This window comes from Alligator mississippiensis, chromosome 2 (genome assembly GCF_030867095.1).
Source record: "Alligator mississippiensis isolate rAllMis1 chromosome 2, rAllMis1, whole genome shotgun sequence".
NCBI classification, from domain to species: domain Eukaryota; kingdom Metazoa; phylum Chordata; order Crocodylia; family Alligatoridae; genus Alligator; species Alligator mississippiensis.
Window position 1 is genome coordinate 165,639,985 of NC_081825.1, and position 71,394 is coordinate 165,711,378.

General features: G+C 46.6%; 2 protein-coding genes and 1 long non-coding RNA gene across 3 annotated transcripts; 1 reads left to right on the forward strand and 2 right to left on the reverse strand.

The window, feature by feature from the left end:
• Positions 1-4,442: 4,442 nt before the first annotated feature.
• LOC132248374 (uncharacterized) lies at positions 4,443-30,271 on the forward strand. Its single transcript, XR_009459553.1, has 3 exons — positions 4,443-4,506; positions 17,740-17,898; positions 30,133-30,271. It is a non-coding gene; the product is annotated as an uncharacterized LOC132248374 (long non-coding RNA).
• On the reverse strand, positions 7,997-11,391 carry LOC102567713 (interleukin-8). The gene is made up of 4 exons (XM_006274109.4): positions 11,291-11,391; positions 9,522-9,657; positions 8,806-8,889; positions 7,997-8,027 (listed from the first exon to the last, which is right to left on the reverse strand). Exons 1-4 carry the CDS (start codon positions 11,343-11,345, stop codon positions 7,997-7,999), a joined length of 306 nt encoding a protein of 101 aa, XP_006274171.3. The 5' UTR covers positions 11,346-11,391.
• A 14,858-nt stretch (positions 30,272-45,129) lies between the features above and the next one.
• LOC102567477 (interleukin-8) lies at positions 45,130-48,784 on the reverse strand. The gene is made up of 4 exons (XM_006274108.3): positions 48,657-48,784; positions 47,698-47,833; positions 46,641-46,724; positions 45,130-45,998 (listed from the first exon to the last, which is right to left on the reverse strand). The coding sequence occupies exons 1-4, from the start codon at positions 48,718-48,720 to the stop codon at positions 45,968-45,970; spliced, it is 315 nt and encodes a 104-aa protein (XP_006274170.1). The 5' UTR covers positions 48,721-48,784; the 3' UTR covers positions 45,130-45,967.
• Between the last annotated feature and the right edge of the window lie 22,610 nt (positions 48,785-71,394).

A 71,394-nucleotide genomic window follows, 5' to 3' on the forward strand; every position in this document is an offset into this window, starting at 1 on the left:
CCAGTACTTGGATAATGGCCACAGATAACCTGCGGACTCTGCCAGGGAGTCCATAAGAAAGCCCCTGCAGCCTGTTGGGAGAAAAGCAGATCCAGCGGATGGAAGAGGAAAGGTCAAGGGCTGTATAAGACCTAGCTTGCTTCTGGGGCATAAGACTGGCCCTTGCCAGGCTGTGAGAAGGTGTTCCACAGGGCCTGCAGTGAAGGAAGCCCCTGCAGGAAGTTTCAACACTGAAGATAAGTGAATTTTCTTCCATCCTGTTTATACTGCTATTTTAAGTCCGTGAGTCTTGGGAGTAGGAGTCTTGGAGGGCACCTGGGAAAGATGCTGTAGATTTGTCTATAAAACTGCTAAGGACCACAAACTGAGAGAGAGAAAGAGCCTGAACTCTGTGGCCACATCCACATGAGCCTGGATGTTCATTTTCCTGGGGACAAGAAGCAGCAGAACACCTTGTGCCACTGCTACTTGTTCCCAGGGAATGCCCTCTGGTCCATGACAGGTTACCCTGAGTGGGGTAGTGGAGGCTGGGGTCAGCACTGAGCTGGCCCCAGAAGCCTTACCTGGGGATCCTGGGGGGCTCCTGGGGCTGCAGCTGTGGTGATCCTGCTGCTTGGAGCTTGGTCAGCAGCTGGAGTGTGGCTCTGGCTGGCCAGGCTCTGGTTTTAGGCGGCACACGCTGCCCCTGCATGTACCGTTCCACTTTTATTGCACTGTTTTTTTTAACCTGGGATCTCCTAGGGTAAAAAATCCCCCCACACTGCTACCATGCAGCACAGATAGCACCTGAATGTGCACTATGTGGGGCCACAGCCATGTCTGCAGCATCACTCACCTCACGGCCACACTCATTTGGACATGGCCTGTGGGTCATAGCCAGACCCAAGGACTGCAGACAAACTTCATGGAAAAGACCTGAGAGCCCAGAGGACCGTGAGAACAACTTGAGGGTTTAGAGGACTATATGGAGGACCTGAGAATCCAGAAGACTATAAGGGTGGCAGTGGCCAGATTGGTGGCTTTTTTAGGGGCTGTCACCATGCCCCACAAAGAGATAGAAGAACAGGGACCTCCACAGTGGAGAATGGGTTTCCAGACTGACCATCTGGCTGTTTAGGGACAGTCTCCAGACATATCTTCTAGAACATCAAGGCAGGACAGACAAGAAGGGAGAGGATGTCAGGTGCCAGAGAATCCAGCAGGCTGGGGCAGGCCTCCAGGGGGTGATAGACTGCCTGAGACACCCCAGGTTTGCTACAGACATACTCCATTTTATCCCTGCTGGCACAAGGAGGCACGTTCTAGGAAAGCACAGTCTGTTTAGGTCACTCTCCACTTGTTTCCTGGCATGGTAATAAAGCAATTTGGATTTAAATTTGTATTCAACAGGACATTTCTAATAATATCATCAGCTTGAACCTTTTCCTTGAATGTATTCATGCCATTTAGTTACCATTTAGCTCTACCTTTAGTAATCAATTATAGCAGTAATGATCAAAGAGAGAGAAAATTAGAAATCAATCTTTAGATTAGAGCTGATCTCCTAAATCCAAAATGCTAATGCTGGTGCAGTTGTACTAAAGATCTATTCAGAATGCCAAGCAACTAAAAGCTAGTTGATATTACACGCACAGAACCCTATGATAGAAGTGGTGCTGCAGGGGCTTGCATTCTCATGGGCTCATTCAAGACAGCGTATCTCTTGCATTTAAGCAAAATGCATTCATGCAGGTATGAGCCAAACGTTTAACTGTGGTTTCTAAGATGTGAAACCCCAGGGCCCTATTTACTTCTGTATTTTCATCCAACCTAACTCAAAGGCTACAGTTTACATATGCTGAGGCAAAATTTCTGACATTTCCAGTGGCACCCTCTCATGAGTGGATCTAGGTTTTTGAAAAGGGGGCTTAGATAGCGTGGTACATGATCACATATAGCACAACACATATTTTTCTCCAGTCAAAAAGCAACTAGAAATGTTACTAATAGACTAGAGGCCTCAGGCTATATTATTCAGTTTAAAATCCAAGCAAAAAAAATATAACTTTTTATTAATTTGCTATATCATATGTTATACCTAAAATCAAAAACTAGACAAAAATAATCAAAAGACATTTCATTAGTCCTGAAGCCGTTATAACTAAATGTACTTCTCTTTCAGGGTCAGAAAAAAAAATCTAGCTTTTTTGAGCATCTTGACAGTACATCCAGGGCTTCACTGAAAGTTATTTTCATACCTAAGTTAATGTTTCTAGCTAGTTAAAAGCAGTTTGCTGGGCTGTGAAATAGAAGTTACATTACTAGAAGCAGCTTACAGACAGAAGTATTGCAGAACAACAGATAGCTTGACTAGGGGAACCATTAAAGAACACTAAAAAGGAGAGAGGGTCATTTAACACCTCTGGAATGAAGAGTTTAGAGGGAATAGATTCAAAATGGCTGCATCTGTATGTGTAATTAATGTTGAGCAATTAACTCTGGTGCTTGCTGTGCTGGAGTTTATTGCTCCTGGGCATGCCATTTTCACATGTGCCCAGGACCGTAGTGCACTGAGCTGGGCCGGAACAGCCCCGGGCTGGCTAACTAACCCTCTGGGCCCCCTGCTAGCCAGGGCTGCTCCAACCCAGCTCAACGTTCTGTAGAGAGTCTGTCTGGGGCACAAGGGTGCTCCAGTGTGGGGCTAGCTGCCAGGCAGCCCTGCACTGAAGCATCCTCATGCCCCAGCCAGGCTGTATGGATGTCTACACATGCAGCACTGCAGAGCAAAAACTGCCGCAGGGTGATACTTGTACTTACAAGTACTATCCTGTTGCAGAGTTAATTAGTTTACTCCAGCTTAATAGCCCTACACATGTAGATGCTGAGTAGTTTACTGTGGACCTAATTAGTTAACTGCAGTAAAAGTCTCATGTAGCTGCACCTGATAAGCTACTATGTCAGCTGACTCCCTTACCACTACCACTGCCAGGCAGTTGGCTTTAAAATTTGGGTAGAGCTAGAATCAAAGCAGGGAGTGCCCCTGCACTCTCCTTTCCAGTATCTACTGTTTTGCTTCTAGACAAGTTTGTGCAGGTTAATGAAACACTATACCCATACATATTTGTGGTGTTCTTCTAAGACTCTGAGCTCTAATTGCCTCTTAAATTTCTTATCTGCCCTCTTTCCCCAGGTATTTTTAAATGCAGCACTCATGTATTGTTCACTTCTGTAAATTGATGCTGATTAGCTGGCAGCAGAATGTCTTTTTAACACTGGAATTTATTTTGGGACAGGATGTCAGTTGCCTTATTACACACATTGATTCTAGGATGAGAGCAACACTATTGCACTTAATGAGGAAGATGTCATTACCGAGAGATGTGAAGTTATGGAAATTTATGCTGCAGCTTCATTCTTGTACCTTTACATTCCTTTTAGTATCCCTTAAACTGCTGTCATATTAGATGTTACACAGTGACCCCATCCTATTATTCCCACAGTTCTGGGAAGGGGGAGAGGCAGACATGATGTGAATTGATAGTTCAAACAAAAGGTCAAAGATAACCTGCTCTGCTCAGAGCCAGCAACTTGCTGTTTCAGCCAGTGAAATGGGTGCAGATGTTGAAAGAGTCTTGCAATCCAGCCTTCTTTGCCCTGCTACCCAGGTAACAAAAAAATTAGCTGACCCACTTCATGCCTGCAGAAAGCACTGCTCAGCCTAGGGCATGGGCTCACACTTATCACCGTGTAAGTGCAAGTCACTGTAAAGCAGTGGTTTTCAACCTGTGTTCTGTGGACCTCTGGGTGTCTGAAGACCATGTCTAAGGGGTCCACAAAAGGTGACTATGATTAATCAAAAGTGTGTGAATATCCACACTTACAATTTAAAGTGGTCTGTACCTCCAAGGGGTCCACACCTCCATTCAAATTTTTTTAGCAGTCCTTAAATGAAAAAAAAGTTGAAAACCACTGCCATAAAGGAACAGGCTGTTTTTTGACAAATGTCTGCAACAAGCAGGGCAAGCCAATTATGAATGGACTGCTTTTTGCTCTGGGAAAAACGTGTGCTGCTATATTGGCCTTCTTTGCAATTAAACCCAAACTTGGCTGAGTCATAAGTTAATGTCTTCTTTTATTTCCTCCTGGAAGCAGGTAAATAATGACAGGTGACCAGACTGGATATTTTGCTACAGGAGCACTTCAGGGGATTTGTAGTGGAAAAAATAACTCATGAGTGTGAGGAGTCGCTTTAATTAATTAATAAAGATGCCATTTGAAAGTAAGTAGCGTGGGAATGCAATCTGTAGTCAGTTCTAGCAAAGCTCTGAACAGTTAGTTTTTGGCCCGGGTGCAAGCCACATACTTGCACAAGGAATGGCATTCAGCCAGGGCTCCACCACAGGAATTTGGGTTGGGTCACTGTAGCTATAACCCAGAACAGCAGCTCTGGTGTCATGAGAAGAGGCCAGGGTTTTCTCCACTCCATGCCTGCTGACCAGTTCAGAGGATGATAGAGACAGAGCCAAGGTATTGACCCATTCCTTCTTGATCCCTTGTAGGTATCTAACCTCCAGACATGCTGACTGGGAATAAGAAAAGCACTTTTTGGTGACATTCCAAAAAGTCCCTCAGAAGCCTCTTTGTTTGACCAGAACTGTTTTTTATTTCCTCTAAGCTGGTGCATGTGTATAACACCTGCATAGACTTGAATTAATATACAAAGACTCATTCACAAGGTGGATATTTGTCAATTTTACTGAGCATGACCATCCTGGCCTAAGGCATGTTCTTGAGGCCCTATGTTGTAATTTTCTAATGTCCTTGTCTTTGCATTCAGGTGTGGCTCAGGGGCTAAGGTTTTTGGAACACATGCAGGTTATGCTTGATTTTAAGAGAGAGTTCACCAGCTTCAAATCAAAGAATTTCCATTTAAATTAATCTATAAGGGACACATGCTTTCAGATTAGCTTGATTTATCCATGACAATTACATATGGATTCTCTTTAAAGCTAGACCTTCCTTCAGTCAGTGTAAAAGTCTTTTTGAGTTGCATGAAGACATTCTTTGAGCATGTTTCATATCTGTGAATTATATTCACACTTAATGCTCTCTTTAGTCAAGCTACAAATATGACCACATAGACTTCAGAGTACATTGAAATTCATTGTAAGAAGAAGAAAAAGAGATTGACTAGCCATTACTGTCAAGTTCTCAGACGCCAGCATTGGAAATAACCTGTTGATTACTGATTCAGGATCCTCCTCTTGCTCCTATGACAACAACACTGGTTGGCAACTTTCCTACTTAAACAGCTTAAGCTTTTAATATCCATAGGCTGCAATTTGCATCAAGATCACAGTGCCATGAGCCTCACCTGTAGTCATTGACTCAGGAATGTGGTATGCAGATCTGGCCCATAGAGGGCTCCCTACAGGTCAGGAAATTTGGCAGCGGAGGAGTAGTAGCAATTAATACTGGCAACCCTTCTCTTCTGCCAAATTCTTAAGGCCTGCACTGCCAGGTCAGGTTCAGAGTTGGGGCTGGGCCACATCCCCTCCCCACATGGGGCTGGGCTGTTCCCTGCTCTCCCTCTCCTCCCCCTCCCCCTCCCCCACCCATGGGAAGATTTGGCCCCCACTGCACCTGCCCTGCTCAGTGGATCTGGCTTACCAGTCAGATCTGGCCCACAGAAAAGTAGATGGCTAATCAGAAAGCAGTGGGAAGCTGGGAGGGCCCCTAAGGATAGCTGTGGGTGGAAAAGCATTGAGCCAGGAAGGGGGGTAAGAGTCTTAAGGGAGGGGGCTTTAGGGTGGGATGGGACATGTGCTCCCAAAGCTGTGCCTCTTTCTGGAAGGCTGTTCACCCCTCCCCAGCCATGCAACAGCCTGATTCCTTGTTTTCTGTGCCCATGAAGAAAAATGAGGCAGGAGGCCACTGCCAGGCCCCTTCTGTACCAACATTGCCTTCTAACTCTAATCTTTGAGAGGATGACCCTGCCAACATCACTGGTGTTTGATATGATGACAGTGGAGGATACCAGATACAGTTAGGAATATGTCTAATGGCAGTCTCCCAGTCTCCCCATTTCAATCTCCCTGAGATGTAGCCTTGCCTTCTATCCCACTTCTTTTGGATGGACTCCATCACAGAGTTGATCTGATGCCTCAGTTCTCCTTATAGGTGGTTATGCTTCTTTGCTTCTTGAAGGGGTTTTTTTGGGGGGGGGTGGGGGAGGGTCACAAAGATCCTGCCCTGTTTTACTTCCCCACATTCTGAGACATAAACTCATTTATGGTTCTCATTTCCCTGGAGGAAAAGTTGGGGTGGGGAAACAGCTGTAATGCATGATTGCCTGACCTTTCCCTGATCTGACTCAGTACCCTCAATGGCTTTATTGGCCTTGCCAGCAATGAGTAGCTTGTATGCAAACCCCTTTAAGAGATACCTAAAATCAAGGCTGGGTTGTAGCTCCATCGAAATAGCTGAAAATGGCCACGTGGCAATGGAATGCTAATTTGCTCTAGTTGTCCACATAGCCTTTCTTGGCCCTGGTTAACTTAGATGCCTAGGTAGGCGGTGTCTGTTTTCCAGCATGCACTTGACAGGCTCTTCAGAGCTGCCTGGTTCTGTGCAGCCTCCTGCATGCAAACGTCCTGTGTGTAGGTGGAGGTAGAGATACCCAAGGGACCCGAGGCAGACAGTGCCCTCATCATCCCTGTGGGCAGTCAGATACACAAACCAGTTGGCACGTTTGGATGCCCCCATGCAGACATGTAAGGCATTTGGCTCTGTGGATGTTTAGGTAAGCTTCTATATTTATAAAGGGAGCACCAATGTGCCTAGAGATCAACAGAATGCTACTTATGCTTTGTGTGCTCACAGAGCCTGTTCTGACTCCTGGATTTTTAGGCATCTATGGAATATAACAGAATGCCAGCCTTAGGTGTGTGTGTTTTAATCTTCATGTGCAAGGATGGCTTCTACTGTATATTGCTGACATTGTCTTTAAAGGCTATAAGTGAAAGGCTGGCCCCAGTGAGATCAATGGAAAAACTTGCATCGTTTTGGTGTGGTGGCAGGATTTCACACCCTATCAATGGAGCATGTTGTTATTTTAATAGGCCTGAAGTTTTCTTCTCCTAACCAAGAGATGGGTTTTTCCCCTCCAGCAGAATACTGCCACTGAATGACAGAAGGAGCACATCCATTTTATGTGTAAATTTTATTATAAAAATGTACTGACAACTTGTATAGGCATTTAAAAAATGAAACAAACATTTCTTATGTAGCTAAATTTCAATTTTTTTTACTAAAATGAACAAATGAATGAATGAATGAATGAATGAATGAATAAAGCAAAATGCCAGAAATACCAGTTATATCCTTACAAACAACAACAGGACCTTCAAATACTTTAAAAAAAATGAAAACCTAACAACATATTAGAAATACAATACTCAATAAAAAATCAGAATAATTTAAATAAATAATGTCTTCTTCCTTATTTACATATGACCTTTTAAAATGTATGCATGAGAGCACAATAAATAACACCTTAAGGATGTCAGCACTGAAAAAGTAGCTTTGTGAATTTTGGCGGCTCAGAGTGCTGTTGACGCAGCATACCAAATCACGCCAGGGGAGGAAGAATCACTGCCAGTTTGCTGACCTACGAAACCTTGCCTTCTTACTAGTATAAATACAGCTTAGCTGCAAGTGTGTGGCACTGATACAAGTGTGTTTGGCTAAAGTGATTTCCAAAGGGTCTTTATCGTCTTCAGGAAATCACTTTGTCCCACCCAGCATTTTCAATTTCTGCCTCATAAAATTTTTATTTTTTTTGGAACAAAATGATGCTGTTAAATAAATCCATAAATAAGAAATAGAGGTAGTTAGTTTCAGTCTGTGAAGGAACATATTGCCATAAAAGGTGGATGCAGGGGAGGCTGCATGAAGATTGGCTGGCATGTTCAATTACATACTTCCAGAACAAGCAGGGGATTTTTTTCGGCTTTGCTCAGAGCGATATCTCATTATTGGCTTCAGCCCTGTGAAGAAAGGCAGAAAAAAGACTATTTTAGGAACTGTTGCATGGATCTGTTAACTTCAGTTTGAGTTCCACGAGCTTCCAGAGTTGGATGCCAAGCTAGAAGGTTTGTGCAGTGATCCTCTCACATCATTAATTTTGGTATAGTCATTTTCCTGATGTAATCATTACATTTAAGAGAAAAATCAATCTTTTAGAGCCTGATTTTTTCAGAAGTGCCAAATATTTGTGAGTTGCAAGTCTCCAGATGGAGTTGCCTATGTTCATCATATATGGGACTTATCAGTAGCTCAGCCCAGTCTCCTTGAAAGTTGGAGGGAGAGGTGGGAATAAAGCCTACTCCCATAATATAACCACAGTGGGCGTGTGTAGATGAAGTGGTGGGTTTTTAGGGCCTTCTAAACCCCTGTGTCATGCACACACTCCTCACTTACCTACCTGTCTGGCGGTAGGGAGGGGAGGGGAAGCTGCCGGCGGGCAGAGTGGTCCCTGGGCTATTGGGGGGCCTGGTGCTTGCCTCCGTGGCAGCAGCAGTCGCCCCCAGGCAGCACCCACCCGCAGGCACCTGGCTCGTGCAGTCCCACCCCTCATTTCGTCTACACACATCCTAAGTTCTTGTCATGTTTTATTGGATAGAGAGAGACTCTTTATGGAAAGCATTGCCATTGCATGAGGAGAAAGAACATTTACACTGTTTCTGCTAAGAAACTCTCCAGATGACTATTTACAGTTTTTCATCAAGCACTTATAGGTGACTTTTTGAAAACTGAATGACTTACTTGCTTAAAATTGCCTTGATGATCAACTTCACCCAAGGAGCAGTGGGTTCCAAACATATTTCCTTATCATTGTTAAGAGTAGCACTGTGAAGAAGGGATGCAAAAGTCAAGCATCTATATTGTGGCTTTCTTTGTCATCCCATAATCTTTATCCTTTTCTCAGAAACATTGGGATAGTAGGAGGAAACTGAAACAGTCCTAGTGACTTCAATCTGTACCAGCTGAGGATCTGACTCAACATTTAATTTGTTAAAGTTTCCCTATATCTGCAAGGTATCCATTTGAAATGTACACAGCAGTTCTCTCCTGTGCTGTATGTATGTGCATGGCTCTGCAATGAATTCAAGCTATATAAATGTTTCCTGGCAGGACTCTCTGTCCATATCCAAACAATGTCTTTTTGTTTTGTTTTATTTTCTTCTGTTTTCTGTTTTTCGTTTATGTTGACTTCTGAATACAGGGCTAAACTCCGCAGTCCTTACTCAAATAAATTTCCCATGTATTCAGAAGTAATTTTGTCTGAGTAATTTTGTTTTGTAATATGCAAGATAAGGGAGAAAAACTTTTCTGTGACTTAAGTGTGAGCAAGATCGCTGATCCCAGATTAGTGAGCTCTCACCGGTCTTTCTGATCCCTGTTAAAATTTTTACATCGACATGATGCAAAGACATTTCCCCCCTTGTTGGGTGACAATTAGAATTTGGAAAAGGGCTTACATGACTTCAACATTCTGGCAGTGAGGCCCACTTTGGGTCAGCTTCACATCCTGAATCCATCTGGGGGGGATGAACTTGGAATGAGTGTTTATGCACTGGCATCGGAGCTCATTCCCAGTCTGCGCTAGGGCCATATCTATAAGAAGACAAGAGAATTGTGGTCAGAGAAGCACCATCTCACCATCTGAACATGCAAAGCAGATTGAGACCCTTTTATGTAAAAGGGTTTATTAGTGATGGCTGTTCTTTTTTCACAAAAAAGCTAAAAGATTGTTTCTTTTCTGTACTATAATCTGCCTCTCAATATCAAACCTTTTATTTTCAGAGCCATTAATGCTACAAGGAAATGTCTTCCATATTTTTTTTCATCTAAAAATATATATAAATTATTAATTTTAAGTCTGCTCTTACCAGGCAGATTTTCTTCTTGGTTATATCGTTTTATATCTGGACATACATCACAAAAAGTGAAAATGAGATCTCACCCTTTCTTCTTTATCAGCTTAAAGCACATCTGATGTTCTGTTTATACTGTTCATTCTCCCCTTTGGTGACTGTTTGAGACAGCATAATCATGAATGTGACGACTAAAAATGATGTCACAACCAGATGATGCTGTCAGGGAAGAATCAGCAGGTACATAATAACACTCTAATAAAGATCCTGTCTTCAGTCAAATAAGAACACAGTGGGTGCATCTACAAATAGATGCTTAACTTTGCATCAGTATAGTTCACTGTGAAGTCAGCATGTGCATCTACACATGCACATGCTTACTAAACAGTAAACCACCCTAATCTCAAGTAAATTTGTTACCTGCAAATGCAGATCGCAAATTTACTTGAGATTAGTAATGGTACTGTAGTGCTTGTGTAGATGCTTGACCAGGAGCATAATCTGCTCCTGTTCAGTCATCCCCCAGGAGGCAGGAGATTGCTCCCTGTTCCTGGGAGCTTCCTGCTGCTGGGATGTACTCTGCCACAGGAACCGGGACAGGCTCGAGTGCAGAGCTGTGGAGGGAACAAGTTCTCCACCCGGTTCCCCCCCCCCTCCCCCCAGCCCCGCAAACACAGAGCTGAGCGGGGACCAAGCTCCCCAACCCCTGCCTGGCATGCAGGGTGTGAGTTGGGAACTGTGCTGGTCAGGGGCAGGTCCCAGCCCCATGCCCTGATTGGGTGACTGAGGCACGGGACTTGGAAAGAGCTGTAGGGGGGCAGGTATGTCCCAGTCCTTTGCCTCAATCTGCCAGTGGAGCAGCTAGCTTGCTGCCCCATTGGCAGATCCAGGCAGAGGGCTGGGACCTTCCCCTCCCCTGCTGTTCTGTCCAAGCTCATTTCCTTTGCTTCTGATCAAGGAGGCAGGACCAGGAGCTCCCTGATGCTGGGGCAGGGAGACATTGTCCCCACCTGGGCAGCAGGCAGTCTTCCAGGGGCCAGGATACAGCTGTGTCCTGGCCCAGTGCTCCCTGTCAGCCCCTGGGCTAGCACCCAGGGGGAGTCTGAAGCTCCCCCGGTGGTGGCAGGGGCCCATTGCAGGGCTGTAGGAAACTGGGGGCAAATCTTCTCCCTAAGTCCTGCATGTGTAGACACCTGCCCAAAGGGGCTTATACCTATAGCTTTTGAATGAACAGAAGTTTTTGAAACATCTATTGAAAACGTTTTAAAAGAAAATACTCTTTTAAAATAGGCAATGAAGGTGCTTCCCCTTATGAACCTTTTATATATGCATTAGCAATATCTTACAGTGTGTCTTACAAAGGATTCACTTACCTTGAGTCAGAGCTACTGAAATCAGAAAGAGAGCCAAGACAATCTTGTAGTTCATGATTACACAACAGTTTCTTCCTTGATTCTTGAAGAAGCAATGAGCTACTTGTCTCCAAGGGCTTCTGGTATCTGAGCTGTATTACCCATTCTCTTTATATACTGTGTGCGCTTCAGCCCCACCTGTGGAGTCCATCAGAAGAAAATCCAAAATGTGCAAGATGGTATCATGTTATGAGTCATGCTGCCCTGCTGAAACCCTTTTTGCCACATACTAAATTATCATTCAATGAAATACCTTATTAGCAAGTAAGTTTTCTACAAGTCACAATCGACTTTTTCTCAACAAGATCCAGAACATTAATCACCTCCCTGAGAAGACTGTACTTGCAGCCACAGATGTCACCAGTTTATACACTATTATTCCACACAATGAAGGCACAGCAGCCTGCCTGAAATACCTAGAGTAAAATAGACTGTATCCAGATTTGCAACCTCAACCTATTGCACATATCATCCTTTTAATTCTCACCCACAGAAACTTTTTTACTGTCAACAACTGATACTTCCTCAAACCATGGGCATAGCTATGGGCACAAGGATGGATCCCATACTTTTATTATCCATCTGGAAGAGGAGTTTTTAGAAAATTGTGCTATCAAACCTACTACTTTTTCTACATAGATGGCATTTTAATCATCCGGGCTGAACCCCTGGACTCACTTATTGACTTCCACCTTATCTTTAACACCTACCAATCAAATTCTCTCTGGAATACTCCTACAATAACTTAAATTTTCTAGACATTACAATCTACATCTGGGAGGGCACCCTACAATCCACTGTCTACAGAAAACCCATGAGCAACCACACTTAAATCCACAGAAACAGCATTTACCTCAAATACACTAAAAAAGTGGTGGTCTACAAGTCAGGTAGTCCTCAGATACCATTACATCTGCTCTGAAGAGAGCACTCGTGATACACATCTTACCAAACTGAAAGCTGCATTTACCCACTTTATTATAGTGTCTTCCACCAGAGAAATAGACTCTCTATCTTTGAAAATGCCACCAAGATGCCATGCAGAAACCTACTACAATAACAAGAGAAGAACCCCACTGACTGCACACTGTTGTTGTTATTTGTCATCCCACACTTGACCCTTTAAGAAGGATCATCAAACAACTATAGTGTATACCTGAAAAGGACCACACTTTGAGAGCAACATTCCTAGGACCCCTGCTCCTGTCCTGCAAACATCCCCCTAACCTTGTGGGACTCATCATCAGAAATAAACTCCATGCTGATCCACAGGTACTTAATGGGACCCAACCCTGCCTCAGCAATAAATGTAAGACCCCTCAACACATCTCTACTGCCATAACAATCAACACTTCTCACAATAAAACAAGCAGAATCTACAGATCATAATCTTTATCCCTTAATGTGGTATACCACATCCAGTGCACCAAATGCCCACATGGAAACTATGTGGGTGAAACCAGACTAAAACTATGCACCAGAATGAATAACCACTGAAAAAAGATGAAGGACAGGTAGGAGAACATTTTTCACAGGAAAATCACTCCTTGTCTGACCTCACAGTTCTAGTGCTCAAAGGAAATCTTGATGACACCTTTACAAGAGGAGCTTGGGAATATTCAAAATCTTCCTTGAGTTACCACCCCTGTAGAGTCTCCCTTACTCACCTTTGGCTTTTTTCCTCTTGCTTCCCCTTCCCCCCCATCCCGCTTTTCAGCTTTACCTTTTGTTTGCCTAATTTCTACCTATTTACATTCTCACTGACATCCTGTAACACCTTTAGCTTCTCTCATTCCTTGGAGTCTCAGAACAGCAGAGACTCCCTATGCCTGAAGAAGGATGACTGCACCTGAAAGCTTGCTAAGAACTTTTTTTTCCAACTACTCAGTTGGTCTAATAAAAGATATCCTATCTACTCAAAGAACCTTACCTGAGCTTGGGAACAGAAATTTATCAGCCTGTTGGACACTAAGCACCAGGGACTTAGCATAGGCAATAACTTTATTGGCCAATAAGAGCTTTCACCCTAAGAAATCCTTGCCTTCATGATCCATTATACTTTTCCTAATAATCCCTAATTCCTATACTTCACAGATGATAATGACTCTAACAAAATTTTGTTTGCTCTGCTATTTAGCTCAGCTGTTTCTGTCTCAGAGGCCTGAGGACGGCTACTTTGATATGGGAAAGCTTGCCTATGGGCTTTGGCACAAGTTACCTATATAATGTCAGGAATTTGTGGAATATTGTGATGTTACCGTGTTGGCAGGGCACTATGCTGGTAGCTGCATGGCCCAGAGCACATACCTGGTTACAGCTGAAAAACAGAAGTTTTGTGCAGCCAAAGGACCTGAGGCATAATGAAGTGGTCAGTTGGCAGTGGTGAGAGGGTTGGTTGGCGTGGAGGAGGGGAGGCACAGCCACAAAAGGAGACTCCTTGGCATCAGTTTACCTATGTGTGCATAAATTCTTTAAGGTTATGTAAAGCATTTTGATATGAAATGAAATAAAAGAACTGAAGACAATCAATCAAGACTCATGTCATGTGTTAATGACTCGTGGGTGGAAGTAGAGGGCTGGGTGCTGGGGAGCCGCCTTGGCAAGTCAGCCTCTTCCAATGAGGCTTCCAGTGCTGCCTGCTCTGGGGAAGGCTTGCAGGGGGGCAGGGCAGGTTTGAGTCAGGGGTAGGAGGGCCATGCAGACTGGAATGGGTCAGCTGAGGTGTGGGGTGCTATCTGGTCCTGTCCTGGCTGGGAGAGGGAGGGGACTGGCAAGAACCAGTTGCCTGCAACAAACCATGCTGAGCCTCCGGTGGTCCCATCCAAGGGGGTGGGTTTAGGGGGCCCTAGCTTTCCTCCCATGAGTCCTCCATGGTCCTATCCTAGGAGAGAGTGGGTTAGTGAGTGGAGCTCAGGCAGCTGGCTCCGTGCTATCATCAAAGAGCCCTGCTAAACAGGACCTCAGGCTCCTTACCCCATCTCAGCCCCCACTATCCTTGCTCACGGTGACCTAGTGCCTTTAAGCCTGGTGCAGAATGTGGGAAAACTACAATTAAACTCACTTGACCTGAGATTAATTGAAAGTTTCTCATGTGCTCCCCTGGCCAGGTGAGTGGAGGAGGGCAGCTTTTCCTCAAGCACCACCAAGTCTGGTCCTGGGTGAGGGGGGCTATGGAAGGCAGTGTGGGGCTAGGCACAGGAAATGTGATTGCCCATCACCTCTGATAGGATAGCCCCCAGGCCCTGGAAATGGAGCTGTAGGGCAGCCAGTCTAGACCATTGAGAGGTAGTCAGGCAAGGCCCTGGAACCAGGGAGAGTATGCTTCCCCCAGCATCAGGATCTTGCTGCATTTTATCCTAGCAGTCCCCAACTCAGTGTGGAGCCCTTGGGACTGAGACTCTGGAGCCAGGGAAAGCATCCTTTCCCTATCTCCAGAGTCTCCCTTTAGGGCTTAATAGCTGCAGGCCACATGGTCCCTGCACCACATGGCTGTTTGAAGCCTGCCAGTATTGTGCTGAGCACAGAGCCTGCAGGCAGGAAGGCTATTCATCTGGGACAAGCAAACTTTCCCCTGCTACACTGTCCTGTTGAGTAGAGCCCCAGTGGCTCCATGTTCAGCACGGAGACCCCAGACAGTGAGACCATGCAACTGGGCTGCATCGTCTCGCTGCAATTAAACTATGAAAAGTTGTTCTTACTATCTTCTCCATGGACTGCCATTTTGGGGTAGAGAGGCTTGCACATGCTGATGACCCTAAGGGCAATGCCGTCAGGAGTCTTGTACTCCTGGTAGGGTCACCCATGGTAGTAACTTCAAAGGTGAGGTATGAGATGAAGAGTAGTCCAGCACAACACAAAGACCTCAAAGATGGAGCAGATGGATGCAGAAGGCATACTTCTCAACAGCTGTGAAGGTGGATGAAGGCTGCATTGGAGGAGAAACTCCAGTTGTCTTGGATCCCCTTGCTACTGGACAAGTGTTTCTTCTTGGCCAAGATCCATGCAGTTGTTGATGCACAATGGCCTCCTTAGATAAAACAGGTCACATGCAGGCTTCTCCTACTGGTGCAACATTTACTATAATAACCAATGCCAATACCCAGAACTTCTACAAAGTCCTGCAGCAATGGATGAGTGACAATGGGGACTGACAAAGCAATCGCTGGGAATCCCCAGTCACAGATCTCTACACAGGCGGTAGTCACATGATAGTAACTTCACTCTTGATATGGGACAGGAGCATGATTCAGCAGCTGTGATTACAATTCAGCAGTCCTTTTTAGGATCCCCTCTGCTCACCCCACATGGGGAGAGGACTAGAAAAGGTGCCCCAAACATAAGCTGTCCCACTTTACTTTACCTGGCTGGATAACCGCTTCCAGGGGGATCACTCTAACTGTGGGAAAACACAGAAATGTCCTTTGCATCCTGGAATGTACTAACCATACATTCCAGGATGCAAAAGGCTGTCGCTGTCACCCAGACAGTGATAGCCCTGAATGCAGAACAGCTATTGTCTCCTGAGAACTCTCACAATACAACATGGATATCACTGTTCTCAGCGAGACCAGATGTGCAGATGAAAGCCAACTCAGGGAGGAGGGGGTGGCTATATGTTCCTCTGGAAAGGAAAATCTACAAATGACAAGTGAATACATGGCATTGATTTTGCCATTAAGAACCAGATTGTCAGCCAAATGACTGAATTCCCTATTGGCATTACTGAGTGCCTCATGACTCTGCCTTGAACTGACCAACAGTACATTTGCCGCCATCATCAGTGCATACACCCCAACACTTGATGCCAAGGAAGAACAGAAAGAACAGCTTTATGCTGACCTTGATGAAAACCTGACTACTATCCTGAAAGAGAATGTTTGTCCTCCTTGGAGACTTCAGTGTGAGAACTTGCTGGGACTTTAACCAGTAGAGGGGCACTATTGGGAAGGAAGGAGTGAGCAAGGCCAATTCTGATGCCATTGTTTTACTCAGTAAAAGTGCAGAGCATGACCTTGTCATTACTTAACACTACCTTCAGACAACATGACAGATACAAAACAACATGGCAACACCACCACTCAAAACAATTGCACATCCTTAACTATGTCATCGTAAGAGCGTGTGATCTAAAAAACATCCATATCATGCATGTCATGAGAGGAGCCAATGACTGTCCTTGGGAGCCAAAGACAGACCTGGACTCCACAACCCCCCAGTGTAGAGCCAGGAGGTAAGTGCACTAGGGCCAGGAGAGGGTGATCAAGTGCAGGGGTGCTTGGAGGGTGCTGTGAGGGAGTGTGAGAGTGTGTGTGTGTGTGCATGACTGTGTGCGTGCATGCTGGGCTGCGCCACACCAGGCAGGATGCGCCTGCTGAATGGAGCCCAGGAAGGGAATGCCCTACCTGGGTCCTTACTTAGTTGAGCCCCACAAGGAGCCCTGTGAACAGAGCATGCAAACAGGCATAGCTCTACTAGGGCATGGCAGTTTGTGTAGGAGTTTGTGCGGAGGGCATGCGGAAGACACCAAGAGGCTCGAAGAGAAGCTGCCGAGACCAGGTAGGGACATGGACTCGCTCTCAGCCATGGAAGTGCTTCATCATGGTTGCAGGCATCTTGGCACCACTGAGATCTCCACCCAGACAGAGCGCATGCCTCTGGCCCCCACCCAGATGGAGCCCCTGGCCCTGGACTGTGGGGGCTGCCTGGCATGGATGCTTGCAGCTGGGCATGGGGGTACCCCCATATGTGGGGTATGTTCCCTACTGGAGTTTCTGGAGGGCCACGTGCAGGAGCTTGAGGAGAAGATATGACAGCTACACACCATCAGGGCCCACAAAGACTTCATCGATGGCTACTGCCAGGCCTTTCTCCAGAAGAAGGAGGAAGAGAAGGAAGAGAAGGAGATGTAGATGGTGGCCAACAAGAAGGTCAACCAAGACCCACCCAGAGCTACCTGGATGATGGTCACTTCATGCTTCAAGAAATGGAGGGCCAGGGTTACTCTTCCCCTGGCCCTGCACAACAGGTATGCTCCCCTCCCCACACAGGAGGAGGCTCCAATGGTGACACTGGGGGAGGAGGAAGGTAAGCATCATGCTGCCACCCCCAACAGGAGGTGCAAGGTAGTAGTGGTGGGGGACTCCCTCCTGCAGGTCACCAAGGGTCCCCTCTTCTGTCTGCACCCCCTAGCCCCAGAGGTCTGCTGCCTACCTGGGGCCCACATCAGAAATGTTGCGGCAAGGATCCCCAAGCTAATCCAACCCTCTAATTACTACTCTATGCTCCTCATCCATGTGGGAATGAATGACATGGCCAGGAGAAATCCTGATCAGATCATGAGCGACTGTAGAGCTCAGGAGGCTGAGCTCAAGGGATTGGGGGCTTAGTAGTAATTTATTCTGTGCTCCTAGTTGCAGGCCATGGTCCGAGAAGGGAAGGCTGCATCGAGGAAGTCAACTGACAACTCCAATGGTGGTGTCACCAAGAGGACTTTGGCTTCCTTGACCACAGTGCACACTTCAAGGACAGAGGACTCCTGGGAAGGGATGGCATCCACCTCACACAGAGAGGTAAGTCCCTGTGCTCGGCCAGAATGGCCGATCATCTAGATAGGGCTTTAAACTAAGTTTGCTGGGAGATGGGGAAACACTAACTAGAGCTTACCAGGGGAACAACATACAAGAAAGATCCATAGATAGGGACACTAGGAGAGCCACTCCTGAGAGAGCAGAGGGACTAACCCTCCTTCAACATGACAGGAAGCTGAGGATTGCAACAGGAGGACTCAGGTGCCTGTACACTTCCAAAAAGCCTTTGATCTGGTATCTCATGATGTTCCGACAGAAAATTGGAAGATAGTGGGCTTAACTGTGAGACAGTTAGGTGGGTATGAAGCTGTCTGTGGGGTAGGACCCAGGGAGTCCTAATGAATGGATCTGTCATCTTGTTGAGAAGTGGGCAGTGGTATCCCACAGGGGTTGGTACTTGCTCCTTTACTTTTCAACATCTTCATTAATGATTTGGATGAGGGGGTGAAGAGCTCAATGGCCAAGTTCTCAGATGACACCAAGTTATGGGGAAGCATTGTCACGCTTGAAGATAGGTTACAGATACAGGCGGATCTAGACAGGCTAGCAAGTTGGGCAAGTCAGAATCAGATGAAGTTCAACATCAAGAAATGCAAAGTGTCCACCTGGGGACGATCAATCCCCTGCACACCTACAGGCTTGGCAATGCCAACCTAACCAGTGTCCAGAGAAGAGCCACCTGTATGATTAGAGGCTTGCACAGCAACCCATATGAGGAAAGGTTGAGGGACCTGGGACTCTTCAGCCTGAAAAGGAAAAGGCTGAGAGGGGACTTGGTAGCAGTTTACTGCTACATACGTGGAGTACCTCAGGGGCTTGATGTACAACTGTTCAGCAGGGCAGCCTTGAGGAGAACCAGGAGTAATGGCCACAAACTCCTGAAAGACCATTTCAGGCTCACCATTAGGAAAAACTTCTTCACGGTTAGGGTGTCCAAACTATGGAATAAACACCCTCCAGAGGTGGTGCAATAACCTACCCTGGAAATCTTCAAGAGAAGACTGGATAGTCATCTTGCTGGGATCACCTGACCCCACTTGTCTTTCCTGCCTGGTGCAGGGGGCTTGACCCAATAACCTTTGAGGTCCCTTCCAGCCTTACAATCTATGAATCTATGACTGCTTGGATGGATCATCCTTTGGTGATATCAATCATTGAAAGCAACCTAAATCAGTCTGAGGACAGTAAAATATCAAATGCCTTTAGATCCCTAGACATGGCAAAGTCCTCCAGACATCTCAGTAAGAAACTTACCCATCTTAGTATTGAAAATGATAATACTTGTGTTGAGGACAATTGGCAATCTCTAAAACAGACCATTCATGAGGCATGCACAGAATCAATTGACATCATCACCCAACACTGTCAGGACTGGTTTGACAAAAACAATATTGAGATCAAAGCCCTTCTTGATCAGAAGAGGAAAGCTTTCTGTGACTGGCAAAACAATCCTACATCCAGTCAGAAGCAAGGAACTTTTCATCAGAGGAAGACTGAGAATTAAAAAAAAAAATGGTGTGAAGAGACAGCTAAAGAAATCCAACAATTTGTTGACAATCATGACATGCAGAGCATCTTCAGTGCAATCAAGGCTATGTACAGACCAGCTTCTTGTGGATTCACCCAACTTAGATCAGATGTCAGTACACTCTTCAAAGCTGAGTCCATCAAAAAACACTGGAAGGAGCACTACCAAAAGCTCCTGAACTGAGAATGAATGGTGACTGATGAAACCATTGAATCCATCCTGCAGCATCTAGTAGTGAAACACTTGCAAGTCCATCAACCTCTGAAGAAGTCCACCGGGTGATAAGACAGATGAAGAAAAACAAAGCATCTGTCCCTGATGGCATACCAGCTGAGGTCCTCAAAGTTGGTGAGGAAACTATGACCAAAAAGCTCTACACAGTTTCTTAAAATCCAGAACATTGAGGAAATTTCCACTGATATAAAGAATACCAATATTGTCACCATTTTTAAAATGGGAGATAACACTGCCTGTAGAAACTATCAGGGTATCATAGTTTCATAGTTTCATAGTAACTAGGGTCAGGAGGGACCTGAACAGATCATCTAGCCTGATGCCCAGCCACATGCAGGAATGAATGCTGGGTTCACAAGACCCCAGCCAGGTGATCATCCAACCTCCTCTTGAATTTGCCCAAGGTAGGGGCAAGGACCACTTCCCTGGGAGGTTGGTTCCAGATTTTGGCCACCCTAACTGTAAAATATTGCCTTCTGATCTCTAACCTCAACCTATTCTCCAACAGCTTATTACCATTGTTCCTTGTCACCCCAGGTGGTGCTGGGGAGAAAAGGGCTCTGCCTATTTGCTGTTGATCTCCCCTGATGAGTTTGTAGGCAGCCACCAGGTCCCCCCTCAGCCTCCTCTTGCCGAGGCTGAACAGGTTCAGGTCCCTCAGTCTCTCCTCATAGGGCCTGTCCTGCTGCCCTCTCACCAAGTGGGTGGCCCTCCTCTGAACCCTTTCCAGGCTGGCCACATCCCTTTTGAAGTGCGGTGCCCAGTACTGGACACAGTACTCCAACTGCGGCCTGACCAAAGTTGCATAGAAGCGGGGAGTATCACCTTTCTGGACTGGCTTGAGATGCACTTTTGGATGCATGACAAGGCATGGCTGGCCTTGCTGGCTGCGGTCTGGCACTGGCAGCTCATGTTCATCTTGAAGTCAATAATGACTCCAAGATCCCTTTCCGCCTCTATGCTTTCAAGAAGGGAACTCCCCAGTGTGTATGTATGCTGTGGATTCCTTCTCCCAAGGTGTAGCACCCTGCATTTATCTACGTTGAATCCCATCCTATTCTCATCTACCCACTTTTGTAGTCTGTCTAAATCTATTTGCAACCTCTCTCTCCCTTCAAGTGTGTCCACCTTGCCCCACATCTTAGTGTCATCAGCAGACTTGGACAGCGCGCTTTCTACCCCCTTGTCCAAGTTGCTGATGAAGATGTTAAACAGTGCGGGCCTGAGGACTGAGCCCTGGTGGACCCCATTGCTCACCAGGTTGAGTACAACCCGTCCACCACTACTCTCTGGGTGTGCCCCATCAGCCAATTTTTTACCCATCCGACTGTGTAGACATCAATGCCACAGTCACTTAATTCATTGATGAGGATGGGGTGAGAGACAGTGTCAAAGGCCTTCTTAAAGTCTAGAAAGACTACGTCCACGGCGACACCATCATCCAAGGATTTAGTTACTTGATCATAAAAGGCAATCAGGTTGGCCAGGCAGGACCTGCCTTTGATGAACCCATGCTGATTGCCCTGAACTGAGAATGAATGGTGACTGATGAAACCGTTGAATCCATCCTGCAGCATCTAGCAGTGAAACACTTTACAGTTCATCAACCTCTGAAGAAGTCCACCAGGTTATAAGACAGATGTATCACTCTCTTCCCTATCACTGGAAAGATCTTTGCTTTAATTCTGCTGAATTGCCTGCTCCTTTCTGCCAAGGAAATATTTCTCAAGTCTCAGTGGCTTCAGACCATTGAGAGGCACCACAGACATGATTTTTAAAGCCTGGCAAGTGCAGAAAAAATGCTGAGAAAAATACCAGCATTTATTGATTTGAACAAAATCTTCAATTCTGTTAACCATGAGGCCCTATGAAAGATCTTAGCAAAATGTGGCTGCCCAGAGAAATTTATCACCATCCTCAGACTCCTTCATGACCAGATGACTCCCTCCATCCTATACAGTGGCTCTGCTACAGAGCCCTTTGTCATTTGAACAGACATCAAATAGAGCTGCATGGAAGAGGAGGCAGTAGTGGTGGCTGCAGCGCTGCAGCTCCAGGGACATAAAGGCATGCAGGGTGCTGCTGCTGTAGTGCCTGGTGATCACCCTGTCCTATGCTGGGGGCTGGGGCTGGGGCAGATGCAGGCTGTTTCATCCCCAGACATGCTGCCTCATCCCACCATGGCTCATCCTGGCTCAGCTGGGGCTGGGGGGCACTGATCAGTTGGGGTAGCGGTGGCATCAGGAGTGGCTTCTGGAAGCAGTGGTGGCTCAGTGCAGGAGGGAGGAAACATGCATGGCACCCCTTCTCAATGGGGTGGGTGCCCTCAGGGCAGGGCTGGGGGTTGGGGCTGGGGGCACTGCCCCAGTGGGGTGGTGGTGTTGGTGGCAGTGGCTCCTGGCAGCAGCAGAAGCACCAAGTCTGCCAGTCTGGCCAGGCTACAGCCTTGTACCCCGTGACCCACAGAAATCTGGGGGTGCATATGCCTCCCCCATTCTCCCCCACCCCAATTCATTACCAGTGGGTGCACCTGTACCACCCCTGTGCCACTGGGGTGGAGGGGGGCGGGGGGCAATGGTACAGGGCCAGTTTGGGCTCTCCAGAGCTTGGCCCCTGATGGCCCAGACTGTCCCCATGCCATCCTGGCTCCACCTCCCCCACAATGGCATAGGAGCCATCTGGGCATGCCAGATCTTAGTACATGGCCCCAATGGTGTGGGGCTGGTTTGGGTCATCAGGGGCCAAGCTCTGGCAAGTCTGGACCAGCCCTGTACCATCAGAGCAGGGGCCAGGCTCAAAAAAGCCCCACACCCCCTTTTCCCATAAATACCCCACCTTTCCCCACCCATACACCCCAGCTTCCTCACACACGCACACCCTGCCCCATGCACCACCCCTTCCCCACACATTTGGGGGCAGGGGTTTGGGGGAGCAGGGGCCTGTGGGTAAGAAATGAGGGGCACTCCTTCATGCTCTGCCCCTGCCTAAGCTTAGGCAGGACTCTGCCCTTGGGTGCCATGATGCCCCCCCCGACCTTTGTGAGCTGGATCATTGCTCTGTCTGTTCAACTGATACCTGCATATATAGTGGTGTTTTATTTTAATTGTGGGAAAAGGCAGAGAATCCCCATGAATGCATGTGATATATGTGCATTTTCCTAAAGGGATGTTTGCCAGATATACTAGTCGCTCATGCATAAATGTTTGGCCTGAGCCAGAGTCTAAGCCCCATAACCTGGGCATCCCCAACTTGGACTGGGATCACAAATCCCCTAAGTCTGGGTTCTCTCACCCTTCCCCTAGACCTAAGTGTAAGTATAGCTGCTAGACAGGAGGGTGTGACACAATTGCACATATACAAACACACAAATCAATTAGGTGCATACACATACACGCTACCAACTTAGGCACATACACATCCATACCAGCCTAGGCACATGCATACATATCACCAATTCAAGCACATACACTATACACCCCAAAAGTTAGACAAAAATCAATTGTCAATACCTGCACACTCAGTATACATACACAGATCACTAATTCATATATCATGCACACAATGACATATAGTATATATATACACATACACACACACACACACACTCACCAGTTCACACACATACAACCCACCTACACATAGGTAAGTTCCTAACTTGGATGGTACAGTATGTATGTGTGTGCTTGGGGTACCTGGGATACTTGGGGGAAGGTTCAGGTGAGATAGAGAGAGTTAAAGTGTAGGGAGTGAAAGTTGCCAGAACCAGTGGACTAGAGAGAAGCTGAGTGAGGAACTGAGGCTTGGGTTTACTTAAGATCAAGTGGCCCCAGGGTTACTTGAGGTCACTGGTACATGATAGGGGGGAAAAAAAGAAGCCTGTTGGCAAGGAGGAGACAGCCAGGAAAGAGAGAGAGACAGAAACCTGGGAGCGTGGGGTTGGAAACTGAGGCAGACAGCTGAGATATTGGGAGGGGTGGGGAGCAGATAAGTGGTGGCAAGGAGGAGACAGCCAGGAAAGAAACTGAGGCAGAAACCTGGCTGCTCAGTGGAAAAGGCAGTAGGGATAAGACAGTGGCAAAGAAACAGGGGGTTTGGAGTCAGAGAAGAGCTCAGGACAGGTGTTGGAGATGGCAGTGAGCCAGAAGCAGGAGAGGGAGAAATGAGACAGAAGTTAGAGGGGCGAGGAGCAGAGATTGGAGCAGGGCTGAACCATAGTAAAGCAAAACCCAACTCAGGGGCCTAAATAACAGATTTATTAAACAGACAACACGCTACACAGCTCCATGAAGTTATTGGTTCACACACACACACACACACACACACACACACACATAAAAGCACTCACAATGGCAGCAGGAGAAAGAGACTCAGTGGAAGAGCTGGAGTCCAGGTAGGGAAGAGAAACAGAGTCCAAGTCCTTGGTTGAAGAGGGGGTGGGGGTGTTAGCTACCTATCCAGGCTGGAAAGCGGTCCTTGTACAGTAAGTGTTGTCCAGAGCGGGGTCACCGGCAGGGCCACTGGGTGGATAGGTGGTGTAGCATGGTGCTGGTCCAGATGGAGAGGGTGTCCCAAGGAGTCAGTCTTCACTACTCCTTTTATGGGGCAGACTATCTCTGATCTCCAAAGGGGAGGGCCTGTCAAGGCAGTGTCAGTCCTGTTCCAGAGGGCTCCAGGTGTTCTTACTGAGCATATGCAGCTTGGCACAATGGTGGGTTCCCTCATCTTTTGTGTCTTGAATGCTGAGGGTGATTCCAAGGGCTGGGTTGTTGGTCCAGGTATTGGTGTTGATGGTTCGGTCATTCAGAGGGAGCTATGTTTAGACCTACTGCCATTGTCTCTCAAGCACCCTCATTCATCCCCATTAATTCAGAACCAAGTTACATAGGAGGGGTAGGTACGAGTCACAGGTTACACAACGGGGCCTGGGGACAGGGTGGAGACTTGACAAACAAAATGGAAACTCGACATGACTTATGCTAACTTACATATGTAGGCCTAAATTATATAGTACCAGTAAAACAGTAATATAGAACAGTAAATATCAATATAAACATAATAATTATACAATATAAAGAAAGAGAAAAAAACAAAACAAATACAACTTGCTACCAAAATAAAATGCTGAAGCTTATCCTATGTCTTAGCTCACTTATCTACAGGGAATAGAGAGGGAGAGACAAATTCAGAAATGGTTGAGGAAGGGGAGGGAATGCATTTAAAAAAAAAAAGAAAAAGAAAAACTGGGGGTTTTCCTACATGTGCAAGTCCAAATCTCTGTATTACCAACACCTACTTCACTGGGAAAAATCACAGGGAAGACATTGTGGAAACATCCAAGATTAGGGCTCTGGCACCAATTAAATCTAGTACTGTCCAGGCGCAACCATCTGAAAGCAATCTTGCTTATGAGGTCTTATCACAGTGCTGACTGTGACATTGACCATGCCTTAGTCTGCTGCAAAGTCAGAATCAATGTCAAAAAGATCCACTGTAGCAAAGCTACCAGTTGTTCTCAGATTGATATCAGCCAAACTGAAGTGCAGAAAGATGCAAACTGTTCAGTGAAGAAGTTATAAAAGCAAGCTTATCTATCAATTCAGCCACCAAGGTATGAGAAAGCTTAAAAACTAACACACAAAATGGTGCTGTAACAGATTTCAAAAAAATCAAGAAAAATAAAGACTGCTCTGAAGAGCACTCTGAAACCCTTCTACCACTGGTTGAAAACAAAAGGACAGTGCTAACCATCTACAAGAAATCTCCCAACACCACAACCTTGGAAAATTTGAGAAAAGCTTAAAGAGAAATGCAAAAAGAGGATAAGCGATATGCCCAAGATTTTTGGCTGAAACTCTGTGATGATATTCAGAGAGCAGCTGTTGCAGGTGACAGCCAGAGAATGTATGAAGGCATCAAATGAACAATTAGCCTAGTCAAGAAGAAAACAGCTCTGCTGGAAGGCTTATCTGGAAATGTCATCACTGACAAACAAAAATGACTTGAGCATTGGATTGAACACTATGGAATTCTATACTTCATTGAGACTGAAATCAAACATGAAGAGCTCAAAGGTTTACCACAGTTTGAAGTTATGATGGATTTGGACAAAGAGTTTACATCAGAAGTTTTGCAAAAACGCAATTAAATTGATTCTTGGGAACAAGGGATCCAGCAACGACTGCTTGCCTGCTAAAATCTACAAATATGCCAACAACAAATTACTTCAAAAGGTCCATGAAGTTATACCGCTCTGTTGGAAAGAGGAAGCTGTACCACAAGATTTGAAAGATATTTGGTTTGTAAAATTATACAAAAACAAGGGGAATAGAAGTGACTGTGACAGCCATGGAGGTATCACCCTGTTGAACATCATCATAAAAGTTGTCATTCATATTATGCTCCCTGGCTGCAATCTCTAGGTGAAAGAATCTATCCTGGAAGATCCCCCTATGTCATGAAAAGGCAGTAAAGCCCCTGGAGCCCTGCACTGTGACTGACAAGGGTTCATTTATAGCAGCTATGGGTTTATTTTGATGGTTTTCAGATTCATGGTCCATCCCTCCGTTTCCCTTTATTCTCCACTCTGCCACTCTGGGAAAGCATTTGTTAAGAATGATGACCAGGGATCTGAGTTTTCCATTTCCTGTGGAAAAACATAAAAAAATGTGGATTTTCCCCTTTAAAAAGAGAAAAGCACAGATTTTCCATTTTGAAGCAGGAAACCACATGTTTCCCCTTTTGTGAACAGCTCTCTGTAGCCTAGAAGAGTTCCAGCCTGCAAGAGCTGCTTGCAAAAGGATATGAAACCCTAAGCCCTGTCCGCAGGGTGATGGGGCAGGGGTGAGGCTGAGGCCTAAGAATCTGAGTCAGTCAGGGATGGCTCAAACTTACTTTTCCTCCTGCAGTGTTTGGGCTAAGTATGGGTTTGGGAGGCTGGGGGTGGAGGGCAGTGGGGGGGTCTCCTTTGGCAGGGTGGGTGGGCAGGAGGCTGTGGGTCTGGAATGAGGGGCACTGGCAGGGCTGTGTGATGCTGGAGGTGCCCTGTGGGTAGTGTGCAGGTGATGCTGCTAGGGCTGGGGTTGGGGACCTGCAGGGAAAGCCAGTAAGGGTGGAAGGGGCAGGGCAGGTATGCGTGTAGGGTTACCATACATCTGGGTTTTCCTGGGCATGTCCTCCTTTTTGGACCCCTGCGCTGCATCTGGGCAGGCTTTTAAAATAAGATCAAATGTCTGGGTTTTCTGCTTTCCCAGGCTGGCTGCTTCAAGCTAGGAGCAGCAGGCAAGGTGATTGGCTGTTGGGGGTCAAATGCTCCCTAGCATGTATGGGTGGGGGCTGGAGGAGCAGGGAGGGGTTCGTGGGTGTTCTCAGGCCACTGTGTAGGGAAACAATCTATCCCAAACTGTGTGGGACAGTCCCAAAATGGGAACATCAAGTCCCAGCCGCAGGCTGCATGACTCAGGGACAGCATTTGTCCTGGATTTGCAGTATCATGCAGGGATCTCAGTTTTCCATTCACCATAGAAAAACTCAGCAAATGGTGGGTTTCCATTTGCAGGTGCTGAGTGCCAGCTTGCAAGGTGCTACAGGGAGCAGGACACAGGGGGCACCATGTGCATGTGTGCATGCAGCCCCAGGCAGTGGTGGAGAGCAGCTCCCCCATAGTTTCATAGTTTCGTAGTTGGTAGGGTTGGAAGGGACCTAAGCATATCATGAAGTCTGACCCCCTGCCATGGGCAGGAAAGGATGCTGGGGTCAAATGACCCCAGCTAGGTGGCTATCTAGCCTCCTTTTGAAGACCCCCAGGACAGGGACAAGCACCACTTCCCTTGGAAGTTGGTTCCAGCTCCTAGCCACTCTGACTGTGCAGTAGTGCTTCCTGATATCTAGCCAGAATCTACTCTCAGTCAATTTATGGCTGTTGTTCCTTGTTACCCCAGTAGTGCCTGGGGGAACAGGGACTCTCCCATTGCCTGCTGGACCCCCTTGGCAATTTTATAGGTGGCCACCAGATCCCCTCTCAGCCTTCTCTTGTGGAGGCTGATCAGGTTCAGGTCCCATAGCCTCTCCTCATAGGGCCTGCCTTGCTGCCTCCTAATCATGCGAGTGGCCCTTCTCTGGACACTCTCGATGCTGTCCACATCCCTCCTGAAGTGCGGTGCCCAGAATTGGACACAGTACTCCAACTGTGGCCTGACCAGCGTCACATAGAGGGAGAGGATCACCTCCTTGGACCTGCTCATGATGCATCTATGGATGCATGACAAGGTGTGGTTAGCCTTCTTGTCTGCGTCCCCACATTGGTGGCCCATGTTCGTCTTGGAATCAATAGTGACTCCAAGATCCTTTTCTGGCTCTGTGCTGAGAAGAAGGGAGTTCCCCAGCCTGTAGGTATGCTGCTGGTTCTTCCTCCCTAGGTGCAACACCTTGCTGTCTGCAGGTAAGTCTATTGGTGGGGGAAGAGGTGGGGAAATTGAGAGCCCCATGGTGAAAGAGGGAGTGAGGCAGGGTTGGCAGCTGGGACTGGGACTGGGGGTGCTGCCCAGGCTGGAGCAGTGCATGGGGCCCAGGGCAGGAATGTGTGGCTGCAGGGCTCAGCTGCAGAGTGGGACAGAGCCACAGGTGGCTTGTCTGGGGGGAGGGGGCAGCTCCCCACTACTACATGTATTCCTGGGAAGAGTGGCATGAGGGGGGCATATGGCCCCAGATTTGTGCATGGGGTGGGGGAGGAAGCAAGCTCAGGGCTCCCCACCATGGTGTCCTGCCCCTGGGAGCCCTGCACCAGCTGTATTGCCATGGAGAGGTGCCCCTTGCCCACCTGGCAGCAGCAGCAGCAGCAGTGGCATAGAGTTGTGCCCCCCACTGCTGCTGGGATTTTGGGGTTCTTAATCAATCAATTTTGGATTTTTTATCTGAAAAATTTGGCTTTTCTAACAGAGAAAATCAGGATCCCTGGTGCTCATACCAGTTTTGTTTTTCATCTTTTGGGTATCAAGATGCTCATCTGGACTGTCTGCCACATGGCATTAGCACTGAGTACAGGATGGATGGGAACTGTTTCAATCTCTCTCATCTCTGTGCCAAAATCAAAGTTACTTCAGCCTCAGTTGTAGAACTTCAGTACACTGATGACTGTGCTGTCAGTGCAGACTGAGGTAGACCTATAAACAGCCATTAATGGCTTCTCTCTGAAGCATACCAGTGCCTGGGACTGACTGTTAACATTGGAAAAACAAAGGTGCTTCACCAGCCTGCTTCTGGCCAGTTATCTCTCTCAGCAAAGATCCTCATTGATGGACAAGAGCTGGAGAATGTTGAACACTTTGCATACCTTGGTAGCCATCTGTCAATGAGGAGATCTGGTATAGGATCCAATGTGCCAACTCTGCCTTCAGAAGACTGAATCATTGTGTATTCAAGGATATTTACATCAGGACTCAAACAAAGCTCCTACTATACAAGGTTGTGGTAGTCCCAACTCTTCTCTATGGCTGAGATGCTTGAGTGGCCTACTGGGACCACCTGAAAAGCCTGGAACACCATCACCAGAGCTACCTCTGGAAGATCCTTGGCATAAAGTGGGAGGTTCATCATACAAATGCCAGTGTCTTCACTGATGCCAACACCACCAGTATGGAAGTCTTGATTATTCAATATTAGCTGGGGTGGACAGGGCACTGTGTATATGTCTGCTGTCTGTCTATCAAAACAACTGCTGTACTCCCAACTCAGCCAAGGGCAAAGGACACAAAGGGGCCAAAAGAAATGCTTCAAGGATACCCTCAAAGCAAGCATTAAGTGTGGCATTGACACCACAAATTAGGAAAAACTAGCTTGGGACAGGGATGCATGGCAATGCCTTGTGAGAGAAGGCACATCTTATTTTGAGGAAAACCATCTTACCCTGAAGGCAGAAAAATGACAAAACAAAAGGAAAGGAAACAAAAATAAGAAATCCATGGTCTGACCCTCCCTTTAACCACCACCTGTGGCATTTGCCAGAGTCTGCAGCTCTAGAATCAGCCTTCTTAGGCATCAATGGACTCATTTACAACCCTTTACTTAACCTGTGGGAGTGATCATCTTTGTCCATAAGGGATCATTGTTGCCGTCATTCTCAGGATGGAGGTGGGCAAGGGGAGGGGGGAAGGTGGCAAGATCACTTGAGATTTGGTGTGGGAGAAGGGGTAGAGTGGTTTGGACCTGTGCATCCTAGGATGCTGCAGGAATGCAAGTAAGGTGTTTTATTTCCTCAGAGCATCCATACAATATCCTGGAATGACCTGGACAAAACAAATCAAAGATAAACCTCAGCTGTAGTGGCATATCTTTGAAACATTTAGAGGGTACTTGTGGCAGTTTAACACCCCTTAACTAATACCTGATCTTGTTTTAAATGCCTTTATGATGTTTTTAAGATAACCTGTGCCAAAACCCTATGTCTGTCCCAACTGTAGAGTTCATCCAATTAAAGATGTCACCCACAAGAATTCTGGCCTGCAGCATATTCTCTGGACCACCATAGCAACATCACATCAACACTTATCAACAAAGTAATAAATGAAACATAAACAATAAACAATTACTGCATAGTCAGTTCAGAGTCATTTGTGGATTTCTACCATTTTATTTTCTCTTAAATGATTTTTTCTAGTATATTGCTTTGTAGCCTTTTATTTTGTCAATTTAATGGTTAACATAGCATCTGATTTGTGACATTTCATTTGTGTTTCTTTTTAGGCATAGGCTGTTTTTACTTACAAATCCTTGAATTATGCTTTTTATAATAGGTAGCCATTGGCTGAAACTAAAATAAGCATAGTAGCAAGTAGCTCCAGGTGGGAGTAGGCAGGGCCTGTCTCAATTGGAACACTGTGGGGGCAGCTAAGGATCAGGTCCAATCAGTTGGCAGGCCAAATCTGGCCTCCAGGCTGTATTTTGCCCACTCCTGAGCTATCAGCATTACAGATCACATCTGGCAGAGGAATTTCCCATCCAAGTCCTTAAATGAGCCTCTCCTTAAGGAAGGGTTGGTGTTTCTGAAGAATACGCAAACATTCTACAGGGCTCTGGGGGCTGGGCTCAAGGGTTTGGGGATGCAGGTATTTTTCTCCTCGGTCCTCCTGGTTATGGGCTATGGGCAAAGGAAAGATGGATGCATTGAAGAAGTGAACAGAAGACTCCGGTGTTGGTGCTACTGTGAGGGCTTCAGCTTCTTTGATCACAGCACCCAACTTAGAGACAGTGGCTTGTTGCAAAGGGATGACATCCATCTCATGCCAAAGGGGAAGGCACTTTTTTGGCTAGACTTGTAGACCTCCTGGATAGGGCTTTAAACTGAGATTGCTGGGGGATGGGTGGAAAACTATTAGAGCATGCCCAGGAACTGGCAAGCAGGAAACCAGTAAGATGGAAAACAATAGGAAGAACACTCCAGTGCAGGCCAAAGGACCGGACTCTCTTCAGCAAAACAGGAAGTCGAGGGCCTCCAATGGTAGACTTGCAAGCCTGTACACAAATGCCAGGAGCATGGGGAACAAGCAGGAAGAACTGGCCCTCCTGCTAACCAGTAAGGAATACAATCTTATTGGGATAATGGAGACTGCACCCATGATTGGACCCATGTATAGAGGGCTACATCTTACATAAGAGAGTTTGCAAAGGGTAGAAGGGCGGAGGTGTTGCTCTCTATGTGAAGGAGCAGTACACATCCCTGGAAACTGAGATAGGCATAAATGAAGGGTGACTTGAGACCCTCTGGGTTAAGATACAGGGGACTTGATGGTAGGAGTATATTACAGATCTCTGAACCAAGTGGAGGAGCTTGATCTGGAATTCTCCAGAGATCTGGCAAAGGCTGCACACTCATGGAACATGGTCATCATGGTTGATTTCAATTACCCAAACATCTCATGGGAAGAGCACTCAGCTAAATCTGAGCAGTCACATAGCTTCCTTACTTGCATCAAGGAATTCTATTTGACTCAAAAAGTGTATGGGCCGACCAGGGGAAAGGCATTCCTGGATTTGATTTTGGCCAAAGGGGACAATCTAGTGAGTAATCTGAGGGTTGAGGGTAATCTAGGAGACAATGACCATGAGTCACTTTCACCATCTATTGTAAGGCAGGGAAAATCAATTAGTAGGGCAGAGATCCTTGATTTTAGGAAAGCTGACTTCTACAAAGGTTAGGAGATTGGTGGATGAGGCCCTGTGGGACCATGGTCCAATGGGGAAGGGAATCCAAGAAGAGTGGTCATTCCTCAAGGATGCGATCCTTGGAGCACAAAGGAGGTCTATTCCTGTTTGTAAGAAAGTTGGCAAAAGGGCTGGGAGGCCCCCCCCCCCCCCCCCAGCTCAATAGGGAGGTCATGGACTTCCTGAAAACAAAAAGAGAAGCCTATAAGAGATGGAAGCTGGGAGTTACCCACAGGGAGGAGTACATAGGAATGGCCTGCACTAGTAGGGAGCAGATTAGAAAAGCAAAGGCAGAAACTGAATACAAACTGGCAACAGAAATCAAAGTCAATAAGAAGTCCTTCTTTAGATATGTAGAAAGCAGGGGAAAAAAGGGAAATGTAGGACCCTGTTGAATGCAATTGAACAGCTCATAACCTACACTCAGGAGAAGACCGAACTCCTAAACGAATACTTTGTGTTGGTATTCCACCAGACCAAGCATATTAGCTGGCCTGGCAGGAAGCAGGATGGGCAAGGTGAGGGAGATCACCTACCTTTATTCAACGAAGATCTTGTAAGGGAATACCTAGAGAGGCTGGATATCTACAAGTCAGCAGGACTGGATGAACTACACCCAAGAGTGCTGAAAGAACTGTCTGACATTGCACGACCAATGGCAAAACTATTCAAGAACTCATGGCACTTGGGTGAGATCTCAGAAAACTGGAAGAGGGCCAATGTGGTGCCTATCTTCAAGAAGGAAAGGAAGGAGGGCCCAGGGAATTATAGGCCAATCAGTCCTACCTCAATCCCTGGAAAAATGTATCAAAGAATCCATCAGTGAGAGCCTAATAGAAGGCAATATTCTAAAAGACAGCCAACATGGCTTTGTTGTGGGCAGGTCATACCTGACCAATCTCATCTTCTTCTACAATCAGGTAACTCACCACCTGGATAAGGGAGATGAGTTTGATGTTATATACTTGGATTTCAAAAAGACCTTTGACCTGGTCTGCCACAATGTCCTCATGGTTAAATTGAGAAATTGTGGCCTCAACAACTTAATGGTCTGGTGGCTGGGAAACTGGCTCCAAGGTTGGATCCAGAGAATGTTAATAGCTGGAACCAAGTTGACGTGGCAAAAGGTGACCAGTGGTGTCCCTCGTGGCTCACTATTTGGACCCGTTTCATCAACGATTTGGATACGGATGTGGAAAGTGTACTGACAAAGTTTTTGGATGAAACCATGGGGGAATGTGGTTATACTGGAAGACAGGTTGAGGATACAGGCTGACCTGGACAGGCTTGTAAAGTGGGCAGCATAGGCAGTGTGTAGGGAGGCACAGGGAACCCCTTCCTCCCTCCCCCTTCCCCCTGGAGATTGGCCCCCGCCAAAGCTGCCACCAGCTTCTGTAGGCAGTTGCTGCCCACCCCCTTCCTGCTGATGTGGTCGCTGGTGGCTGCAGGCGGCCCCTGCTCACCACCTGCTGTTCTCCATCCCCTGCACACTCGCCATCGATGTCACCACAGTCGCCTGTGGGAGGTCCCCGCTCGCCACCTCCATGCCCCCGCTGCCGACACCATCTGTGGGTGGTTGCTGTGCCCCCCTAGCCTCAGGAGGCACATGTTGTTTGTGGTGGGCAAATCTAAATCTGATGATGTTTAACACTGAGAAATGTAAAATGCTCCATCTGGAGAGAAATAATTCACAAAATACTTACAGGCTCAGTGGTGCTACACTAGCCAGCACCACAACTGAAAGAGACCTAGGGGTCATGATCGACTCCAAAATGAACATGAGCCACCAGGGCAATGTCATAGCCACCAAAGTGAGCATCAGTCTGGCACGCATCAATTGATGCATCACAAGCGAGACTAAGGATGTCATCCTCCCGCTCTTTTCAGCATTGGTGAGGCCGCAGCTGGAGTACTGCATCCAGTTCTGAACGCCACACTTGAAGAGGGATGTAGAGAAGCTGGAAAGAGTCCAAAAGAGTGCCACGTGAATGAGAGAACAGACCATATGAGACTGAAGGGCATGGGACTGTTCAGCTTGGAAAAGAGGACACTCAGGGGGGACTTGGTGGCAGTCTTTAAGTATGTAAGGGGTGAACATCAGGGGCTAGGAGAGCATCTGTTCACCAGAGCACCACAGAGGAAGACTAGGAATAATGGTCATAAACTGATAGATTGCTTCAGATTAGATATAAGGAAAAACTTCTTTACAGTTCATGTGTCCAGAGTATGGAACAGACTCCTCCCAGAGGTGGTATAGTCACCTTCCCTGGAGATCTTCAAAAGATGACTGGATACAAACCTCTCTGGGGTCAGCTGACCTCAGCAGTCTTTCCTGCCTTAGGGCAGACGGGCTGGACCTGATGATCTTGTCAGGTAGCTTCCAGCCCCTAACTTCTATCAATCTATTCTTAACCACAGTAATAGCAGTTTATGGCCTACTACTTGTAAACAAAGCACAAAAATTGAGCAACACTGGAATATTTCCTGATTTTTTTACCTGACCTGTTCCTGCTTTAGCTTGGGTAATAACTGATTTCTATGATAAGTTATCATGGATTGGACATGTGGTTTCATTGCAGTTAGAGACTGTAGAATCCATTCACCTAACTATTTCTTTATGGGGTCTTGGATTGGAACTAATTAAAGGGACAATATAAAAATCCTGGCCTGTTTCAAGAGATGCAACAGTAGTGCTTTTTATCTTCAGAAAAAGGAGTTGAATAATCAAAGGTAATCCTCTTTAATCAGTAGATTCTCTTCAAACAAACTGTATTTTTCTAATGATCTCGCACTCCCATGACCTCTAACTGCCTAAATCTAAGTATGATAGTGACCTGCAAGGGTGGAACATCTTAATGTTTCTTAACTTGCCTCCAGCAGGAGCTTTATTTCTTTGTGGAACTGAAGTAATTTCTACGCTCAGCCATATGTAATCATCTTACTTAGCTCCACTGGGTTTGTGCTAAAATAACCCAATGAAGATGTGAGCCTTAATACAAACAAGCATCTTCATTGCTATGTCCTTCAATCTAGTTTTTTCTAAATTTCACAGTAATACAAAGAGCTTGCCAAATTTCAGATTAAAAAAGTTATTGTGCCAAAGACATGGAATTGGCTTCTGTATATATAGATGCAGCTAAGATTGCTACATAGTTTGTCAGCAGTATATCTAAGAGGAATGAATGGGCACCAACCCTAGACACCAACTTAGAGGGTGTGCTAATATAGCCCCTATTGCTGCCCAGTCACAGGAGCCAGGTAGGAGTAGCCCCACACTGCACAGCTGTAGGAGCTGGACAAGAACAGCCCCTTGCTTTCTAGTTGTGCAAGCTAGGTGGAGGGACACAGTAACAGAAGCTGGTGGCTTTTGGGGCTGGAAAGACTGACCACCTCTGTTCCTTCCTTCTCCCCTGGCTATAGAAATGCAGCCCCCCCCCCAATCTGGGGCATTTCACCTGGGGCATAAAACTTACTAGTTATGCCTCTGTAGTTTGGTACTGTTTTTTCCACTGATTTTAAAATAGTCTTTGTATCAGGTGCTAGAAACATACTCATACATAGTGACAATTGAAACACTTTTACTGGAGGCCAGATTCTGAAACTCAAACACTTTGTAGGGTACCTAAATCCTTAAAAGGAAGCCATTGAAATCTAGGAGGGTAGGGGGTGGCACATGTAGCCAGATTCAAATTATTCTTATAGATGTCTCCACTTAGGTGTTGCAAGAGAACAAACAGTTGGATGCGTCCAAAGGATGATCCAGGGTATTTAGGTACTGCATAGGGAGTCACCATTAGAAAGGAGCAGAAGCCAAGGAAAGAATAGGCAGAGGGATATGTCTGAATGAACTCCCACTCCTCTGCAGATCTTACATAACTTAGCCAGAAATGCTAGGGAGCCAAAACTTGCCTAGGCAAGATGCTTACAGGCAAACCAACACCAACACTCAGTTGAGTGTAAGTTCTGCCCTGAGGTTGCAGTGAGTATTGCACCTTCCCCTGAATGCAGTGTCGAACAGTCTGTAGGTGTGCTTTTCATCATTGCATAATGAATCAGGTTACATTTGAGCCTGCCTTGGTCCTGATACCAATTGCAATGGAGCTTATGCAACTGTAAAATGCTTACGTGTTTGTTCTAAATGACCTCTAACCTTTGATGACTCAGATGCAACATTTATTTGCTGACTCAGAAATTTACTAGAAACTTTCAATTGTGGAAGTGAAATACAACAGTGTAGTACCACTTCCTGCAGGCTGTCATCAGTTCCTACAGTGATTCAACCTTAATTTTCAGGTCAGCTCTGGTTAAACAGGGTACTGGTTAAACAGCTCTGGTTAAACAGGGAAGGTCAATGCCTGCCTTGGTATATTCTTGGGTTTTTCCACTAGGTGTGCAACATTGTAGGAAGTGAGGTCATTCTAAAAAGGGGAAGCAGCAGTTCCAAATGCAGTGCACGCTGCTGAGCCTGCCTGGGTCATGACCAACACACGTGGATTTGGCAAACAGCCATTCCTAGAACAGGGTAGAAGGAAGCCAGTAGATTAGCTTTTGCCCAATGACACTGTTTGTGATGGCCTCCAATGATGATGATGATGAATTTGCTGCTACTTAGAAAAATGTTAATGGCAGTTTTTTTCAGTTTTTCCAGTCTTTCACAGTGTACTTTTGGTTTTTCCTGGAAGACATCAGATGTCAGTGCATTGTTAATATTGTATTACATTTCCTATTACATTCCATCTTAGGTACTTGAATGAAGAAATTACAACCTCTGTGGTCCTTCTTAGCTGGGTTGCCATGGCAGGCTCAGATTCTGTGCAGTCCTTTTAAGGGTGCCATCACTTGGAACTGCCCTGCCATGCCCGTTTCTGGGAGATGCCTTGTGGGGCCCCACCAAGAAGTTGCTGTGGTAGAAGATGCCCTGTTGTAGCCTGGCCTGACAAGAGGGGCTGCCATGAGGCTGCTGCTGATGAAAACTGATATCTCCAACCACTGTGGGCAGGATACAGTAAATGCTACCCCTGTCTGTGCACCTCCAGAGCGAGGGGCTGTGAGGAGCATCCCCTGGATTTCATGGACTGAGGCAAAGGGAAAGGGACACAACTTCCTTGTGTGGAGAGAAGGAGAGGCTCCCTCTGCCTGCATCCACTGTGCATGCTGCTAACTTCAGGAAAGTTATGGAGAGGTGCCTTGACTCTTAAAAAGCTTGAGAATCACTGCAGTGGAGTTATAGATCTGGCATGTCAAGTAGTAGCAACAGAGAGAGTAGGATTTAACCTGAAGAAAGAAATAAGGAAAAGATGACTTGGTTTCCTAGAATAGTTATAGTTTAATTTCTACTTACATTAATTCTATCAGATAAAAGGAAAGTGGGAAAGTATAGAAAGGCAAAAAAGCTGTACAATAATGGTGAAGGAATGGTGTAGGCAAGGAAGAGAACTGGGAGAGGAGCAAGGGGACAATACAAGAAGTCTGGCTAAAATGACTTGAAGGTGTCAAGGACATTTATTTATTTATTTATTTATTTATTTATTTATTTTATCAGAATTATATACTAAACAAAGGCCCAGGGAAGCTTACACTGTGAGACAAAATAACATATAAACACAAGTGGAATATTAAAATATGAAATAAAAGATAATATTCCAGCTTAGTCTTTTTTTGCTAAACACCTGCCCGAATAGGAAGGCCTTACAGTGCTTCCAGGCTTAGGCTATGCCAGGGCTCAACAGGGAAGAATTTCCAAAACAAAGGAACGACTACTGAGAATGACTTTTCACACAATAAATGACATGCTTGTATGGTTGGGTAAATGTAATGTGAAATGGTCAGTTGCTGACTGGTTACAGAAGTTTGCTGCAAGAGAGATGAGCCAAGACAAAGAAGAGTATGCACAGCTTGGAACAAAAGATGATACTGTTAGGCAGAATGAATTCTGAAGATACTCAAGTGAAACCACAACCTAATTAGTCAGTCATTTTTCTCTTACACTGATAGGTCACGTGTAGATGAAATGGGGGTCCTAAATTGAAGTGATGGATTTTAAAAAACAGTGCTTCAATTTAGGGCTGATTAAACCCGTGTCATGCACACTTCTGACTTGTCTGCCTCTCCCACGGGGAGGGGAGGGAGAGCTGCCGGGGGGCAGAGCAGTCCCTGGGCGGCAGGGGTGGGGTGGTGGGGTGTTGGTGTTTCCCGCCACGGCAGTGGCAGCTCCCCCCAGGTGGCACCTGACCACAGGCACCCAGCTTGGGCAGTTCTGGGGGCACTGCAGCCATGGAGGGAAGCCCTGTGCCCCTGCGCAGCTCAGGCAGGCAGGCTCCAGGGGGGGAAAAAAAAGATCAGGTTCACTGCTTTTCATCAGCGGAGCTGCTTTCCTGGGCTGCTGCCAGGCTGCCTTCAGGACTTCCTGCAGAGCTGCAGAGCTGCACGAAGCCCAGTGCAGCTCCTCCAAGGAGTTTTAGTTTGCTGTGCCTCAAGTCATTTAAGCTGCATTATGCTGCTGAATTTCCCTCAGCAGCTGGAATTAATACGAAATACGCTGGAATTAATACGAAATACTCTGCTGAGGCATGCAAACACCAACACCATTAAAGCAGTGCAGAAGCATTTAGCTCACTTTAAAGTGTCATGCAAACATGCCTCTCATTTCGTCTACACATGGGCATTGTGCCTAGAAGCTTCCTAAGTGCTCATCTGGTTTCCTGTTGAATATAAAACAAAGATGTTCACACATCCTCAAAGGAAATATGTTTGCCGCAGTTTGTTCTTAAATGAAGCAATATTTGGAGTATCATGGCCACAAGTCACAAAGCGCAGAACTGAAATGGCTGCACACTTTAAGCAGCTGCAAAATCAGAAAAATGCCATTTTAGTTAAATATCATGCAAGAGCAGTTTCTGTGCATAATTTTATTCTGTGGCTTAAATCCAAGTTCACCTTTATGTATATAACTGGCTCTTACTTGGCTGTATAGGAGCAATTTTGGGCACTTACACACAGTTTGGATTCTGTTTCCTCCCATGGCAGAATGTATGGGCACTTGTACACATGATGGAGGTTTAGTCCCCTAAATTGAGACGATGGGTTTTTAATTGTGATGATTGAAAACCCACCATTTCAATTTAGGGGCTTCCATCACTGTTACGGTGAGAGGTCTGACTTTTTTTTTTTTTTTGGAGAAGCCTACCCACTGCTCCCATGTCCAGGGGGTAAGCTGCCCACAGGCCAAGCTGTGAGCTGCAGGAAGCCCCTGCCCTTCCCTCTCTGGTGGTGGTGCCTGCTCTGGGCCACCCAGGCAGACTGCCAGTGGGCCAGGGGATGCCCCAACTTGGAAGCACCCTATCCAACATTTCCCCAATCCTGCTCAGGCTTCCAGCAAACCATGCATCATCTCCACCACCTTCTCCAGATGCCAGCATACCCAGCTGCCCTCCTGCTGCTTCCCTGTGCTGCCCCAGGGGCAAGCCATCCCATTCCTGTGCAGTCCCAGCTGGCAAGAAGGCAGTGGGGACAATGCAGGGCCCTGGGCAGGCTTAGGGAAGAGTTGGGTGGGTGCTGCCTCTGAGCTGGGGCAGCACCTGCCTGCTAGCAGCCCACCTGGGTGGCTCCGGGGGGTGCTGTTGCTGTGGAGGGAAGAACAGGGGCCCCTCACAGTTTAGGGTCCACTCAGGTTGCCAGCAGCTTGCGTGGGTAGGCTCTGCTAGAAAAAAACAACAGTGAGGGGGTCCATCCTTTTTTTTTCCCTGTAGAGCCTGCCTGAGGCTGGGGTGGGCAAGCTTTCAGCAGGCCCTGAGCTGCGGGGGACCCCGGTCCTTTCCTTTGTGGTGGCAGTGCCCCCTGGGGCTGCCCAGGTGGGCTGCTAGTGGGTGGGTGCTGCTCCAGCTCAGAGGCAGCACCCACTGGATTGAACTCTTCCCCAAGGCCACCCAGGGAGCAGCACCACATGCACTGACCCTGCCGCCTTCCTGCCACCTGAAACTGCCCCTGGGGCAGCATGGGGAAGTGGCAAGAGGGAGGCTAGGTATGCCAACAGCCAGAGAAGGAGGTGGGGTGGTGCATGGCATGCTGGAAGCCCAGGTGGGCTCAGGGAAGAATTGGATCGGATGCCTCCAAGCTCGGACAGTCCCTACCAGGCAGCCCTGGGGTGCTCCGCTGCTGCAGTGGGAAGGACCAGGGCCCCCTGCACCTCAGAGACCGCTCAGCCCACCGGCACCTCATCCCCCAGCTGTGGGAGAGGTAGGCAGGCTCCACAAAAAAAAAAAAAAAGGATTTGGCTCCTCACCACTTCTGCCTTCAGCCCACCTCTCCTGTGGCCAGGGTGCTAGCTGTGACATTAAGGCTGCAATGTTACAAATAGCTACGTTGCAAACTAAACTACATGAGGATGTGGTTTAGTTTGCAACATAACAAACTCATTTTATTTGCAAAAGAACCCCACATGTGTCAAGTGTGGTGCAATGAAACTGCAAAAGCAGGCAATTTTCATCATGTGTAGAAGCACCCTGTGTACCTCCTGGGAGTATAAGTATGTATTAGAAATATATCATATGGTCACTCTTAGAAGAGGGCCAGGGAAGCCTTGTGTTGCTCTCAGGAGCAACCCCAATTCTGAGATCATGAAAGCATCCCAACTGAAAAGTAACTAAACAACATTTTTTCAGGCAACAGCATATGCAGGCAGGGTGGCATGTATTTCTTGACTGCTATCTTGGTATCACCCCAGAGGCAGAATAAACGTACCATGGTATATGTCCTGATTAGTCAACAAAAACAATGACCAAAGTATTTACTTGGGATTTTGTAGACCTGGGTTCCAGCCTCTGCTCTACCAGATTGGGACTAGGAAGTAGTTCCTGGCTCTTCCATAGTCAAGGGAAATTCTCTAACTTTTTGCAATCAGGTGCATCTTTCTATTATGTTCTGCCTGGCCAAATACATATTTAGTTGTTCATACAAAGTTGAACAGCTCCATCAAGAGATGGCTCTACCAACCACATAGGGCAGTCCATGGGTTCAAGTCTTTGCTCTAAATCTGGCAGCACTAGGTTTGAACCTATATTTCTTTGATCCTTAACTTTCAGACTGTTCTCGTTTCTTTTTTTTTCCCAGTGAAAAGCCCTCTCTGATTTCTACCTTCTAGTTATCCTGCAGCTATTCTTCTTGAGTTATGATTATGAAAGGGGAAAAACTAGGTGGGCAGTAGGTTGGGAGAGGACAACACAGCCCCACTGATAGACTGAATGCAGTGTTAATAAGAGTCAATGGCAGCTTAGGTTTGCAAGAGGTGCAATGTGGAGGGAGAGAGACTGCTTCCTAACTTTCCTTCTTTTGTCTTTCTGTCTGAAAAAGCAATGATGTCAGAGCATGGCTAGTGAAGATGGGTTACTTTCTATCATCCTAAGTGATCATTGATTCAGGAACTTGAACCAGTTTCATGCTCTCATTTCTAGCTGATGCCATAGCCCCCAGGTTTTAATAAAATTTTCTCTATCTTGAGAAAATCCTCTCTATCAACAATTATTTAATTATTTTATACAGAGTACAACAGATTCTTCAAAGATTTCAACATTTCCAAACACTCTTCCTTCATTTTTAATTTGGCTGAAGCTATTAACTGATTTAAAGCTGGAGCTGTATGTTTGGCAAATAAACTATTTCCTAGGGGAAAAAACAAAAACATAGCCTGTTCTTACTTAGCACGTTACAAAATCTGGTATTTTTTCTGATAGCTTATACATGGCTGAACGCAGCATTATCCAAAATTAGCCTTTTTTTCACAAGGCCATGATAAAATACTTTGCCTATACTTTAATTCATGTTACAGAAATTGTTGTAGTTTCTTTGGGGTTAGGACCAGCACTTTGTTCTGTGTGTATACTGTAGCTCACACTTGGGGCTCTGAGAAACTATAGTGATAAATATATGAGCATGATGATGGGAACCCCATCCTATGTCCCTTTGTCAAAACAAGAAGACCCCATGCACCCTGGCTGGAGCCATGAAACCAGAGACCCTGCACCCCTCCCTGCAGGAACCAGTATATCCTAGAACTGGGATACTGGAAACTACTCCACTCCCCCCTAACTCCTACTACAGCAACCAGGATTCTGGCTCTGAAAATCCTAATGCCCCATGTAGCCCTCCACATCTGATCTTCCTTTTCTGGCAGGAGAAAAGGGGATGTTCCAGGAGAGTGGAGGTGAATTAGATGGGACAGCATTGGATGGGATTTCCATCTCCTCAGCCCCCCTAAAGCTCATTCAACAAGCCTTAGTTAAAGAGCCCCTGCCGCCATTTTTCAGTGCAGGGATGCTGATACAAGTGACACTTCAGGCACTTTAATTACACTCCTGGAGCACGTGTATAAACACTGTGTATGTTTATATACTTCCTGAGCATGTGTGTAAATGCCCTGTATGTCTGTCTGCAGCTGAAACACTCCATTTCTGAAGTGCTTCCAAGTCAGCTTTAATTTGAAATGTTTCATCTGGTTTATGTTTCTCCACTCTGAGTTACTACTAGGCAGGCTTGTTTATGTTTAGAAGAACCTGTGGCCATACATTTTTGTGGCGTTACCCTCAAACAGTGCTTCTCAACCTTTTGGACTCTAGACATCCCTCTAGGCACCCCTCACTGGATTTGAGGCACCCTCCCATAACTTTTGAGAATTGAATGACCCCCATTTTCAGAAACGAATTTATATGTAACAGTGCTTACCTCCTTGCAAAGAGGCTGGGCATTGGGAGTGGGCAATCATTCCTGTAGGGGCAAATCTGATCCTGTGCTTATCTGCTTAATCTATCTGTTTATCTTCTCACATCTTGGGGCACCTTTGAAAGGATCTGGTGGCACTCTAGTTAAGAATCATTGCCTTATGACTTCCAGAATTAATTTCTTTTCAGATTTCCTTTTACCATCCCTCTTCCCACAATTTTCTTCCTCATGGCAGACCCAGGAAGAGAATTGTTAATACAAGATTTACTCAAAATACACTCTGAAGCTGGTTGCTGCTGATTAGTTGGTAAAAGAATGTCTTGGCAGTACAGGAATTTGTACTAAAAGAGGGTGTTGATGATCTTATTTCATAAACTGATTCTAAGTCCAGGACAACAATTTTGTATTTAATGAGGAAGTCATTATTACCAGAGAAGTCAAGTTCTAGAAATATGTGCTATGTCTTCACTTATTCTTGCACCTCCACACTCATTTTGGTATGAGGATTTTAAAATGCTGGTATACTAGCAGTTGTACAACCCGTCTAATATTCCTACCATTCTAGAATGGGAAGGAGGAAGGTGTGACAGACAAGCTGCTCTACTCAGGACCAATGACTATCAGTTTCAGGCAGTGAAATGGACCCAGACATTGAAGGAGGCTTGCAGTCCAGTCTTCTTTGTAGTGTTACCCAGGTAACAGGAAAATGAACTGACATTCCATATACCAAGTAACTCTTCACCATATAGGTGAAAGCTGCTGTAAAACTAAACTGGTTTTCAGAAGCCTGACTGCAACAGGCCCAGCCTATTGTGGATGTGCAACCCAACTAGCCTTCACTGCAACCAGCTTCAGACTGAGCTAGGTCACAAATGTCTGTTTTCTTTTGCAACCTCTTAGAACAGATAACAGAAGCAGCTGATACTTTTCCCCAGGAACACTACAGCAAATTTGAAATGGAAAAAAATGTGATCTGAGCATGTGGATTTGCATTACTTTTATAAGAATGATTGCATTTGAGAGCATGCAACATGAGAATGCATTCCATGGTCAGTTCTAGCAAACCTCTGAACAATTGCCAAACCCAAGGGTATAAGGCTTTTGCATTTACAGAGGGTATCTTTCAGTCACAATTCAGCCAAAGCCTACCCAAGGAATTTGGCTTGCCTCCCTGTGCCTATAATCCAGAAACAGCTTAAATGTTACAAAGAAGGAGACCATGGCTCTTTCTACTCCATTCATGCAGGCCAGTTCAGAGGGTAATAGAGCTATGGATTTGATATCAACCTATCCATCCCTGATCCCTTGTAGGAACCTAACCCATTGAAGCACTATTTGGGACTAAGAGAAGCATTTTTTGGTGAGATTCTAACCAGTCCCACACAGGCCTCCTTTTCAATGATAAATCCTTTGTAACCTCTCGCCAAAATGATGCACATATGTATTAACTGTGAAGAGTCTGGAATTAATACACCACAACTCATTATCAAGGAAAATATCTTTCAGTTTTACTGAGTGTGACCAGCCTGGCTGGGGGTCCTTGTCTTTGCACTCAGACATGGGCTAAGGTTTTTGACATACTGGCGAGTTAAGCTTGATTTTATGGGATCACTCCCCAACTTCAATCCAAAGAATTTCCATTACAGCAAATCCAGAAGAGAGGCATGTTGTCAGGTTACCTTTCATTAATCTATCCTTGTCAATTAGTGTGATGTATGGATGCTCTTTAAAGTCAGGCCTTCAGTCAGTGTAACTATTTTAAGGATCTTTTTTAGTTTCTTGAGATTCCTGAGACTAAAGGTTCTTTTCCCACCACTCTGTATCTGTGAATTGTCATGACACTTAATACTAAATTTCATGGAGGTATAACTATAACCACATAGACATTAGAGTATATTGAAGTCTGCCAAAGGAGAATGAGAAGGAGGAGGAGGAAGAATGTTGGAAATAACCTGTTGATTACTGATTCAGGATACTCCACTTGCTCTTGTGCTTGGCGAGTTTTCTGCATAAACTGTTTTCAGTATCTTCGGGGTGCAATTGGCATTAGGACCACAATGCCAAGAGCTTCCCCTCTTGTCATTGACTCAGGAAGGTGTTATTCATTTATTAAATTTGCCTGTGAGTGAGGTTGGAGACACCACTTTATAAGGAGCAGCCATGTCTCATTTCTCAATAGCTTGCATGCCCCTTTCAGCATCATTGAGGTCAAATCCCATGGAGCACACAGGGGAGAAATTTGGTGAAATTGCACATCATGGATCCAAAAGAGAAGGTGGCTCTCCCTAGAGTTCACCCCTCTACTTCCATTCACAGAGGTCATGTCTGGCAATCTCTTTGGAATATGCCAAATATCTACTGTAGCTAGGTTGTGGTATTCATACCACTTGCTCTAAGTCTTCAGTTTAGTTCAGCTCACCTCCAGAAACTGGGGCAAGACTGGAAAGATCACTGAAATAAGAGAGGAGACCCATTCAGTTTTACTTGTACATTTTATTATAAAAATAATTTACTACCAAAATACATAGTGATTAAAAAATAGGAGCAAGAGCTTCTTATGCATTTGAGTATCAATATTTTCTATGAATTGCTTTAAGTAAATAAATTAAAAATAAATAAAACAGCAAACCAGTTAAATTTTTACAAAAAGAAAGAATAGGAACTATTCTTATAGAACTAAATATTTCTTTAAAATATATTAGAAAAATAATATTTAATAAAAACCTTCAGCTGAATCTGGATAACTTAAATAAAATGTGTGGTTTTTTTCCTACTTAAATATGACATTATATATACATTCCTCTTTTTGTTTCTCAACATATATTTGGACATGTAAAATGGTGCTAGAGTGTAATAAATAATCTCTTAAGAATGAAAGCATGAAAAATTCTGTATTATGAATTTTGGTGCTTCAGTTCTAAAAGCCACCAAATACAAGTTAAGAGCCTCACACTGATGCAACTCGGGCTTCAAAGCACCACAGGGGGTGAAGAATCACTGCTAGTCAGATAACCTAGCAGAAACGCAAGGTGCAGCACAGATTCAGCTATACTGCAAGTTCATGGCACTGGTACAATTGGGATCAGCTTAAGTGGCTGCTGAAGGGTCTTTGTTTCCCTCAAAAAATCCCAAATCAGAAACATTGCCCATCCAATGTTTTCAGGTTCAGTGGGCAACCTGTCCTGTTGGCACCTGAACTATTCAGAGCAAAATGATGCTGTTAAATAGACAAATAAATATGAAATAGATTCAGCTAACTCCAGTCTGCACAGAAACACATTGATAGAGAAGGTGGACAGGCTGTAGGTCCAGGCTGACTGTCATTTTCACTGGACAATTTCCTTCAGGAGAAGTAAGGAGACTTTTCTTCTTTGGCTTTTCTTACACTGGTGTCTCGATGTTGGATTCAGCCCTGCAAAGAGGGGAGAAGAATAGGACGTTTAGAAACCTGGTCAGTTATATAATCAGTTGGAACTGATAGAACTCAGCAATTAAGATTTTGTGTTTTCATGTGCAAGTCTGTTTCTGGCCTTTTCAGCCATTGGGAAGCTGGAGCACAGAGACACTAAGGCACACCTTATTTGATGTATGTCATGTTTAATTGCACTACAATTTTGAAATCTCTCCTTTGAGAACCTATGAGGCCTGATACAACTCCTACTTGCCTCTGTGAGATCCCGCTAACTTCAGACTATGTACATACACCATTGCAAGCAAGGATAAATTTGTCACTGACAGCCTGGTTTTCAGAGGCCAGATGTATTTGTGGGACTCAGTGTCATCCAGTGGAGTTGAAGGTGCACGGCACATATGGCCTTCATCACTACATCACTATCTTATCATGTTACGTAAAATCTGGGACAGAGCTGGGACTAAAATTTAGGCATCTAATCTGACCACAGGGTTGCCCTTTTGTGCTAGAGAGAGAGAATTCTTGGAAAGCATTGCTATTGTCTGAGGAGGTGAACGTTTAAGCAGATTATGCTAAAAAAATCTGTCCAGATGGTACATTACATATTTTCTGTTAAGTCAGAACTGAGAATGAATGACTCACTTCTCCAGGATCGCCTTCACAACACGCATCACCCAGGGAGCAGTGGGCTCCAAGCACACCTCTCTGCCATCCTGAAGAGTGGCACTGCAAAGAAAGGAAACAAAGGTCATAAATCTTTCTGGTTGATTCTCTTTACTCGCATGACATCTTTCATCTTTTGTTTGTTTGTTTGTTTTGTTTCTTTTTGGGAATATTTCTCTGGAAAGTATAAATTAGCATAGCTCCACTGCTGTCCCTATATAACATGCTGTGCCCTGGTCCTTATAAGGCAGGTTCTATCACTTTGAATTAATATCTTTGGTACTCCATGAAGATGTAAAATACCCACCCCAGGGAAAGAAAGAATGGGTGAAAGTGGCTGTGAGAAGCACAATGCAGTACTGAAAATGATGTCTCCCAACAGAAAAATTAAATCTTACTGTGGTGGAGACTCCCAGTGCAAGACCTAATTGCCGTTCTGAACACTATGAAACCTCTTGCTCCTACACAATGCAAAGTTTCCCTCTCATTAAGGTGAAGTACAGACAATCAAAAAACCCAAGGCTGAGTCAATTTAATTTTTACAGGTTAGTCTAAGACTACATAGATCGAACTGATAAACAAGTGAACAGATATTCACTTTTGATTCCAGAAATAATGCGGCCACATGCCTGCAGAGGCCCAGGCCAAAAGTGTCGGGGGTGGGTACTAAAACATACCTCCCGGCTCTGCTGGAGCAGACACCTTGGGCCAAGGCTAGTCTACCCACCCAGTGAAGGTGGAGTTTGCAGGGAAGGTGCAAAGCATCCTGGGATGCTGGGGGACTGTGAATTAACTTGAATCTGGAGGGGATCTGGGACAAAAGTTCAATAAGCCAATTTAATCTAAATCGGTTAAGTCTGATGCTACATCCACCCAGGTTTATCTTAAACCAGTTTTGACCATTTTGCAAGTCATTTACATGCACTGAACTTTTGTTCTGTTACAGATTTGAACTGGTTTCTGATCACTTATACCAGTTAATGTGTAATTTTTGTCTCTAGCCTAAATAACCATTAGAGTTTGGAGAAGAACTTACATGACTTCAACATTTTGGCAGTGAGCCCCACTTTGGATCAGCTTCACATCCTGAATCAGTTTTGGAGGGATGAATTTGGAATGAGTGTTTATGCAGTGGCATCGGAGCTCACTCCTATTCTGTGGCAGGACCATTCCTATAAAATAAGAAAGGAATTGTGGTCAATCTCATTTTCTGCATGTATAACTCACCGAAAGTTACTTTAGATTACAAGGATTTATTATTCTTGGCTTTTTGGTTGTTCAAATTCTGTTCATGTTCCATAGCCCTTGAACAATCCTCTTTCCGGAAAGGACATGGTTGTACTTATCTGTTAAAGTACTTTAAATATCCAAGGCTCATTTTTAAACCAGTAGCTGCTCCAAGGAAATGTAAAAATTGATGGTTCTTCCAAGTCATTTTTTAAACATACTCAGATTTGATCAGCCTCTGTGTCTAGCTACATCATTTTATTTTTGCATTTACACCAAGCATAATAGATTCAACACTTTTTCTTTGACATTTGAGACATGTCCCAACTGTTTATTCTTCCCTTAAGTTGCCTAATTCTTTGAGATGGCATACTCATTCCCATGGCAACCAATGATGATGTCATAAATAGGATTTTGCTCTCTGAGGGGGAAGGAGTGAGTGCCATAGTTAAAAAACTTAATAAAAATTCAATGCCTTAAGCATTACAAGAAAGTAATCCAGTAAATATGACATAGAACCATAATTTTCTAGAGGGAGACGACTATCTCTTCAAAATTTTCCACCAGGTATCAGCAAATTTAATGAAATGCTACTGATTTTTATATTTCTGAATAAGCAGAAACTGTTGAAAACAGACTCCTTGAAAATATTTCAAATAAATTATCATTTTTAAATTAGCCTAAAACTTTCTGCACTGATAAACATCTCCATGTGCATAGGCGTAAGCAATACCTTCTTCGTTTGAGTCTTATGAATGGTTCACTTACCTTCAGTCACAGTTACTGAGATCAGGAAGGCAGCCAGGACAGTCAAAAAAACCTTGCAGTTCATGACTGTACAAAAGATTTTTTGCTTTCTTGACTTGAAGTCTTTTGGGTCTAAGGAGCAATGAGCTCTGTTGTCTGCAAAAGCTTCTGATGTCTGAGCTATGTAACCTGTCTTCCTTATATACTCCCTTCTCCCTGGTTGGCATGTGTGATCTACCACCAGGCATTGTGTCATAGGAAATTCTGAAACGCTATCCTGAAACAAGTCATTTAGCTGTTACTACACCCCCTTCCTAGATGAGTATGTAATTACTTATCTTGCAATGAAATACCTTATTAATGAATCTAATACACAGCACGTACAAGAGGATAGCAATCCCTGTGCAGTTAGTTCAGTGTTATTTGTGGATTTCTTTAACATTTGTTTTCTCTTAATTTTTCCTAGTGTGTCTCTTTATATCCACTTATTTTCCCATCCTGTTAATTATTAGGATAAATTTGACTCATAACTATTTTTTTTTCCTTTAGTGGGATATTTTGTTTTAGGTGGAAATGATAGAACTGGGCATTAAATCCAAGGTACTGAAAACATTTAGTTCTATTTTAATGTTTTTTTTTCTGTGCAAAGTGTTTATGTTGCCTTCTTAAATGCCAGGAGCAAAAGAGTGGATCCACTGAAATCAGTCGCAAAGCTCACACTGATTTCTTTGGGGTCAGGATTTAAAACTCTGTCAATAGAGTATGCTATTAATTTGGTATGTCTGGATTTTTTGCTAACCATGAGGGTGCCCAAGAGATTTCAACATTTTGGAAGTGTCACATTAAGGATCTGTACAGAGAAAAGACTGAAAGAAATGAAAAGCAAGATTATCATTAATTTTACTTGCCTAAAATAACACATTGGGGAAAATAATAGGAGAATTATCTTTTTTTCTCTCATTCATGTATTTCATTTACATTGGTTAGTCCTAGATATTAACAACAGATGAGAATACAATCCAGGGAGTGGATTTTTTTCCTTTGATGGATTAATCCAGTTACAAGAAATTCTTATCTCCTGTGCATGACAGAAATTGTTGCTTTTATAAAGGTAAAGGGGAAAGTTTAAGGGCAGAATGTGCTGGATCAGATACTGATCTGTTGTATGAATACATGTTCACTGTCCCTTTACATGTGAAGGCAAGTGGCTGGAGCTTTTATGGAATACAAGTGAGAAAAGAAATGGGTACACTTTACTATAGTTAGGGGTAGAGTCTTTATCACTTATTAGAATCTTGCTCCATAGAATCACTCATACATTAGCATTTAAACCCAAAAACCAACTGCTAAGAGCTAATTGTATTACTTATTAAAATGAAAATTGTACGAACTTATTTTTTTGCCAGGTTTTAGAATCAATCTACTTTGGCTTATGCTGCCTGTCTGGGTGCATATAGGATAGGGCATATCTCCACATGCAGTGGTGTGCATTTGCTGCAGCAGCCTTTGCTAGCTTATCAGAAGTCTTGATTCCAGTAGGCACAGGATTTCACCTTTGGAGCTAAAAGGAAAACATGAGGTTGTGGAATCTTGACAAGCTGATTGTTTTAACATACTTTCCTATGGCTATAGGGAAAAGTTTGGAATCACAATTTCAAGGGGCTCAAATACCAGAGGCGTATAGAAATCCCCCCAAATTAAGGAAGACATTGTTGCATCCCTGAAGATATAGTCAGGCCAGGCTTATAGAAGAGAAAGGGAGAATGAGGCACCTTGGTTACAACTCCCAGAGGTTCTACTTAGTGGAAGTATTTTGGTTTTCAAACACAGTATTTTGATTTTTCCTGGTTCTCCTTATTTGAAATATTCCCAGGAGGCTAACACCCTATTTTCTAACCATTTCCAAGGAGCATCATATTCCATCCTGTCTTTTACTCCTCTGTCAAATCTAAATTGCAGATATGTTAGTTATCTTAGTACCCTGCAGTCTGCAATGAAGCACAGACAACTCTCTTTGAGTTAGCATGGGTCCTGGAAGCAGTGTTGCTTTGGTATAGGGTTCCACAGGAACTAACTTATCCTGACATATTAAATTAACAATAGCAGACTTTGATGGTGTAGTTGCTAGATTCCTTCTCACATTGGAGCTGGTTGAGTTTAAGCTAACATGGGCATCTGTCCATTATCTTAGAGCAGTGGTGCCCCAGCTTTTCAGCCTGTGAGTAAAATAAGCAGTAACAGGTCCATCCATGAGCCAGATCCAGTTTGAGGCCTGATCCATTAAGTGGTGCTGGCCCAGCAAGGGCCCAATGTCCCCATGTGGATATGGCCTGGCTAGACCCAGTGTAGCCATGTGGAAAAGGCTGGGCCAACACAGCCTCACAGAGACAGACTGCCCAGAACCTGCTCCCATGCAACTCTACCTGGCCTGGAAGTTTCTGTGTAGTTGGATTGGGTGCAGCTTGATTCAGTTGCATGAAAACAGGGCCTGATCCCTGCACACAGGGCCAGCCCAGCAAGGGTCCAATCCAGCCCCTTGGAGCCCTGGAAATATGCCAGTGGGGAAGCTGTGGCAGTACAGGTGACTGGTAGGGAAGGGCATGGGGGGGGCACGTGTCCCCCCTGAGATTGGTTCCTGATTCAGCACTGCTCAGGATGGGGCAGTTTTTTTGCCACATGGGCAGGCGGCGGGTTGGGGGAGGGGGGATGGGCAGCAAGCTGCAGCACAGAAGTATAGGAGTGGATATGGGGCTTTTGACCCACCTTCAGGCCCACCCACAAATTGTGCCCCCCAGACTCAGGAGGCACTAGTCACCCCTGCATGGCAATGTTAATTGCCACCACTCCCCAGCTGCTACATTTCCAGACCCGTTGGAAGACCCATCGGATGAATTACATACTCTGCGGGCTGGGGGTTGAGCACCCTTCTCCTAGAGTCTAGGATAGACTTTGGAATCACCTATGCATAAGAGCTAAGAATTTTGCCCAACTGTTAGGTATGCCTACCGAAGAAAATGTAGTGCCATGTAGAAAAACCCGGAAAAAATATAGCCATGTCAATGGGCTACCTGCCTGAGCTAATTATCCAATATATTATCTCCAGTGAAGTATTGTGGTAATATAGGTATGCTGCCTTCTTTATCACAGCTACCTTGTATATCTCCATACAGCACTTCATTGTGCTGTATAGAAGCCCCTATAAATTGAGATGTTTACGCAGCAAACTCAGCAGTTGGACCAGTATTTAAGCCCCTTAGTTAAATAGGGTTCAAAGTGAGGGGGAGCTCAAAGGAGAGTTCACTAGGGTGTTTTTCTTGAAACTCTCTCACCTTCCTTCACTGTAAAAGGAAAAAGGGAACCTTTTTGGACTAAGGAGCAGCGAACAGATCAGTTTAGGGGGGAGTTTGCTAGGGAAGGTCTGCTTGGAAAGAGGGGCAGGAAGAGAGAGGCAGCTGATTAAGAGACCCAGAGAAACGGCTGCAGGACGTCACAATGCTAGAGCCACTGTCACTTCCAGCTCATCTTCTGCTTGTACCTGTGAGGTGTCTGTCCAGGCAGGACTGCTTACTGTTGAGGTTTCCACCCAGGTCCTGGTTTGGCACTGTGGAGACTATGCCTTGCAGGTTATTTCCAGTGACAGCCAGGTGGGGGAGTGCCTGCAATGTGAGTGGTGCCTTCTGGTGGTGTCCCTCTGGGAGCAAGCAAGAGAGCTACAGGAGGAGGTGGCAAGGCTCCAAAGCATTCTCCACCATGAGGACGTCATAAATTTAATGCTGGAGGAGACCTCTAGGACTGTCAAGAAGAACTGGCAGAGGCAGTGCTAGAGAAGGAAGAGGACATGGACTCCCAGGAAGGTGGAAACTGGGAACTTGTGACCTCTGGCAGCAAGCAGAAGTCTTCATTTTGACCTGCAGCAGTTTGCCTGGAAAACAAATGGAGCCCTTGCAATGAAGGAGAAGGAAAATGTTCCATTGGTGGAAGAGGCCAAGCCAAGCATCCCCAAGTCTGAGAGGATCAAGGTCACTGCCACCAAGAGGCAGCAGTGAGTTGATGGTGATTGGAGACTTCATTCTGTGGGGGACGAAGGCATCCATCTGCTGACCCGATCTGTTGTCTCAGGAGGTCTGATGCTTTTCCAGAGCCCAGATCCAAGATGTCACAGAGGGATTACTGAGATTTATCTGACCCTCTGACTACTACCCTATGCTGCTCATCCTTGTGGGCACAAATGATGCTGCCAGGAATGACCCTGAACAGATCAAAAGTGACTACAGGGCTCTGGGTGCAAGTGTGAGAGGGACAGTGGGTCCAATAGCATTCTCAATCCTTCGGGTCAAGGAGAAGGACCTGTGTGGGAGCAGATACATTCTGCAGATCAATGCATGGCTGCACCTTTGGTGTCACCAACAGGGCTTTGACTTCTTTAGCCATAGGATGTTGTTCCAAGAAGGATTGCTGGGAAGAGATGCAATCCACCCAATAAAGAAAGGAAAGAGAACCTTCACAGCCAGGTTCACTAACCTAGTCAGGAGGGTGTGACCCCCACCACTCCCTTGCACTGGCTTGCCACAGCACTGCAGCCCAGATGTCCAGGCTACAATTAAGATGGCCATCACCAAGCAGCTGGAGAGCACACCTCTGGCTGGCATGGAGGCCAGAGGTATAATATAGCATGTGTAAACGCACCCTGTTTGTTGTTACTATTTGCCATACTAGTTCATACCTCTAAATTCTCAAAATCCTCAAAAAATTGCAACCCATACTAGAAAGAGACCCTATTCTTAAAAAGATCTTCCCAGAGCCACCCATCCTAGCCTTCAAACAAGCACTGAACCTTGCCAATCTCATCACCAGAAGCAAACTTCCTCAAGCCCAGAACACACCAAAAGGATCCAGACCGTGCCAGGACAAGAAATGCAAAACCTGCCAACACATCTCCACCACCCCCACTATTACTACACCCCACAACAGAGCCATCAGCATCCCAGGATCTTACAGCTGCACCTCCAGAAATGGAATATACCTCATCCAATGCACCAAATGCCCTGATGGAAGATATGTAGGAGAGACCAAACAACAACTGCGCACCAGAATGAATGCACACCGGAAATCCATGAAAGACAGAAACACCCAATTACCGGTGGGGCACATTTCTCACAGGAGGGCCACTCTCTCTCCAATCGCTCAGTCCTGATCCTCAAGGGAAACTTACACAACACTTCCCAGAGACGAGCCTATGAGCTCCATTTCATCAACCTCCTGGATACTAGAGTTCATGGAATAAACATAGGCAGACAAGGTTCTTTGGGTAAATTTGATATCTTTTATTAGACCAACCCAAATAGTTGGAGAATATTTATTAAGAAAGCTTTCGGGTTCAAAAACCCTTCGTCAGGCTAAGGAAGTTTCAGCAGTTGGTGTGTGCTCTTCCTGGATGGAATGAAAAGTAAACAAGCCAGGGGCTGGGCTGCACTAAACATAGACATTGGATTTTTGATACATTATAATCAGCCTGGCAACTGACTCCCCAGCCCAGCCCAGCCCAGCCCAGCCCAGCCCCTGGCTTGTTTAATTTCATTCCATCCAGGAAGAGCACACACCAACTGCTGAAACTTCCTTAGCCTGACGAAGGGTTTTTGAACCCGAAAGCTTGCTTAATAACTATTCTCCAACCATTTGGGTTGGTCTAATAAAAGATATCAAATTCACCCAAGGAACCTTGTCTGCCCATGTCCTTAGACCAACACGGCTACAACCAAACCCCTACCTCTAAATTAAGCTTTCTAGCACAGGACTGTAATTTGTTTTTTCAAGTACCTAAGATATTTTAGGAAATTTTATAAAACAATAGCAATGCATTGTTGTTTGAATCTTGCAGGAAAAAATAGGAGGGCATCAAGAAAAACTGGAAAAACCCTGAAAAAATTGGCATCAACATTTTCCTTAGGAGTAGCACAAGCAGTGTCATAAGCCTGAAGACTAATCTGCTGGCTCCCCTCCTCCCTGTTCTAGGAACTTCTGCTTGCAGGTCCCACATGCATGCTGGTCATGTTACAGGCAGGCTTCTCATCATGCATTGCTGTTTCCCCTTTTTGGAGTAACCTCATTTCCTACACTGTTGCACATCCAGGGGAAAAACCCAAGAACATACGACTGCACGCATTGCTCTGCCAATACTCTGCTTGCCAGAGCTGACCCAGAAATTAATGTTGCATTTCACTTCCACAGCTGAAAATATCTGAGTCAGCAATAAATGTTCGTATTTTCTTTGTCACTGTTTTTGTTAATTTGTTAATATTTTAAAAACTTTTTCACAACACAGTCGAGTCTGATGTTGGGGGACATTATTAAAAGTAATTCTGAATTTTGGATATTTATTATTTACTTTATTATTTATTATATCCCTGAGATCACTTCTACACACGCTTCCTGTAGGGAGCAACTCTGCTCCCAGAAGGAATAATCTGGTATAGGGCTGCTCCTACATGACACTGGCTCCCTGCAGCTGGCAGGGGGAGCTCTCCCAGGGTGCCAAGGTAGGGCTGGCAGTGACCACAGAGGGGGGTCCCAATATGTGCGGGACCAAGAGGTGCTGCTGCAGAGCTCTCCCAGTCCCATATACATAGGGACAAACCCTGTGTCCAATAGAGTGTCTGCACACAGCCAGGGGCTGGATAAGAATTGTCCAACCTCTGAAGCAGCATCCAGCCAGCCACAGGCTGCTCAGGGATTTCCTGCCCAGCTGGGGGATGGCTGAGAGCTGCCGCAGAAGCAGGATAGCTCCTGGCTAGCCCCTGGCTGGGTGGCAAAGCAGAGAGCTCCCCATTCCTCACACTGTTCATCTCCTGGCTCCTGTGGGGAGCCAGGCAGCAACTGGATGGGGTGGGGAGGTGAGAGGCCAGAGAGCTACCCCATCCCACGCTACTCGGCTCCTGTCTCTTAAGGGAGCAGTGCTAGGACCGAGGAAGTTCCTCATCTCCTTTGGCCCCCTGGTATTGGGGCTGACCAACAGCATCTACACATGTACCACTGCACTGTATCTACTGTGCAGTTAGTTTACTACCTGCATTTACAAGTAGCAGCTACCTGCGCAGTAGACTAATTTGCTGTGCAGTGAATGGTGTGTATATGTAGACAGTAATGATTTACTGTGCAGTAGATTAGTCTACTGTGCAATAACACATCTCAGGTAGGCACACCCACAGAGTGGGATTGGCCTAACAGAAAGAAGAAACAGATAAGCTGATTTTCTACAGTGGTTATGGCCCCATTCCTCTATAAATGAATTTTATGTGATAAAATGAAGGTGGGATAGTATGTAAGAGTATAAAAGGGGGTAGATAAATAGTAAAGGCATGGGATAAATAGGGAGTAGAAAGCAAGCAAGTGAACAATAAAGGAAGCACAGTCAAAATGATTTGAGAGTAAGGAACTGGAGAAGTGAATGGAGTTGGAATGGATAGTACTGTAATGTGGAATAGTTAGTTCCTAAGAGTGTGTCTACACATTTCACTATGGTGATGTTGATGCTTCACCATGATTTAATACTTCCTTTTGAAAGTACTAAATCATGGTGCAGTAACAGCCCATAATGCGCAGTATGCATGGTGCACAGTTATTTTTAGCAGCTACTTCACGATAGCTGAAAGAGTAGTAACAAAAAGTAGCTATTAAAAATAGAAATCAAGGCCAGAAAGAGTTTATGCACAGCATGGACCTGGAGAAGGTGCTATAAGGGAGAAATAAAGTTTTGAAGGTACTTGGAGTTACATTACAACTTGGTTAAAGTCAGTCATTTCTCACTTGCACTGCTTGTACCTAGAACCTTTGTGATCACTTGCCTGGTTGGCTGTTGTAGATGAACCAAAACTGTCCCACATAATTGAAGGAAATTAACTTACTGCTTTCAAATGATGTAATATTTGGAGGGTCAGGTGGCAAGTCATATGGTTCAGAATTGAAATGGCTACTAGGGCTGTGCGAAGCTTCAGTACCTGATTTGATTCAGCAGAGATTCGGCCCAATTTGGTGGCTGAATCACTGAATCTGAATCAAATCAGAGGATGCATTAATCTCTCTGAATTGAATCAGAACCCTCTGAATCAATTCGGAGAGATTCAGAAAGATTCGACGATTCAGACGTAGACACGGTGTCACAGGGAGAGACAAACGGGGGGGACCCTAAAACCAAAAGGGGGAACTCCGGGATCAGAAAATGAGGGAAGTACAGAAAGAGCTAAAGTAAAAAAGGAACACTTACTTGCAGCAAAACAAGAACACCGGCAAGAACATGCACGAGTCATTAGCCGTGCTTTCATACGGCTGCGGCCGGCCGGTGACGTCAGCAGTGATTACCGGCTGGCAGAGATAAAAAGGACAGCCCACAAAAAGCCCCGGGAGGAGACACCGAGGGGATTCCCGGTGAGAAGGGTTGGCCGGAAGCTTGGGGCGGAGTGAGAGACGGTGACCCCCAACAGAGGCAGACCTGACACCTCACACAGCAAAGGAGAAGCTGCACATGGCAGTGGAGGTAAAGCCACAATAGAGATGGGAGCCTGGGTGTGGGAAAAGACGGGGACAGAAGGTTGAGGATGGAGGAGTGCCGAGCCTAGGAGACGCTGCAGGGAGGAGGGAGACACCAACCCTCCCTACAACACACAAACAGGTGCATCCCGGGGGACCTGAGGAAACACCCTGAGGGCAGCTACTATATTGAAGAGCCCAGAGAGAGGGCAGCATTAATAAGAAGCCCCAGAGAGAGGGCGATATTACTGAAAAACCCTGGGGAGGGGGCAGCATTCTTGAGGATCCTCAGAGAGAGGACCACAACACTTTGAAGACCCAGAGAGAGGGTCGCACCAGTGCGAAGGCCCGGAGAGAGGGTCACTCCAGGGCGAAGGCCCAGAGAGAGGGTCTCACCAATGGGAAAACCCAGAGAGAAGGGCAACGATATTCTGGGCTGAAAGGGCCAAGCCAGAGTTTGGGCAGACAGAAAAGGGTACTAGTAGCCAGATAGGAGCACGGGGTTGTTCTTTGAGCACACAAAGGTGTAGCTCTCTATGTTAAGGAAAGCTACGCGTCCCTGCAAGCCGATATTGGCGACCAGGGTGGATGGCTGGAGACCCTCTGGGTTAAAATCCGTGGGGAACACGGCACAGGGGACACAATGGTGGGAGCCTATTACAGACCTCCCACCCAAAGTCCTGAGCTAGACCAGGAGTTTGCCCAGGAACTGGCTGAGGCAGCTTGCTCCAGGACCATGGTTGTCATGGGTGACTTCAATTACCCAGACATCTCGTGGGAGGATCGCTCAGCAAAATCTGAGCGGTCGCAGAGCTTCCTCTCGTGCGTGGATGACCTCTACCTGACTCAAGAAGTCTATGGGCCAACGAGAGGCAAAGCGCTGCTCGACCTGGTGCTGGCTACTGGGGAGGACCTAGTCGGCGACCTAGTGATCGATGGGAAGCTGGGTGACAGCGACCACGAGCTGATCACCTTCACCATCCGCTGAAAAGCTGGCAAGTCAGTCAGCAACACGCAAGTCCTTGACTTCAGGAAAGCCGACTTTGACAAGCTCAGGAGGCTTGTCAGTGAGGCCCTAAGGGACTGTGACCACAGGGAGAGGGGAGTTCAAGAAGAGTGGCTGCTCCTCAAGGGAGTGATCCTCAATGCACAAACTAAGTCTATTCCATCTCGGAGGAAAGGCAACAAGAGGGCACAGCAGCCCCCCTGGCTTTCCAGGGACCTAGCAGACCTCCTGAGGCTAAAAAGAAAGGCCTACAAAGGATGGAAGATGGGAGTCACCTCCAAGGAGGATTATTCTGCACTGGTCCGGTCCTGTAGGGAGCAGACCAGGAAAGCCAAGGCTGCAACTGAACTCCAGCTAGCGTTGAGCACCAAGGACAATAAAAAGTCCTTTTTCAGATATGTGGGGAGCCGGAGGAAAAGCAGGGGCAACGTTGGACCCCTGCTGAACCAGATGGGGCAACTGACAACTGACGCCCAGGAAAAAGCCAACCTATTAAATAGGTAATTTGCGTCAGTCTTTCATCAGCCCCATGGGACGCCTGTGCCTGCTAAAGGGGTGGGAAGTCCGGGTGAGGGTGATCCCCTGCCCTCCATTAATGCTGACTTTGTGAAGGAACATCTTGAGAAGCTGGATACCTTCAAGTCAGCCGACCCTGACAATCTTCACCCCAGGGTACTCAAGGAGCTGGCGAGCATCATAGCCCAGCCTCTAGCGCGGATCTTTGAAAACTCTTGGCGCTCTGGTGTAGTGCCCGAAGACTGGAAGAAGGCCAACGTGGTGCCTATCTTCAAGAAAGGGAGGAAAGTGGATCCGGCTAACTATAGGCCCATCAGCCTGACTTCTATCTCGGGGAAGATCTTAGAAAAGTTTATTAAGGAGGCCATCCTTAATGGACTGGCTGACGCCAACATCTTAAGGGATAGCCAGCACGGGTTTGTTGCAGGTAGGTCTTGCTTGACCAATCTCATTTCCTTCTACGACCAGGTGACCTATCACCTGGACAAGGGAGATGAGATTGATGTCATATATCTTGACTTCAAAAAAGCCTTCGATCTGGTGTCCCATGATCGTCTCTTGGAGAAACTGGCCAATTGTTGCCTTGGGTCCCCCACGATCCACTGGCTGGAAAATTGGCTCCGGGGTGGGACCCAGAGGGTAGTAATTGATGGAAGTCACTCATCGTGGTGTCCTGTGACCAGTGGGGTCCCCCAGGGCTCTGTCCTTGGACCCATACTGTTCAACATCTTCATTAATGATGTGGACACTGGAGTCAGAAGCGGACTGGCCAAGTTCGCCGATGACACCAAACTTTGGGGCAAAGCATCCACACCAGAAGACAGGCGGATGATCCAAGCTGACCTGGACAGGCTCAGCAAGTGGGCGGATGAGAATCTGATGGTGTTCAACGCCGATAAATGCAAGGTTTTCCACCTTGGGAAAAAAAACCCGCAGCATCCTTATAGGCTCGGCAGTGCTATGTTGGTTAGCACTATGGAAGAAAGAGACTTGGGGGTCATCATTGACCACAAGATGAACATGAGCCTGCAATGCGATGCTGTGGCTAGTAAAGCGACCAAAACGCTGGCTTGCATCCATAGATGCTTCTCAAGCAAATCCCGGGACGTCATTCTCCCCCTGTACTCGGCCTTAGCGAGGCCGCAGCTGGAGTAGTGCGTCCAGTTTTGGGCTCCACAATTCAAAAAGGATGTGGAGAAGCTTGAGAGAGTCCAGAGAAGAGCCACGCGCATGATCAGAGGTCAGGGAAGCAGACCCTACGATGACAGGCTGAGAGCCCTGGGGCTCTTTAGCCTGGAAAAGCGCAGGCTCAGGGGTGATCTGATGGCCACCTACAAGTTTATCAGGGGTGACCACCAGTATCTAGGGGAACGTTTGTTCACCAGAGCACCCCAAGGGATGACGAGGACGAATGGTCACAAACTACTACAAGATCGTTTCAGGCTGGACATAAGGAAGAATTTCTTTACTGTCCGAGCCCCCAAGGTCTGGAACAGCCTGCCACCGGAGGTTGTTCAAGTGCCTTCATTGAACACCTTCAAGATGAAACTGGATGCTTATCTTGCTGGGATCCTATGACCCCAGCTGACGTCCTGCCCTTTGGGCAGGGGGCTGGACTCGATGATCTTCCGAGGTCCCTTCCAGCCCTAATGTCTATGAAATCTATGAAATCACACTCGGGGCACACGGTGTTGGTGGTGGTATTTTTCTTGCGTTTTCCTTGGCGATAGAATATATATATTTTTTGTTGTTATCCCGCATTTGGAAGGGATGAGGCAGAGACGAGCAGGGCAGTTGTGGATTGAAAGGTGCCAGGGGTGCACAAGATTGGCCACAGGATCAACAGTGACCCACCTGGCTGGGTATAGGGCGAGGTAGAGGGGAGGTGGAGCCTTGCAGAAGACCGCCAGAGGAACGAGGGGCCAATGAGGAAGATCATGCAGTACTAAACCCTTGAGGAAGACTCAAAGTCGTGGCAGGCGAGAAGGGGGTGGACTGTGACACGGGTAAATACCTCCTCAAGAGACCATCTGTAACGGCAGGGCGGATTCAGGTAGGCACCCAAACCAGAGAGGCTCGAAACAAAATGTTTGAGGCTAGGTGGGCACACACGACTTTAAATTTTTTTCTACATACTTCTAGGTAGCAGGTGGCTCATGAATGCTGCAATGCTGGGGCACATGGAGTGTCCCACAGGAGCATGTGGAGCTCCCCCATGTGCTCAGCAGCGAACCCAGAAGGGGACTGAAAGTACTTCTGATCCACTTCTGGATCCTCTGGGGAGCAGACAGGGGCACCCCCCATACCCCCCCCCCCATGGCTTGATGACTGGTGCTTCCTGGGTCTGGGGAGGTACCCGGAGTTCCCCTGTGGCTGATTGCTGAAGCTGATGGGGCATGGGGGGGGGCCCACTAGCATGCTCCCCAAAGGACCAGGAAGTGGACTGGAAGTACTTCAGAGATTCGGCCGCCAAATCGGGCCAAATCTCTGCAGAATCAAATCAGGGACTGAAGCTTTGCACAGCCCTAGTAGCTATTTCAATTCTGAACCATGTGACTTGCCACCTGACCCTCCAAACATTACGTCATTTGAGAACAGTAAGTTCATTTCCTTCATTTATCCACTTCCTTGTTTGCTGCCGAGCACATTGGGGTGGACACACACACACACGCACACGCACACGCACACGCACACACACACACACACACACACTCTTGTGGAATGCTCCATCTGCCCCAGCATTGCAGCATTCATGAGCCATGCCTGGTACCTTGAGGTATGTAGAAAAAACATTTAAAGCTGTGTCTATGGCCAAATCATTGATTCAAAGAATCAGCATTGAATCTTGAGATTCGGATTCAGCCAAATCGAATCAGGAACAGTGATACAAATCAATTAATCAAATCACAGTCCCTGATTTGGGCTGAATCTGAATCCAAATCGAATAGGGCTCGCTTCGCACACCCCTAGTGGCTACACACTGTAAGCAGCTACAAAAATCAAGATCTTTTTTATTTAATTCCCTTTTTATTTAATTCTATCTTATCAGGAAGTGATTTCACTTCTCTCTTTCTTATTGAAGTTTTGCATTAAAATATATATGTATTTGAAAAGTGAAACAGATGTGTATGTGCCTCAAATGATGAATGTCTAATTTAAAATATCTGGGGAGCAGTTAGTGACATCATTGTTCATGACTTAGTTTGAGACCTGTGTGTTTGTCATTTGTGCAGGCTTCCAAGTCTATTCATTGCGGATTTTATTTCTCTTTATTATAGAATTTATGCATGGGGCCACAAAATCTATTCAAAATCTATGCCATCAAAATCATGACTGCCCCATGGTAACATTAAAAAATAATTGCTCCAATTGTTGATGGGCCAAAACTGGAACTATCTGCTTTGTGTCATTCTCTTGTACATTGCCCAGCGCAGTGGGTCTGGATCGCTGATTGCTATTTTTTGCTCTGATGTTGGCTGGTGTAAATGAGGAGAAACTCTGTTAAATCTGAAAAATTCTTTTAAGAGTAGATCAGACCCTAAGATCAAGCACAATATGATGTAGGAGCCAATACTAAGCACAACAACCTACAAAAGGCATATTTGTGTGGAATCATTGTGTATGCATTTAGGAGACTTTTTTTTTAATGAAGTGTTTTTGATATTTATGGAGTCAGTTTCATTAGAAAAGGCTGTTGTGCTGAAGGGGTGGGAGGGAAGATCAAGGCCCCCATGGTGAGGGAGGGAGTGGGGCAGAGACAGGGGAATGGCTGGGGAGAATGGAGCCCCAGGGCTGGGGCAGGTCATGGGACATTTGGAGCCTGGGCAGCTTGTCCAGAGGCACAGGGAGGGGGCTCCTGCTGCTGCGCACACCCCTGGGGTAGGCACAGGGGGCATGTGCCTCCCCAATCTGTACGTGGCACGGAGGCTGCTGCCACTTCATACTGGGTTCTGCCCCTGCTGCTGGTGCCCTGGCAGCTGCACAATGCCCCTTGCTTCCTGTGTGCTGTCAGTGCTGCCTGCCTGGTGGTGGGAGGCACAAGGCATTGCATGGCTGCTAGGGACCGGCAGCGGGGACAGAGCCCAGTGCACAGCAGCAGCTGCCTCCATGCTATGCACAGATTTGGGGAGGGGCAGCACATACCTCCTGTGCCTGCCCCACGAGTGTGTGCAGTGGCAGGAGCCACCCAGGCAGGGAGCATCCCACAACCCACCCTGGGGCCCTATTCACCCCTCCCCCCATGGGGGCCTCAATCTGCACCCCTACACCCCTTCCCTCCCCTTCCTGCACCCCCTCCCCTTCCACACATTTACCTGCTGGGTGCGGAATGGCACAGGCTGGGCTGAGTTCCCAGCCACCTGCAAGCTCCAGCTGCTCATCTGTGTGTGCAACCCTCCACCACCACTGCAGTTGCCCAAAGCCTGCAACCGGGCTGCATACATTTGGGTGGGGAGGGAAGCCCCATTAGCCCTGGCCTTCCACTATCTATGGCCCCATTCCTCTATAAATGGATTTTATGCAAAAAAACGAAGGTGGGAAAGTATCTAAGGGTGAAAAAGGGTAGAGGAAAGGGTAGAGAAAGAGTAAAGGAACATAGTCATGCACTAGACTGGGGGAGCTCATTGCTACAGTGAAGTAGCTGCTAGTCACGTGTAGACAACTGCGGATGGTACGGCATTGTAGCGTGTTGCTACGGCTACATAGTGTTGACGTGTATACACACCCTAAGAGTAGTAACAAAAGGTAGCTAGAAGAAATAAAACTCAGGGCCAGAGTTTATGCACAGCATGGACCTAGAGAAGATGCTGTTAGGCAGAAAGAAAATGTTGAAGGTACTTGGGGTTACATCACAACTTGGTTAAAGTCAGTCATTTCTCACTTGCACTGCTTGTACCTAGAACCTGTGCGATCATTTGCCTCGTTTCCTTTTATAAATGAAACTAAATTGTGACACATCCTCAAGGAAATGAACTTGCTGCTCTCAAATGAAGTAATGTTTGGAGGGTCAGGTGGCAAGTCACATGGTTCAGAATTGAAATGGCTGCACACTCTAAGCAGCTGCAAAATCAAGATTTTAAAAAATAATTAACTTGCACAGCTAATACATGGAAAACAGGGAACTTTTCGATAGTTGAAACTTCAAAAGAAATCTTACAAAAGGGGGATGTTTGGCCATAATTCTAGGCACGGGTGGATCCAGGGGGCATGCAGTGGTATTGCTGCATGCCTCCTTCCACAGTGTAGCTCACCTGCTGCAGTTCCCCATAGGCAAAGACACGTGAATCTTCTGTGGAATCTGGACTACACTGTAGGAGCAGGAGCCAGGCACTTAAAATATATGTAAAGCAAGTAAGAAGTGCCCTCCCCCCTCAACACTTTACCTTCCCACACACTACTTCCTTCTTCTAAATGCTCAGCACCATTTCTCCTCATCTCTCAATCTCTCCCTCCACCTCTCTACTAACACCTTTGGGCTCAGAAAGGGGACACCTGCCCACTGCCACCACTGGGACCTGGGTACGGGGGGAGTGGTGGACTTGCTCTTGTCCTGTTCCAGCTGGAGGTCCAGGGAGTGGGTGGACAGAGAACTGCACTCAGCTGAGGACAGCTGTTGTGGTGTGTGAGTGGGTGGCATTCCCCTCCCTAGCCAGTCCTCCTGCATGTTCCCTGCCAACCCAGGAACAGGTGCATGGAGGAGGACCTGCCTGTAGGAGCTGCTGTCCCCAGTCAAGCATGCCTGTCCATGCAGCTGCTCCCAGTGACCCCAGCTGACTCTTGAGTGGCTGGGACCAATAATCTTGGTGAAATTCATCTCTTCCCTATGTAGTCCCTTGCTATTCTCACCTAAGCCTTACTACAGGGTGACAAATGTCCTATGATATGAAATAATTTCTACCATTTCTATAGACATCCTCCTTTTCAGACACCTACTGAGTTGTTGCTAGGCAAGTTAATTTTTCTTTACACACAATACCTTTTTCAACCATTCCCCCAGCACTTCTAGAATCCTCTTTTCCTGCCTCCTGGAGAGGAGAATGTCTAATACAGTGGTTCTCAAATGTTTAGATTTGAGGGACCCCTTGTTTCATTCAAGATACTCTTCATTTGACTCAAGGGGCCCCTTGCTGGACTCAAGGCACCCCTCCATAACCTTTGTGAATTAAGCAGCACCGCATTTCAAAAACAAATTTACTATGGTGCCTACCTCCTTGCAGAGGGGCAGCATTCAGTCAGAGAGGAGCCTAAATCTGAGCCTGAGCCTGTACTTACCTCTTCAGCTCCACTTATCTGCTTACACCTCGTGGCACATTTCAGAAGATCTCATGGAACCCCAAGGTGTCCTGGCACTCTGGTTGACAGTCACTGGTTTAAGAAATGGATGGATAAAGATAGCTGACCAGGCATGAGGCTTGGCTAACAGAAGCACTGAAGTACATCTGTAATGAAAACAATATAGACTCAGCAAGTGTGAATAGCAGCATTTGTTACCTAGGAAGAACTCCAGATGAGAGCATGCAGAACAGAACTGCAATCTTCAGTCAGTTCTAGCAAACACTTCATTACCAGAACCCAAGGGCACAAACCCTTTGAGTATCTTTCATTCACAGTCCAGTCAGAGCCACCACAAGAAATTCTGGGGGACTTCCTCACATATAATCCAGAATAGCAGATCAGGTAACCTGGGAACATGTCTACGTGAGACATTGTACTGCTCAGTAAACTAATCTGTGCAGTAAAGCATCACCATCTTCATGTGTGCAACATTTACTTTACAGTAAATTAGTCTACTGTACAATTGGCTACTGCCTGTAGGTACAAGTAGTAGATTAACTTCACAGTTGGTGCATCAACACAAGATGCTACATCACCGTAGCAATGAGCTACGTCACCTTAGCTTGTTGCTCTAGTGACATAGGGTCTGCAGGCATAAACCGTGATGCCAATGCTACTGTGCAGTAGCAACAAGCTACTGCACAGTAGCATCGGAAAAGACTTGTGCGTGTCAGTACTGCTTAGTAACATTGGTAACAACTGCGCAGTCCAGCGCAGGTGTAGTCACGCCCAGTAGCTACTGTGTAGTAGCACACATGTAGATGCTGAACGGGAGCAAATATGCTCCTGGTCAGCCACCAGCAGAGAGCCAGTCTCCTGCTTGGGCCAGAGACACATGGCTGGGAGTTCCTCCAGCCATGTGGCAGCAGTGGTCCTTGCTGTTCCAGCCTGGCCTTTAGAACCCTGGCCTGACCCCTGGGGCCTATGTCAGCTGCTGCCTGCCTCTGGGCATCAGGTCCCAGAAGTGTGGGCACATGCTGGCCTTTGCAGGCCTGCAGACCCCAGATATGGCCCCTGGGGCTTGTTCTACCACCTGCCTATTTCCTGGGCACTGTGCCCCTCTGAGCAGGCATCTGACAACCCCTACCAGCACCTGCAGCCTCTGCCTGGGCCCCAAAGGTCCCTGGAAGCAGCCACAATGACAGCCTCTCCAATGCCACAGACAGTGTCCTAGGACTCCAGCTAGTCAGAGGGAGAGACTGCCCACCTCATAGCAGTACAGGCCAGTGCTGAGATGCATATGCAGTTTGCCTGAGGCAGCTGGTCTAATCCCCACATATATGAGGCCATGGTGACATGCATCTGGGAGCACGGCCACCAGTGGTTGGGATGTCAGTGCTGCAGAAAGGGCAAAACCCTGCGGGCCCAATGGGTCCAGTGCATCACAGACCACAACCAGCAGTCTGGGGCTGCCTGCTGAACCATGCCCTTTATGTGACAGCTGGACCACATCCTGGCTGTGAGGAACCCTGGACATTGCCGCCATGTCTATTCCAGCACAGGCGGCCAGCCAGAGCCACTGCTGGGGTCTCCAGGGGAAGTCCCCTTAGGGCACCAGGTGCAGGTTCCAGCATGCTTCCCACCCCTGACCTCATCTGGCAGCTCATGGAGCCCGGGTCAACACCTACTTCAACAACTCCGGGTATGCAGTCCCAGTGGGGAGGATGGGTCAGGGATGGTGCTGGCTGTGGTCAGCTCCAGCTCCTGCCCAGAGAAATCACAGCCTAGGCAGCCAGATACCTTGCTTCCATGCCTGGAGACACTGAGGGCCACCACATCACCTCACCACTGGTACAGTCTGAGTCAGACCACTAAGATTGGCTATCATGCCCATCACGTAAGCTCCACACAGGAAGGAAGGCCAGGGGGTAGAAAGGGGGCACTTTGGCCGCCTTTGCCTGTGCCAGCTCACCTGCCTGCCCCAGGGCTACATGCTTGGAGCCAGAGGCCCTGCATGGGGGGGGGGGGGGTTTCTCTTCCCCTCCCTCTCCCTCCCCCTTGCTTCCCACCCTGCCTGAGCAAGTTCCCCTCTATCCCTGGAGTTCCCCTCCACAACACACAGGGAGGTGAGAGGCAGTCCACAACTTTATTAAGCAGAACAGTGCCCTCCCAGCTAGGCATCCAGGGCCCTGTCAAAAGCAGAGAAACTCATTGATGGCAACATCAATTTCCTCCTCAGCTGTGGGAGTCAGGCAATCATAGCATAGGCAGAGATACCCTTCCAAGTGGTAGTGAACATTGTGGGGAAGCACAGGCTTGCCTGGGGTGCTACGAAAACTCAGGGCCCTGCACCCAGGGCACCATGGCAATTAACAGCAGCAGGGTGTCATAAGTTAGGCGCCTTTCAGTGTGCTCACACAAGTCATCATAGTGCACCTGGGGGACTCTCATGGAGGAATACCATGCTTGGGGCACAGGCCATGCACGATGTGGTCCCTGGCCCAGGCTGCCTGTCCAGAAAGCGCTGCTGGGGGAAGGTAGAGGCATCACCAGCTCCACATCCCAGCTGGGCAGGAGCCCCTTACCCCTCCCAAACCCTGGGCAGTGTGGGCCTGGTACCACAGGAGCAAACTGCCTAGCCTCTAAGAGGAGAAGGAGGGGAGCTGGTCTAGAGCTGCCAGCAGGAGCCCGCTCTGGCCTGGGCCTGGGTAGCGAACCAGGAAAGCAGGCTGCCTGCAGCAAGTGCCAAGTGAACTGCCTGCCCCCATGGAGAGAGCAAGGACAGAGGGCTCAGCCAGCAGCTGCCTGTGGCAGGGCCCACCCAGCCAACTTATCATGGTCCCTGAGTACCTATTCATGCACAACCCCTGATCTGAGGCTGGGTGGTGCATAGCCCCTCAGTACAGTGCATTTTGTCACTGAAATGTTGAAAACTTTCACGAAGACCCTCTCTTTTCTGGTTCTGAAGATCCTTCACATGGGGGAGAAGCACCAGTGGCTGCCAGGGATGCATGTCCAAGGATGCTGCCACTGCTGGCCAGCACTCTCCGCATGCGCTGCCTCTGCCAGCAGAGTACGCAAGATCGCACCCTCCTGCTAGACCAGCTGGTCACTATGGCAGAGGAGTGACTGGTGGACTCATGGGCTTGGCACATCCAGGACATGGAGCTTGACCAGGAGAGGGACCAGGAGGACCGTGCTTTCTGGGATAGGCTCCTTGCCCTTGAGGAGAGGCACATTGCCCTCCTGGAGTGGATACTGGATACCCAAGAGCATCAGGCCACTGTGGTGGCCCAAGCAGTGCAGGACATGGAGGAATACCATTGGGTGCTGGACACCATCCTGGCCCTGGTGGTCACCTGCCACCCATGGCCCAGCCCCTGATCTTGGCCACCTGCCCCCTGGCAACTACCTGTGGCCCAGCCCTTGGCCCCACCTGCCCCCTGGCAGCCACACACTGCCCAGGCAAAAGCCCCCCAGTGGGTTTGGGACAAGGTGTAGCACCACCTGCAATGAACAGGGCCCCTGCCCCTGCTCCTGAGTCAGGTCCCCCAGTGGCTGGGTCCCCTTCCTGGGCCAACACCTTCCACTGAGTGGGAGCTGCCAGCATTGCATGTGGGCCCTGCTGGACCCAGCCCCATGGTAAAGGAGGAGGAGCAGGCTATGCAGCCTAAACAGCAGCTGTTCTAGCCCCTGGCCAAGTCCCCAGCCCACTGGCCTCACCATGATGTCTGCACCTATGGTGGTGTGGCTGGAGGCCAGGGTGGCAGGTGCCTCTCCCCAGGATCCTCCCCATAGGTGCCTTCACCCCACTGTTCCCCCTCCAGGAGGGCCACACTGTACATAGTTGCACCGGGAAGAGGTTGCTTTATTGCTGGTGGGCACTGGGGCTAGGGGCAGGGTCTGTTTTTGGCGAAGGAGGGTGGGACGGAGTCTGTTGTTGGTAGGGGGATACAAAAACTGTTGCTTGAAACTGTCTGTAGTGTGCATGGTCTCAGGGTTGCCCTGAGGGCCTGGGGTCCATGGATGGGGAGTGGTGGGGAGTGGGGAGGAGGAGGTGCTCCATAACTGTCTTGTGGACATGGTGCCCCATCTGTCACTGGGGGCAGGCATTGGCGGGAGGGTAGGCAGCATCTATGGCATGCTGGCCACAGGCTGTTGGGACAGTTTCCCCTGCCAGGCTGAGACTGCCCCCCTGGAGACCCCTGGCACCTGGCAGCTGTAGCCATATCCTGTACCTTCCCTTGGCAGCTGCAGGGGGGAAAAGCAGAGTAGGAGTAGGCCTGGATCTGCCTACTCCCAGAAGGAGAAAATCTGTATCTGAGAGGGCACACATGTAGAGGTATTCCAGGGGAAGGTTTCCTGCACCTTATTTTACTGCACATTATGCTTAAATTGCATTAATAGCACACATGGGCATGCCCTGTGAGAAGGTATGTGAGTGGCCAGTTCCATGTCTGCTGGCCAGTTTAGAGTGTCTTAAAGTCAGGGCCCTGATCTCAGCCCATCCCTCCCTGATCACTTGTAAGCATCCAGGGCCAGATTCTGTTCCATCTGTTAGGCATCTGAAAGGACTTAGGTGGGTGGAATAGAAGCTCAGTTAGGCATATAAGTCCATAGTGCATAAATAAGTTGAACAGAAACTGGCCCTAATGTCTAGAAGTGCTAGCTAGGAGTAAGAACAACATCCTTCAGTGAGACTTTATCCAGTCCTTCAGCAGGGTCCCCTGACTTGTATAACACATTCATAGACATTGTCCAGAGACTGGAATTAATATACTAGGACTGATTAATAAGATAAATAGCTGTTACTTTTATAGAGCATGGCCAACCTGACTTAAGATATGCTCTTGAGACTCTGGGTTGTCATCTCCTGGGGTCCTTGTCTTTGCACTTAGCCCTGCGCTATCGTTTTTCGAATACTTGCAGGTTACACTTGATTTTATGGGATCACTCCCTGACTTCAGTCCAAAGAATGTCTATTTAAAATAAACCATAAAGCATACATACTTGCTAGTTAGCTTTCAATAACCTATCCACATCAATTAGGGTGATGTATGGAAGCTCTTTAAAATCAGATCTTCAGTTAGTGTAACTAGCTTTAAGGATCTTTTTGAGTTCCTTGAAGTTCCTGAGACTAACAATTATATGTGTACAACTATCTGTGAATTGTACTGATACTTAATACAGTCTTTGGTGGAAATACAAATATGACCACATGGATGTCAGAGTACACTGATATCTGTTGGAGAGGGAGGAACTGGAGTTTGAATAGCCATTATTGTCAAGTTCTCAGACACCAGTACTGGAAATAACTTGTTGTTTGCTGATTCAGGATGCTTCTTTTGCTCCTCTGACTCCAGCGCTGCCTGGCAAGTTTCTGCTGAAACTACTTTGGATTTTAACATCTACAGACTGCAATTTGCACCAGGACTAGGATGCCAAGAGCTCCCCCAAAAGTCACTGACACAGAATGATCTTATGCACTCATCAGGTTTGCTTGTGAGTGTTGTTGGAGTCATAACCAGATAAGGAGTGGCCATGTTCCTTGCAACACCCAGTGCATGTTCCTCTCAAAGTCAATGGTGGGCAAATCCCAGGGAGCGGACATAGTAGAAAGGAGAAAGTTGGTTTTGTGGCAGACCATGGATCCATAAACCAGGTGGCCCTTCCCCTATTTTCCTCTCTGCCTCTCCTCACAGAAGCCAGGTCTAGCAGTTCTTTTGGGACACGGCTGCCACATCTACGTGAGATACTGACTGCGCAGTAGCCCGAGACTACTGCACAGTAGTGTTGTGTGGCCAAACCCATGACATGATGCTACTGCGCGGTAGTCTCGGGGCTGCTGTGCAGTAGCGTCACAAAAAATCTGTTTATCGGCAATACTACACAGTAACTCAGGTTACTGCACAGTTATTTAGGACTTGTTTACACAAGTCCTAAATGACTGCACTTTAATGACTATGAATTCAGTGTCTCGTGAAGACTTGGCCAGCAAATGTCTACCATAATGGGGTTGTAGCATTCACACCACCTGTTTGGAGTCTGCAGTTCAGCCTGGCCTGAAGTCAGATTGCAAAGATCAAGCGAAGTGCTGCTGAATAAGAAATAAAACCCATCCATTTTTACATATAAATTTTATTATAAAAGTAATTTATGAACAAAGGGATTTAAGAAATTGGAGCAAGGACATCTTATGGACCTAAATTTCAATATTTTCCATTTTTCTAAATAAATAAATAAAAATAAATAAACTGACAAAACCAGTTAAATCCATATACACAATAGCTTGAAATATTAAAATATTAGAAAAAGAGCACCCAATAGAAAAACATCCAGTTGAATCAGAATAATTTAAATAAATAATGTCAGGGGGTTACTTATTTAAATATTACCTTTTAAAATACATCAATAAATATACATAGAAGATTCTGCTACAGC

What these genes read in the sequence shown, in the direction of transcription:
- LOC102567713 (XM_006274109.4), bottom strand. Translation starts at nt 11,345, where the DNA reads ATGAACTACAAGATTGTCTTGGCTCTCTTTCTGATTTCAGTAGCTCTG. An exon ending in TTCAGTAGCTCTGACTCAAG is followed by an intron (nt 9,658 to 11,290) that starts GTAAGTGAATCC and finishes GTCTTCTTATAG; the next exon opens with ATATGGCCCTAGCGCAGACT. An exon ending in TGCCAGAATGTTGAAGTCAT is followed by an intron (nt 8,890 to 9,521) that starts GTAAGCCCTTTT and finishes CCTTCTTCACAG; the next exon opens with TGCTACTCTTAACAATGATA.
- LOC102567477 (XM_006274108.3), bottom strand. Translation starts at nt 48,720, where the DNA reads ATGAACTGCAAGGTTTTTTTGACTGTCCTGGCTGCCTTCCTGATCTCA. An exon ending in CTCAGTAACTGTGACTGAAG is followed by an intron (nt 47,834 to 48,656) that starts GTAAGTGAACCA and finishes CTTATTTTATAG; the next exon opens with GAATGGTCCTGCCACAGAAT. An exon ending in GTGAAGGCGATCCTGGAGAA is followed by an intron (nt 45,999 to 46,640) that starts GTGAGTCATTCA and finishes CCCTCTTTGCAG; the next exon opens with GGCTGAATCCAACATCGAGA.